Source organism: Urocitellus parryii, chromosome 1 (genome assembly GCF_045843805.1).
Source record: "Urocitellus parryii isolate mUroPar1 chromosome 1, mUroPar1.hap1, whole genome shotgun sequence".
Lineage (NCBI taxonomy): Eukaryota > Metazoa > Chordata > Mammalia > Rodentia > Sciuridae > Urocitellus > Urocitellus parryii.
Genome location: NC_135531.1, coordinates 164,950,897 through 165,022,985, shown reverse-complemented (window position 1 = coordinate 165,022,985; position 72,089 = coordinate 164,950,897). Strand labels below are relative to the sequence as shown.

General features: G+C 42.1%; 1 protein-coding gene and 1 long non-coding RNA gene across 3 annotated transcripts; one reads left to right on the top strand and one right to left on the bottom strand.

The window, feature by feature from the left end:
• Positions 1 to 19,520: 19,520 nt before the first annotated feature.
• On the bottom strand, positions 19,521 to 50,228 carry LOC113177263 (uncharacterized). The gene is made up of 4 exons (XM_077802094.1): positions 50,047 to 50,228; positions 22,806 to 22,932; positions 22,493 to 22,553; positions 19,521 to 21,970 (listed from the first exon to the last, which is right to left on the bottom strand). Exons 1-4 carry the CDS (start codon positions 50,065 to 50,067, stop codon positions 20,059 to 20,061), a joined length of 2,121 nt encoding a protein of 706 aa, XP_077658220.1. The 5' UTR covers positions 50,068 to 50,228; the 3' UTR covers positions 19,521 to 20,058.
• A 172-nt stretch (positions 50,229 to 50,400) lies between these two features.
• On the top strand, positions 50,401 to 59,752 carry LOC144254631 (uncharacterized). 2 transcript variants are annotated; one of them, XR_013343538.1, is made up of 4 exons: positions 50,406 to 50,493; positions 50,659 to 50,797; positions 54,678 to 54,791; positions 59,447 to 59,752. It is a non-coding gene; the product is annotated as an uncharacterized LOC144254631 (long non-coding RNA). The 2 variants fall into 2 exon arrangements; XR_013343537.1 differs by having other exon boundaries at positions 50,401 to 50,797.
• Positions 59,753 to 72,089: the final 12,337 nt, after the last annotated feature.

Here is a 72,089-nt window from a genome sequence, read left to right as displayed (position 1 = left end):
TTGTGATATTTCCTTTTTCATCACGTATGTTAGTAGTTTGAGTTTTTTCTCTCCTTCTCTTCATTAGCAATGGCTAAGGGTCTATAAATTTTATTTATTTTTTCAAAGAACTAACTTTTTGTTCTGTCAATTTTTTCAATTGTTTCTTTTGTTTCAATTTCAATTGATTTTAGCTCTGATTTTAATTATTTCCTGTCTTCTGCTTTTGGTGTAGATTTGTTCTTCTTTTCCCAAGGCTTTGAGATATAATGTTAAGATGTAATTTATTTGTTGACTTTTTCTTCTTTTAAGAAATGAACTACATGTAATGAACTTTTCTCTTAGAACTGCTTTCATATATGTTGTACCTGTGTTTTCATTCACCTCTAAAATTTTTTTATTCTTCTCCTTGATGTCTTCTGCAACTCATTGTTCATTCAGTAGCATATTATTTAGTCTCTAGGTGTTGGTGTAGCCTTTATTTCTTATTTTACCATTGATTTTTAATTTCTTTCCATTATGATCTGATAGAATGCAGGGAAGTATCTCTATTTTTATTAGTTGCTAAGAGTTGCTTTATGGCATATTATATGGTCTGTTTTAGAGAAAGATCCATATGCTGCTGAGAAGAAAGTGAATTCTTTCATTGAAAGATGAAATATTCTATATATGTTAGTTAAGTCTAAGCTATTGATTGTATTATTGAGTTTTATAGTTTCTTTGTTCAGCTTTTGTTTAGAAGAACTATCTAGTGATTAAAGGGGTGTGTTCAAGTCACCCAAAATTATTGTGTTTTAGGAGGCTGGGGTTGTGACTCAGTGTTAGAGCATTTGCCTGGCATGTGTGAGTCCCTGGGTTTAATCCTCAGCACTGCATATATATAAATTAAAAGACATTTTAAAAATTATTGTGTTTTTTTTACTCTTGAACTTGAGAAGAGTTTGTTTGATGAACATATTTGCTCCATTGTTTGGGGCATATATAATTATTAAGTCTTGTTGATGTATGGTTCCCTTGAGCAGTCTATAGTGTCCTTCTTTATCCTTTTTGATTGACTTTAGTTTGAAGTCTATTTGATATGAGGATGGAAACCCCTGCTTGCTTCTGCAGTCCATGTAAGTGGTATGATTTTTCCCAACCCTTCACCTTAAGTCTGCAGATGCCTTTTCCTATGAGATGAGTTTCTTGGAGGCAGCATATTGTTGCGTCTTTTTATTTAATCCAATATGCCAGTCTATGTCTTTTGATTGGTAGTTTAGGCCACTAACATTCAGGGTTATTATTGAGACATGATTTGTATTCCCAGCCTTTTTTGTTTATTTTTGGTATTCAATTTGAATTGATTTCTCCTCTGAATAGATTTTCCTTTAGTGTAATGCCTCCTTCTGTTGATTTTCATCATTGTTTTTCATTTCCTCTTTGTGGAATATTTTGTTGAGGATGTTCTGTAGTGCAGGCTTTCTAGTTGTAAATTCTTTTAACTTTTGTTTATCATGGAAGGTTTTTATTTCATCATCAAATCTAAAGCTTAGTCTTGCTGAATTTAGGATTCTTGGTTGGCACCCATTTTCTTTCAAAACTTGTTATATGTTGTTCCATGATCTCCTGGCTTTGAGGGTCTGGGTTGAAAACTCTGCTGAGGTACGAATGTGATCTGATTCCTCTGTCTTGTGACTTTTAAGAGTTTATCCTTATTCAGTATACTACGCATTTTCATTTTCATGTGTCTTGGTGAGATCTTTGTAATTCTCTACATTTGGTGTCCTGTTAGCCTCTTGTATTTGGTTTTCCAATTCATTTTTCATGCTTGGGAAATTTTCTGTTATTATCTCATTGAAGGGATTGTGCATTCCCTTTTGAAATGCTGTGTCTTCCTCTATCCCAATAACTCTTAGATTTGGTCTTTTAATGCTGTCAAATAATTATTGGATGTTCTGCTTATGGTTTCTGACTATGTTCACTGTGTGATCAACCTTATTTTCCAGATTGTATACTTTTGTCTTCATTATCTGAGGTTCTTTCTTGCAAGTAATCTAGTCTGTTGGTTATATTCTCCATTGAGATTTTAATTCAGTTTATTGTATCCTTCATTTCAAGGATTTTTCACTGTTTTTTTTTTCAAAGTCTGTCTCTTTCTTAAAATAATCTTTTGCTACCTGTATTTGCTCATTAGGTCATTGCTTAATTCACAGATCATTTTCATTATGAAACTTCTGATCTCCTCTGACATTTCATCAACTTCCATGGGTTCTGTTATTATAGTGTCCTGGTTTGTTTGGGGCACTTTCCTCTCGTTTTTTCATGTTGCCTATGTGTCTTCCTTTCTTGTAATATGGATCTGAGATATTACTGTTTTTACCCTATTATATAATGGTAGTATCTATGCAGATTATTGGTGCCTCACCTTGATGTTGGGCTTCCAGAACCTTCCAGTCCCTCAATGTATGCTACTGCCTCTAAGGTTGGTGGCGGCAATAGCAGAGGTAACTTATGATAATACTAGCAGTGCCCCATATGGAAGCAGTGTCTTAACAGAGAAGGAGATGAAATGGTGGGCCTCACACTCTCTTTGGGATGCCTGCTCTGAGATGCAGCTTCTTGAAGGCCCTGTCTGTTGTCAAAAAGGTAGGGAGGCTATGGTGGGGGGAAGGCTATGATACTCTGCAGTATCAAGATGGAAGTGGGTTAGGCTTAGGCTCCCAGGATGGGAGGGGTGAACAAGGACCTACCCTGGACCTGGGTCCCACGCAGGTTGGTGAGGGTGGATCTTTGCTAGGCCTGATCTCCCACAGTAATCTGCTGGTTGGAAGGGATGGTCCTGTGCTGGAGGCTGGGCTCTGGTGGGTGTCTGCAGTGGATGGATAGACCTGGGTGTACTGTGAGCCTGGGTCCCAAGCAGGCTGTATGGGCAGGTCTGGGCTGAGCCTGGCCTCCCATGTTAATCTGCTGGTTGGAAGGGATGGCCCTGAGCCAGAGGCTGGGTTCTGTGCCCTGCTGGTGGAGGGCTGGACCCAGGCCTACTGTGAGCCTGGGTCCTCTGCATGCCTCTACTGAGTTTTCTTTATTCATGTGTTTTCAGGATAGTAGTTTTCATCCTTGGTGTCCCCAGTGGCTAAGATCAGAGTTGTGGACCACCATGCTGGTTCCTCATGTCGTTGGAGGGGTAAGTTTAAAGTGTATAGTATTCTTGGTTGCCAGTTATTTTCTTTCAGTATTATGAATATATCATCACATTCTCTCCTGGCCTGTAAGGTTGCTGCTAAAAAATGTGTTGTGAGTCTAATGGACATTCTATTATATGTCACTTCACATATTTCTCTTGCTCTTTTAGAATTATTCTTCTTGCATTTCTTTCATTTTTCTGTAACACACCATCATGAAGGTCTCTTTTGGTGCTTCCTGTATCAGAACATCCTTATTTCTTTGGAGGTTTGAGAAGTTTTAAACTATTATTTTGTAAGCTGTATTTTCAATGGCTTTCACATTTTCTTCAGGTTCAGGGGTTCTGATAATGTGAACATTCATTCACTTATTAGTATCCATAAGCCTGCTAGGCTTTCATTTAATTATTTCTTTGGTTGGTTGGTTTTTTGTTTTTTGATTTTTTTTAGACTAACTGGGCAAATTCTACAGACTCTCCTGAAGTTCAAAATTTCTTTCTTCTGCTCATCAAATCTGTTATGCAAACTCTCTATTAATTTTTTTTTTTGCAGATGTAGATCCAAGATTTCTGATTGGTTGTTTTTTAATGTGGTGCTGAGGATCAAACCTAAGGCTTCAAGAATGCTAGGCAAAGACTCTATGACTCAATCAAATCCCCAACCCTAGTTTTCTTTTAATTTTTATTCTAGTTGTTGATGGACCTTTATTTTATTCTTTTATTTATGTGCATTGCTGAGAATCTAACCCAGTGCACCACACATACTAGGAAAGTGCTCTTAACACTGAGCCACAACCCCACTCCTGGTTGTGTCTGCTTTATGATTTCTACCTCTTTGGGGAATTTCTTGTTCATAACCAGAATTTCCTTTTCTCATTTCTTATTATCATTCTTCTATGTTGGCTTACATCTTACTGATATTCCTTACCACATTTTAAACTTTTTAAAGGTATTTTACAGCTGTTCCTCAAGTGCAGATATATTCCTGGGGAGTTATTTTCCACATTGATGGTGTCAAGTTTCCATTTATGATTCTTGTGTCCAGACACTGATGTGTGCACATCTACTGTAATTTTAGAGAATATAATTTTCCAATTTTATGGAGTGGACTTTGCAGAAAGGATGCTATGTAGATGGACTATAGGATGTCAGTTGTACAAATGCATTAGATTTGGCTATAGGGAGGTATAAAGAATAGTCTCTGTGATTTTTTTTTTAAATTTATGTCCACACTACATGAGGACCTTGATATCTGACTGCAGTTTGAGAAACTAGGTATCCAACATTTCAGTGAATGTAAGCATGAAAAGTGTGTATCCTCTGGCTCCAGTGCCAATCCCTGATGGAAATGAAGCTTTTGGAGGCAGCTACCACCATCCTGACACCATCCCAAGAAAGGAGCACAAGTGGTACTAGGGCTTTTGGCACAAGCATCTCAGGTCTGAAGTCTGTGGTCTGTATTGATGTGTTTCTGATGATGGTGCAGGTCATGTTTGGAACTTTGACACTGGTATCCATGCTCCTGGAGGTGGGGAGATGTATATGGAGATACCTCCACAGGTCCCATGGGTTTTACACAGGAGGTGCAAAAGACTGTGGTTTGATATTTGCAATCCTGAAGAAGCAGAACAGGGCTGAAAATATCTCTAGATCATGTGAGGCCAACTCTGGTCAGAGCCCATCTTGCAGTGTTGGTAGTTACAATCCTAGGGCTACATGACTGAGTCAAGCTTGAGTGATGTTGAAGCTATTTTCAACAGCAGCTGGAATTCCCAGGGCATTGGCATTTTCCCTAATTTCTACCAGGTGATCAAATGTGGTGCTAGGTAATGATGCTATTGGATTTCTTATTCCAGGAGCTGTGCAAAATGGCTTCCACAGCCTGTTCATTCCCAGTGGGCTGGTGTAAGTAAAGTCCATACTTTGCCTCAGCATCTCAGGCTTGAGGATATGGAGACCTTCCCAGATTCTGCAAGATGATTTCAGGTACTGGTGGGAATCTGGACCACTGGTAGTCATAGTTCTGGAGTGGTGGGACTGTGCTGGACGTTTTCTCATTTCCCAAAGAATAGAAATGAGTGAAGGTGGGCACTATATATATGGTATACCACCATTTGAATATCTGTTTACTGGTTGATGAGCATTTGGGAATTCTTTAATAAAATCACTATGAATATTTAAAAGAATAAAAAAGAAATGAGTGAAGGTGGGACTTTCCAACCCTAGTGGTGTGGCCCAGGTGGTGTTTGGCTAGATCTGGACAGGTGAGCACAGGTGGTGGGCTTGGGCCACTAACTCCTACCTTTCTGGAGCTGTGGGACACAACTGGGGCTTTCTCAGTGCCTGGTGGACAGGAGTTAGTGAAATTGCAAACTGCATTATCCTTGTCTGAAGGTTGCCTTGTGAACTCTGTGCTGTCCAGAGTTCCCTTCCTTCCCTATTAATTTCCTGAGCCTGCCTCAGTCTCTGCTAAAAGCACTTCTTTGGTGTCCTGATGCTTCCCTGTGGCAGCGTAAAGCACAGGGCACAGCCACACAGCCACACAGCTACCTCCTCTAATGATGCCATTATCTTTCCATCGGCTCTGGGAAGGGCTTCCACTCCTCATGCCCATGACCATGGCCTCTTCTTTTCTGTAACAGTAGTTCTAGTCTCAAGTTTAACAAATATTCTCTGAAAATATCTGGAAGATTTCAGGGAAAATAACTTCTATTTTCTGAACACATATACACATCAGTGGACCACATCTAAAAATTAATTTAAACCGTAGTCTTAAAATACATCCTTTATTACCCTCTTTCTTTTCACATGAAGCCTTTTCATGCATTCCAAGGATGGGTGGTTTTGTGATAGGTAATAAAGACTGATGTATAGGGCTGGGGATGTGGCTCAAGCCTAATTCGCTCACCTGGCATGTGGGGGGCGCTGGGTTCGATCCTCAGCACCTCATAAAAATAAAAAATAAAGATGCTGTGAACACCGAAAACTGAAAAATAAATATTTAAAAATTCTCTCTCTTTCTCTTCTCTTTCTCTCTCTCTCTCTCTCTTTAAAAATGTAAAAAATAAAAATAATGACTTAGATACCTGTTTAGATGACTGTATCTTTACATGGACAATTAGCACTTATTTCATATAAGAAAGATACTTTTTTAAACTTTATTTTCATTTCAAGGATACACTATATGCTAACACTTTGTATTATTCTTTCATAAAATTCTATATTCAACTAATCCCGTTTTATAAGGACTTCTGTATCTGTTTTGATCCTTAAAATTAATTTCAAATGGCTGGGCATGGTGGCGCACACCTGTAAACTCAGTGGCTTGGAAGGCAGAGGCAGGAGGATCATAAGTTCAAAGCCAGCCTCAGCAATGATGAAGTGCTAAGCAACTCAGTGACACCCTGTCTCTAATAAAATACAAAATAGGGCCAGGGATCTGGCTCAGTGGTGGAGTGCCCCTGAGTTCAATCCTTGAAACAAAACAAAAAATTAACTTCAAGTGGTCTAGTGCTGACTTTTCCCAATTTTGATTTCAGGTAAAACAATATCCGTGGATGACATTAGCAGCCTACTTTATTGTAATTTTATTTAAATTTTTTTAATCAGCTTCCAAAATATGTGAACTATCTACCATTTCAAATATGGTGATAGAAATAGAGTACCCAACAGTAAGAATGTCCTATCATTATGCTGCATTTCAAAGTCACAATGATTTACCCTGTGTGGTCTGTAAGGGTTCTGACTGTAGAAATGTACAGGACAGCGAGTTTTCTCTGGTTATGGAGAGGGCTGACAGCAAATAGGAGAGCAGCGTCTGAGATTGGGGCCTCTGATGACTTAATGCTCTGACGTGCTCAGTGCCTGGGAAAGTTTCTGTGCAAAGGTGCAGGATATGTAGCTGCTGTGGCAGTGCCCTCCATGAGGAGGCTGTGTGCTAGAGTCTTATCAGCCTCTACGTTGATCTCAGGCACTCAGCTCCTGGGAATAAAGGAACTGGCTTGCTAGACAACCACAATGTTTCACCAAGCTCCACTGCTCCTGAATCTCCAGAAAACAGGAACTTTAAACAAAGGACTTAATCTTGAGAGCTACCCAAAGATCAAGTGACCATGCCAGGAAAATGCAGCATCAGAGCAAATATATTAATTCCAACAATTTTGTTTATTTTTCCCTCTCTTTGCCACATTTAAGGCCTAGAGTTGTGCTCTAATGCTGTGTCCCACAGTAGGTCTGACCCCTCAGGGTGAGATTGGAAGTGAAAACAAGGACATCTACTCTGGTATTGCTTCTGAAGACAAAATCTTTAAGCCCAACCCATTAACTGGCCCCTGACCAGGGGAGGTCTGTGGGGAGGAGCCCTCTCTCATCACACAGCATCTTACCACTTCCCCTGTGCATTTTTTTTCCTTCTCTTCACCTTATCCAAAGACAGGAAGGTTGGCCGTTGGCTCTTGGGAGTGGTCCTCATTCTTCTGTTCCCACATTCTAGTTATTTGTGAAAAAAAGTGAGAAAGGAGAGAACTGGGTTAGCCTGACAACAGCTGAAGAGCCATTTGCATCTGCACAGGGATCAAGACTTTTGTTGAGACAGAGGCACAGGCGGTAGTGGCAGTGGCCGTACAATTCCTGGGTCTTGAGGAGCCAAGCCATTGGGTGCTGGGTTCCTAGATCTGATCACTGCACATGACTCTTTTCCCTTCTCTACCAACAGGGCTTTACGACGTTTTGGATTTCCACTGATGCAAACTTTCAGGTTTCACAAGTACCATCTCTATTAGATCATTGGTAGTGATCACCATGTGTGTGGCTAAGAAGAGTTTAGTAGCCCAGTAACCCACACTGGAAGACACCATCACCTCAGCCTTTGGGAAATGTGACTGATTTCTCTTGTGGGTTAACACTTACTTGCAGTAAGTCATTTTTCAAAGGCCAGCAAACCTTATTCTCACAAGACTTTGGCATGCTGTCAAGCATTATTGCTAAGGAAAGCTCACACACTGGCCAGGGATTTTGCACTGCAGGAATAGATAAGATACTTCTCCCAGGTTCCACGGGGGACTAATGCCTTATGCTTCACCTATCAGCACTTGGACCATCAGGCATCATGAATGTGCCCCTTAACAGAAGGGTGCACACTACTGCTGAAAGGGAATCAGCACCCAAGAGACAAGGCCACCACTGTTACCTGCTCAGTGATAACAATTGCTAGACAACTAGGCAATGTACTTAGTTCACCTCAAGGTGTGTATCTCCTTTCTTTCTTGAATGTCACAAAGAACTATCCCTGGGCCTCTCCCAGGAGTATTTGCTTATTATGTTCACTTGGATATTCCAAGCAATCAGCAATGGTTCCCAGATTAAATGCAGGGTCCACAGAGCTTTAGCCTGTCTCTTGTTAATCAGGACTGAAGCACTGGCTGGGTTGCTGTATTGTTTTCCCACTGTCTTGGTAGAGAAAGGCATACATTGAGAAAAGTCAGTGAGTCACTGCTGTGTAGGGGATGCAGATACTCATGTAAGGGAAGAAATGACAACACCAAATACAAATCAGGAAGTGTGTGCAGACAAAGGCCAACCCCATCAAAAACTGTAGCTTCTGACTCAGATGACTTTCACTATACCATGGAACCAGTCATCAAGAGCAATTAGTAAAAGCTGAGCAGCTGTTTTCATTCATGTTGGCTCCATTCTGTTTATGCTACAAAGGTTTCTAACAGCCTCCCACTCACACCACTAGCTACAAATTAATTAACACCCAGGGTGACTTGGACAAACATGTAACACCCCCATTGGACACATAAGAAAAATGGAAATGTATTACATACACACATAGTTATGCAGAGGATAGCACAGTAAGCCATCCAGGCCCACAGAGGGATTGCACTTGATTTCAGAGAGAACAGTGGACAAGGGGGAAAGAATTTGTAGTATCATCTAAGTAAGATGCCCTTTGGTTCCCACAAAATTATGTGCTTGGTTTGAGACAGGGCTGGTTAGGAGGAAATGGAAACATCTTTTACTATAAATTGATAAGAATTTAATACTATACAATGATGCTGTAAAATACTGTATGCTATATTAATTACATAGTACATAATTATATTATCATACAAACTTGTTATATAGTATACATTATTTACTTATAAAATTGTACTATATCCTACATACAGGTATATATATGTATACATACAGGTATATGTATGCATACATACAGTTTATGTGCTAAATAATGTGTACTACCTATCAGTGTACACTAATCTCTTTGCCTATATGTTGAGAGCCACAGCCGAAGGGGTCCCAGCAAACTTTCAGACTGCCAGCTGATGATTGGCTCACAGCGGCCCCAACAACTTCTAGCTGATTGGCTCCTCTACGGTGATGCTCTTTGGGCTGTTTCCCTGCCCTTTCAAACCACAGAGCTGCTCACTGGGGGACTTTTCTGGCTCCGCCCACGCGACCCAGACAACTGGCCTCAAGAGCAGGAGTGGGGGAGGTTGAGAGGCTTGTGGGAAGCCAGTGGTGGCAGTTGGGCTCTGAGGGTTTTTCCTGAGGAGCTGTTTGTTTGGCCTGTGTAGTTCTAAAAATAAAGTTTCTTTTGACAAGTGGCTCCTGAATTGTACCCAGCCAGACTGCGGCACCTATAGATACAAAAAGTCTCAACAACACAATAGAGAGCAAACTATGCACCAGGCACAGTGGCACGCGCTTGTAATCCCAGCAGCTCAGGAGGCTGAGGCAAGATGATTGAGCCTTCAAAGCCAGCCTTAGCAATGGTGAGGTGCCAAGCAATTCAGTGAGACCCTCTCTGTGAATAAAAAGTACAAAATAGGGCCAGGGATGTGGCTCAGTGGTCAAGTGCCCCTGAGGTCAATACCCAGTACCCTCCCCCCCCCAAAAAAAAAAAAAAACTATGTAAAGACTCCAAACTTGTTTATGTATGAAAGGAAAGGCCTTGTTAAGCCCAGGACTCAGACTTGGCGGATTACCCCTCTGGGACCTGGTGCCACTAATAAAGTGTTGCTTCCAGATTCCAGATCTCAGTGTCCTCCCACTCATTTCCCACTAATGCTCACCACACAGTCTGAAAGCAGGCTGCAGGAGCGACCCAGGGATGACCTAGGAAGGTCGCCAAAAGGGAAGGTACAGGATGACAGAGACCAGACTTGGCCAGCCTACCCTGCAGGCTCAGCAGACAGGGTCCCAGAGTGACCTACCAGAAGATTCTTGGCTCCACACTGTGCAGTTGACCACACGACCCGCCAGCCAGCCCACTGTGAGGGACCCAGGGATTGGCAATGCTCACCCTCACGCCAGGGCCCCAGGGCAGTTGCTGACCAGGTCCCTCAGGTCCTAGCTGCAGACTCACCTGCTGTTCTCCCGAGGTACGTCCCTGGACAGACAGGCTGCAGGAACTCTCCAGGGCTTCAGGGACCTCCAGAGTAGGGAACGACTGACCTGCAGAGTAAGGAGAGGACTGGTGAGGAAAGAAAACCTGGGAGACTGTGGAAACCTTCCCCTCCTTCTGCGCCTGAGCGGACAGTTCCACCCCAGGGCCCCTGACAGGGGACAAGCACCCTTCCTAGCATTGAGTGACAGCCCATGTTGTCCAGTCCCTGGCTGTTGCAGGCCCGAGTGACAGATACTCGGCCCAGCCCTTTTCAGGCAGGACAGCGGAGCCCTATGGGGACCTGACAAGGGCCAGAATGTCTGCATCTGGGTGTAGAAGGCCACAGCTAAATAGGAGCACAAGGGTGGGCGGCAGGCAGAAATCAATGAGCAGTTCATGGCGGGGAGCGTGAGAAATAGGTCGGCGATCCACTTCCAGAATTCAGCGCTTGGTGTCAAGTGTAAGTGGCAGAATGCAGGGCAGGCAGCTGGAGGGGACAGCAGGGTAGGAATCCCAAGCAGGTAAGGAGAGTATGAAGGTCTATCTACAGCCCTTAGAGCCAGCCTGAGCCGCCCACCCAGAAGTCGCCATAACTAAGCTTCTCCTCTTGTCAGATCAGCAGGATGTCTGCAGGTTACTGTGGTTGAGACTTCCTCTGTCTTGTAAATGTCAGGTTTGCACACAAAAGATGTGAGTTAGTGTACAAGCTCCTTGTGCACAAAGAGATTTTCTGTTTCTTGGTTAAAAAAGAAAAAAAAATAGTAAATCTATGTCTGTTCTAGGGGATGGAACAGAAATCACTTGTCATGTGAATCTCCACATACCCCTTCCCCACATTGGATATAAAGTTCAAAGTATTTCCAAAATCTTTATTCAGAAGAATTCTTAGCCAAGAGCCATCTCTGAACCCTGAGGTCAAGAAACCTGCTTCCTGAAAATTCTTCAGGTGTCTATCCTGTCCTACTTCATCATCATGAACAGGAGGGGAGAAGGAAGACCCAAAAACTACAGGAAGATAAACTAGAATATGTAGTAAAGTGACCAGGTGTCCTCATGGGCCAAGGTGCAACATCTGCACTCAAGAGGAAAGATAAATTATGTTCATGTGTTATGCCCTTTTCAATTCTTTATTCACTCAATAGCACTCAATACAGTATCTCCCCCGCCCCCTCTTTCTCGCTATGGATTGAACCCAGTGATAAACCTAGCCTAATTCCATTTTAAGATTGGAAGGCATCCCATCACAAAGTCAAGAAAATTTAATTTCTGTTTTACTATAAATGTGATTTCTAAACTTGTTTGGAATTCCTGCCTTGAACTCACCCATGCCTGGCTTCCCTTAACCAGATAATAACCCTCTCTGAAACCTCAGCAGAGCCTTATAAATTCTTATGTTGGGATCTGAATTTATTCCCTACCTTGAAATATCATACCATGTAGATCACTAACCTGCTATCTGCCTTTGTATTATGCTTATCAAAATCCTGTTAGCTATAAGTTCTCAAGACACCCCCCTTTGCAACTTTTGTGCTATAAAACTATGCTCCTAGAGAGCTGGGGTGTTGTTCTCTATAGAGCCTAGGGTTTTCAGGACAGACAGTTCTGGCCATAATTACAAGTTTGCTTTAATTTGATCTAAAATTGGAGTTGGTCTTTTCTTTGTGTCATGGTTTAACACAAATATATTCTAAGTTAACTCTAAGCACTACAAACACAATCATGACAGACCTATTACAGACATTCCCTCTGCATGCTAAGCTTAAGATTTAAAGTCTTAAGTCTCGGGATTCAAGTCCAGCAGATCCACATTTACTCAGACCACAGTGACCAGGTCAGGAACCGATGGATTCTTCTCGTGGGGTGAAATTGATGGCTGGCTGAGGAGATGGTTGTAAGAAGAAGTTACCTTTCTCACCAGGGTCAAAAGGCTGCTGTAGAGTTGGAAAGCAGTGAGGACGATCCAGAAGATCAGGCAGATGATGAGAAGAGCTGGGTTGTCAGTCCAGGTCCTCATCAGGCTCTCAGGCTTGTGTGCATCAGTGCCCATTGGCTGAATGTCTGTCCTTTTGCTCTATTATTTATATCAATTTTGGGAGCTTCTGCTCTCCCTTTAGGTCCCTATAAGCTGTTACCCAGTTTCTTAGTGACATACTTCATCTTAGGGAGGACATATGTTCTGGTGGTTTCTACCCTGATATTACCCTCCGACTTTTATCAGGGTTAAGGCAAATGGCATGTGACTTCACTCTTTCATCAGGGTTGTGAAAATGACTTGTTTTTATCAGGCTATGCCTGGTGACATACACTTGCCTGGTGAGACTGCAGGCTTATTTTAAATTGGAGTTGCTTAGGTTAAGGCCTAAGGCCATCCCCACACCAGGCAGTGGGGATATTGGGCCCCATTCAGCCACCCTGGCTCCACAGCTCTGTCCCTAATTCCCTCCTCCTCCAGCCATACTCTACTACTTCAGTTACCACTCATAATCCCCATCAGGGGGATAATTCACTGATTGGGTTAACATTCTTACAACCCAATCATTTTCCTCTGAATGTTCTTGCATTGTCTATCCCATCAGCTTTTGGGAAACACCTCACATCCAAACCATAACAACCCCCTCATATGCCTCTAGACTTCCCTAAAGGACAGGATGCCAAGAGCCCATTAAGCTCCAGATGATCATGGACTATGACTCCATGGGGCTGCCTCCCAACTTCTACCAAGGTCCCCTGGGTAGACCCTTTGTAAGGTTTCCCTGACTTTTCTCTCTTCAATCTTTCAGCTATAGTTCCCACCAGAAAGCAAGCAGGAGTGAATCATGGCTGGAGCCAGGTAAATACTCACTAAAGTGCTTGTGGGACTGACTACAGATAACTTGGTTGGTCTGGGTAAAGCTCATCTCTGAGCACCTTAGGCTACCTATGTATCCAAAGACGGCCTTTGCATGCTCATGTGAGCAGGGTAGCCATGGTACCAGGGAATTCTTCCCCCAAAAATTCAGTGGCAGGCGCCTGTGCCCAGCACTGGGGGAAGGGTGGTAGAAACTGCCTGGGTGACCGCCTTCAGTGTAACATTGGTATGAAGCTGGTCTTCTTCCTGGTCTTGGATGGCAGGCTCCCACATCTCCTAAATCTAGAAGTTGGTGCCCCTCCAGTCCCTTCTGTCACAGTATCACCCCCAATGTAGCGGAGCACCGTGTGTATGAGTCAGTCACTTTTTGTGGTGCTGGGGACTGAACCCAGGGCCTTGTGCATGCAAGGCAAGCTCTCTACCAACTCAGCTATATTCCCCAGCCAGAATCAATCACTTACTGAAATGCATTTGGTTCATAAGGTAGCTATCCACAGAGCCAGTGCTTTGGACTGTCTTTATGTCCCCTAAAACAGTCCCAGTTCACATGATAGGTCCCTTCTAAATACCTCCTCCTGGCTAATGCACCTTGAGTGTTCACTGGATAATAATGTGAAATCCTCTTCCAAAGCACAACTATTTATGCAGATTTCTGGTTACTTATCCAGTTAGGTTATCATCCCACAAGGATGCTGAACCTTTCTTATTCTTAAGAATGCCAGTGTCTGCTGATAGTTTGCTGGGACTCTCATATTTACTTCGGCATGTGGGAGATTCCCCCTTCCTTTAAGGAGCTGAGGCAGCAGGTGCTGGATCCAGAGTCTGTGGATTTTCCAAGGTTTTTATTTTTCGCCTATTGAATTCCAGTGCTCTCCCATGATCTCTTACCTCAATATGCAGTGATACACCTGCTGCTTCTATAACTTCTTGTAGAGGGTCACATGAGTGTCAAATGCCTCCATTCAACCATCCTTGAACCTCCAATCAGTATTCATCATTACAAAACGGTATAATGTGTCCTTGAGACCATGCAGATATGAGGTATTAGTTGGGCAAGAAAATGTAAATAATTTTAACTGTTTACTTGACATAGGTCTATTAACACAATTTGCTTGAGGGCTTGGTAATTTTGTATATTAAGAAATGACAATTTGTAATAGCTTGCATTTCTAAATGTCCTTGTGGTTTATTTTCTAAAATAGTATGAAGGAATGAGACTTTGAGACACTGTGGATACTCAATCTCAGTGTTCTCTTTAATAAGGAGGGGAAAATGACTATGATTGCTGTACGTAATAGTCAAGACATATTTTAATGACGCTCATGAGATATCCAAAATTAATTCAGAGATTGTGTGATTTGACTTTAGGTTTTTATCAAGATGGCAAACTGAGCCCACATCTTGGCTAGGTAACATAGAAATGAAACTTTAAAAATGGAAAAGAGCATTTTGAAGTAAAAATATTAACAATGGTTGACATTTTAATGAATCAAGAGTACTACGAACTATACATAGTACATAACATATATTTTCCTAAGCATTTGCACATATAGATTTCATACATAATAGTTTTAAATATGTAACAATGATTCAGTGAAAAGGATAAACTGGTGTACTTACTATTCTATTAGGTGACACTAAAACTGTCATAAAGGGCTGGGGATGTGGCTCAAGGGGTAGCACGCTCGCCTGGCATGTGTGCGGCCCCAGTTCGATCCTCAGCACCACATACAAACAAAGATGTTGTGTCCAGCAAATACTAAAAAATAAATATTAAAACTCTCTCTTTCCCTCTCTCTCACTCTCTTAAAAAAAACTGTCATAAATACTACTTCCCAAACTGATAATATATGAATATTAAATATAATTTTTAGACAAAATTAAGTAGTTAAGCTGTAGTTCTGTGGTAAAACATGCACCAAATGATCACAAGGCCCTAGGTTTCATCCTGAACACCACAAAAGAAAAAAAAAAATGAAGAAAAATTTAGTGGTGGGACCAATAAATGGGTACTTTCCCCTCCCCACTAGAGATTGAACCCAGGGGTGCTAAGTCACTGAGACACATACCTATTTTTTTTTTTTTAAATTAGAGAAAGGGTCTCTGAGTTGTCTAGGGCCTCACTAGGTTGCTGAGACTGGCTTTAAAATTGTGATTCTTCTGCCTTAGTCTCCCAAGCCTGGGATAACAGGCCTGTGCCACTGTGCCCAGCCAAAGAAAGAATTTTGAAATCTGTAAGTAAAAACTGGCATGTCACATTTAACTGTATCCCCATGAAACTAATAGATTTCACAGTATAAATCTATTAGGCCAAGAGAGAATGGAATGTAGTATTCAAAGACTTGGAAGAAAATAACTAGTAATACAGATTACTACACCCAGCAAAAACATAGTTTGTTTCTTTATGAAAAAAAAAAAAAAAGCCAAAGATTTTCATGACCAATATCAATTGAGAAAATTTTGACAACACCAGTCTTATAAAAGACACTTAAGGGAGTCATACCTACAGAAGTACAAGAAAAGTGACTATTATCAAGAAAGCATGCAGACCCACTGGGTGTTGTGGAGCACACCTGTAATCCAGCAGCTTGGGAGGCTGAGGGAGCAGGATTGGGAGTTCAATTTAGTGAGGCAATTTAGTGAGGCACTAAGCAACTCAGTAAGACCCTATCTCTATAAATAAAATAAAAAACAGGGTTGGGGTTGTGGCTCAGTGGTCAAGTACCCTGAATTGAAAGCCCAGTAACAAAATTTAAAAAGCATGGGAAAATATACATCCCACTAGAAAGGGGATTCAGAGAAAAATTTTAAAAAACAATAAAATGAAAGGAAAGACTTCTTAACTGTCAAGAATAATTGTGAAAGTAAAAGGGCTAAATCTGTTAATTAAAAGACAGACTAGTTGAAGGGCTGGGGCTGTGGCTCTGTGGTGGAGTGCTTGCCTAGCATGTGTGAGGCACTGGGTTCAATCCTCAGCACTACATGAAAATGAGTGTAAAATAAAGGGACTGTGTCCATCTACAATTTTAAAAAGATTTAAAAAAAAAAAAAGACTGGTAAAATGGATAAAAACCGCGATACAACATGCTGCCTACAAGAAATTCACTTCAACTGCTACAGAGACAGTGCTAAAGTGGAGAGAGGTACCCATACCACAGAAAACAGAGCAGCAGGAACAGCTTCTCTTCCATCCAATTGGACAGGCTTAGAAACCAGAAGTGTAAAGAGATATGGAAGGTCAGTATGCAGAGGGAGGGAACTCTTCAGCAGAAAGACACTGTGCTCCTGACTTTCTATGTGCACACCATTCTATCAAACAACAACTACCAGAATTACAAGATCCAGTACGGTCCTAGCGGGGAACTTAACAGCCCACTTTTTCATTAATGAACAAATCGATTAGACAAAAAACAGAAACAAAGAAATATAAAAGTATATTACAAACCATCTTTCACAAAAATATTATACCCAACAGCTGTAAAATTCAACTTCTTTTCATCACTGCATGAAACTTTTCTAGAATATGTATTAAGCCATAGACAAGTCTTAACAAACACCTTGAAATCATATTTATATCTTTTCTGGTCACAATCAAATCAAGTTCTTTCCATAGCTGGCTAGCTCCAAGCAAAAAGAGAATGGCAGAAAGACACAGTGAAATACACTGCTGAGCTCCAGTCAGTTGGAAAACAGAGACAGACAGGAAGTGACCTACTCCCTCAACTAGATCCCACTTCCTGTGGCCTGTTCAGCCATCAGGGGATTAAACCACTGATGAAGTTAGAGCCCTCATGACCCAGGCAATTGTGAAAGACCCCCAACCCCAGCCCTGCTGCACTGAGGCCACACATTCATTCCAGATCCAAACCACACACACACACACAAAAAGACACTGAATAAACAGTGGGTCACAGAGGAACTCAGAAATAAAATTTTAAAAATTTATTTAACAATTAGAATGAAAACCACCTCCAGCAATTTCCTCATAAGCACTAACTAGGGTCCCAGATGGAAGGTCTAATCCCTCCAAGGTCTTAAAATAATCAGAAAACTGTATTGAAGGGTACTTGTCAGTCATTTATTTCCATTAATCCAACTGCATATCTTCAGAGAAAAATCAAAATAGTCATTGTTTATTGATAACAGTGACTTAGAAAATAAATGGTTAAAATCATATGAAATTTTACTAATTGAAAAATTCAGTTATTTCAGATAGGAATTTAAGATGACCCAAGTCGTGATCGACGGCATCATATCAGGACAGCTATAAATTCCATTTACTCTCTTAACATAATCACATTGACATTCATACCAATATAACTTTGACAGAATTTAGAATTACTGTGTCATTTGACAATGTTGCCATACATTGCAACTTAGCAAATTAGCCTGAGGAGCTTAATATCTCCTTTTTGTAATATAAACATCTGAAAAGTTCTGGGGTTCTTTGAAATGTCCAAAATTTACCTTCAGTTTGAAGAAATTTAATTTAAAACTTTGATCCTGGGGAAGCCGGCCAAAGATGTTGAAACAGGTTTAAAACATCTGATTAAAACAGAATCAGAAGCCAGGTGTGGTGGCACACACCTGTAATTCCAGCACCTTGGGAGGCTAAGGCCTGAGAATCACAGGTTGAAAGCCAGCCTTAGACACTTAGCAATATGCTAATGCAACTGGGAAACTTAGCCACACCCTATCTCAAAAAACGCAAACACACACCAGAATGGACAGATAACTGTGAAATATTCAATTGAAGACAGTAACAACTGAAAACAAAAACAACAAAAAACCCCTGAGCTTTACTTTTAGAAAATTTCAGTACACAATAAACATTTTAATATACAGAAATTGGAGCATAGAATGAAGGGATAGGATCAAACTGACAGCAAAATCCAGCTGGGCAAACAGGTCCTGTAGCTCCACATCTGGCATTTGAGGCACAAGGCATTGTGATGTTCTCTTCAAAAGCTTGTGTAGCTCTAGCCCTATGGCCTTGGTGAATGCAGCCCAAGTGGACTTTGTGTTGGCTTGTCTCTGCTCAATGCCTGCTGCTTTCCTATGACTATGTCCCATGTTACTGGCATTTTTTAATCTCTGGGTTCTTCACTTCACCTTCAGCTTCCTCCTCACATCTCCACATTTTGAATTCTCAGGGGAGGCCCACAGGGACTCTGACCCTGATGCACTTTGCCTGGCCTACCAGATATTTGAAATCTTCATGAAGCCTCCTTGAATCCCTAACTGAAGCATCCTGCATTCGTGCCAAGAGAGCACTACATGGTTGATGCCAAAGTCTGTTACCATCTTGAGCAGTAGCCAAACCTCCAGAGACCCTGGATGCAGCAGCCTGTGAGTGTCTGGGTGGCTGAGCATGGGGAAGAAACTTCCTATGGTCCTTTGTGCAAGAAGGGTGCCCCACTGGTCTCAAGAGAATTTTCACTATTATTCCCTAGAGCTTCATGAGAAGGGTGTGGTCTTGCCAGCTCCTGAGACGCCCTCAGGCCATCTTTCTTGTTGTCTATGGGCACTCTTTAGCATTTCTTTCGTGGCAGTAATGTCTTTAACAACTGCAACTTTCTTAGTCCCTGTTTTGTTCAAGTCCACATTTTCCAAATCTTTCTGTTCTGCTTTCTGCTCCTTACTACAATAAATTTGGCTAAAAGCTGCCAGCAATATCCATGCCACAACCAGAAAGCTATGCTACATAGAAATTTATTCTGCCAGATTAAGAAGTCCATCACTTTTAAAACGAGCCTCACAGAAAGACTCATGACAAGGGTAAAATGCAGACAACTTCTTAGCCAGAGCATAACAGGAATGACCTCTAGTCCAATCACCAGTAGTGTCATCCTTTTCCTCTAAACACACTTGAGCCCTATCTTCACTGTCCACAGTCTTATTGAGCTCCCACCATTACCGGCCATTAAGCTCCCCTTACAACAACCTATACAATTTCCAGCTTGAAATGCTAAAGATCTCAAAATTCCTCCATCCTATTCCAAAATGCTACAAATGCTTATGAAATATATCATCAGGTTACTAACAACAACGACCTCACTCTTGGTACAAATTTGTTTTAGTCATCTTTTTCACTCTATGATTAAAAGAATCAACCAGTACAATAGTAGGGCAGGAAAAGTTTATTTAAGGGGTCAATTCAGACAGCAGTCTCCATTCCTCAAAGGCTTGAGGTAAGGCAGAAGAACATCATGATGGAAGAGTGTGACAAAGGAAAGCAGCTCACATGATGATCAGGAGGCAGACTGAGAGGTCTTCACTGGCCAGATACAAATATATACTCCAAAGCCTTGCCAATTCCCACCTCCTCCAGCCACTCCCTACCACTCAGTGAATCCCTGTCAGGGGATTAATGGACTGATTGGTTTAAGATTCTCATGAGAAAATCATTTCTCCTCTGAAACTTCTTGCACTGTTTCACATTTAACCTTTTAGTGAAAACCTTAAATCCAAAGCACAACAAAACTTATGTCCATTAAGAGTTCAATCATGTACTTGAAGGCTAGATGAATTAGCAAAGGCTTTCCCACACGACTTACAATCATAGGGCTTGTCTCTACTATAAGTTCATTTATGTTTTTGAAAGTAAGATGAAGTAGTAAAAGGGCTTATTCCCAGTATGAGTTTATTCATATAAGTAAAGGAGACTGGACTAAGTGAAGGTCAACCACATTGCTTATGTTCATTGGGCTTCTCTCTAGCATGAGTTCGTTTATGTGTTTGAAGGGAAGAGGACCTAGCGAAGGCTTTCCCACACTGCTTACATTCATAGGGCTTCTCTCCAGTATGAATTCGTTTATGTCTATTAAGGTAAGAGGAACTACAAAAGGCTTTTCCACATTGTTTACATTTATAAGGCTTCTTTCCAGTATGAGTATGTTCATGTATGTGAAGTTGAATGGACTGAGTGAAGGCTTTGCCACACTGCTTACATTCATAGGGCTTCTCTCCAGTGTGAATTCGATTATGCATTTGAAGGTTAGATGTTGTAGTAAAGGCTTTTCCACATTGTTTACATTCATAAGGCTTCTCTCCAGTATGAGTTCGTTTATGTATTTGAAGGTAAGAGGACCTAGTGAAGGCTTTCCCACATTGTTTACACTCATAGGGTTTTTTTCCTGTATGAGTTCGTTCATGTGAGTGAAGGTCACTGGAGGAAGCAAAGGCTTTTCCACATTGTTCACACTCATAGGGCTTCTCTCCAGTATGAGTTCGTTCATGTACCTGAAGGTAAAGGGAAGCAATGAAGGCTTTTCCACAATGCTTACATTTATAGGGCTTCTCTCCAGTATGAGTTCGTTTATGTATTTGAAGGTAAGAGGAACTAAAAAAGGCTTTTCCACATTGTTTACACTCATAGGGCTTCTTTCCAGTATGAGTATGTTCATGTGAGTGAAGTTGAATGGACTGAGCGAATGCTTTGCCACACTGCTTACATTCATAGGGCTTCTCTCCAGTGTGAATTCGATTATGTATTTGAAGGTTAGACGACGTAGTGAAGGCTTTTCCACATTGTTTACATGCATAGGGCTTCTCTCCAGTATGAATTCGTTCATGTATATGAAGGTAAGAGGACCTAGAGTAGGCATTCCCACATTGTTTACACTCATAGGGCTTCTTTCCTGTATGACTTCGTTCATGTGAGTGAAGGTGACTGGATGAAGCAAAGGCTTTTCCGCATATTTTACATTCATAGGGCCTCTCTCCAGTATGAGTTCGTTTATGTATTTGAAGGTAAGAGGAACAACTGAAGGCTTTTCCACATTGTTTACACTCATAGGGCTTCTTTCCAGTATGGGTTTGTTCATGTGAGTGAAGTTGATTGGACTGAGTGAAGGCTTTGCCACACTGCTTACACTGATAGGGCTTCTCTCCAGTGTGAATTCGATTATGAATTTGAAGGTTAGACGACGTAGTGAAGGCTTTTCCACATTGTTTACATTCATAGGGCTTCTCTCCAGTATGAGTTCGTTCATGTATTTGAAGGTAAGAGGACCAGGGAAAGACTTTCCCACATTGTTTACATTCATAGGACTTCTTTCCAGTATGATTTCGTTCATGCTTATGAAGGTAAGCGGACCTAGTGTAGGGTTTCCCACATTGTTTACATTCATAGGGCTTCTTTCTGGTATGAGTTCCTTCATGTGAGTGAAGGTGATTGGTTGAAGCAAAGGCTTTTCCGCATATTTTACATTCATAGGGCCTCTCTCCAGTATGAGTTCGTTTATGTATTTGAAGGTAAGAGGAACTACAAAAGGCTTTCCCACATTGTTTACATTCATAGGGCTTCTTTCCAGTATGAGTTCGTTCATGTATATGAAAGCAAGAGTAAGTAGTAAACGTTTTTCCACATTGTTTACATTGATAGGGCTTCTTTCCTGTATGAGTTTGTTTGTGTACTTTAAGGTTAATGAAGGTTTTACTACATCGTTTCCATGTATGAGCCATCTCTCCAGTATGTCTTTGAGCTTTTGTGAGAGAAATGAAAGATTTTCTGATCCATTTACGTTCATGCAGCTTCCCTCCATACTCTTCATTCTCATATGGTTTGTTTGCAGAGTGAGATATGATGGGCCTATTAAGAAAAAAAAAATTGATATATGAAGACCTGTCCACATGTACTGCTTTCACATGGACTTTCTACCAGGAATGTCCTTTTAAGATTAGATTTGGAATCTCACTGAAAGTTTTTCCACACTGAAAACCATTTAAATTTTTTCCAGCCTACTACATGACTTCTATTAAAAAATTACAAGCACAATTTATGGTTGGCTGGACTTACACAATTATTAAGATCAGTGAAAATACTGGTTTTCTGGCATGTCTAAACCATATGAAAGTCAATATCATGATTACTTTACAACACTGCTTCTCCATAGTTACTACTTAAACAGTGGTATCATGAATGCAGTTTGTTAGTACTATCAACAAATCCATTATTTTAAAAACAATAAACATGTATCTTACATTACAATTCATATTTGGTGAAAAAAGAATAAACAAAATTCATATCATGTATATTTTCTTGTTTGTAAAATTATAGGACATGCTAGATTTCCCTCAAGGCACTCTGTTTCCTCTTGTGAGTACAAATTACCTTAGATTTATCCCAGGATATGTGTTCTGATCTTCAACATTGTGGTCCTCCCATTTGTCTCCTAAAATGTAGACCCAAAACAATCATTATGAATGACTTTAGAATGAATGGGATTAAAAATTTGGACAATAATGCACTAATAAAAAGAGATGAAAAAAGGGGAAAAAAAGAATTCTGGTATTTAAGCTGCACAGTGAATTGATGTTAGGCCCAATTTATTCTCCAAGTACTCCCTTTCTATATTCCAAATATAGGAGGGCAAAAAACTCCCAGGTGCTTTGTCTTTCAATATGTAATGAAACATCATGCTTACCTATAGAAGCCAGGTTTCTAAGAACTTCCTGCATCACATCTCTGTAGAGATTCTTCTGGGAAGGATCCAGCAAAGCCCACTCCTCCTGGGTGAAGTTCACAGCCACATCCTCAAAGATCACTGAATTCTAGAATATGCCACAAAAATGTAGTGCAGACCAAGAGAGACTGACAACATGAGGGCTGTATTCTCAACATGTAAGAATATGTTTCTGTGGTCTCCAAATATTTATTCCATGATTTGGTCATTAAAACTTGTACTCTCTGCCTTCACTGCTTCAAAAAGAGTCATTCCAAAATAAGACTTGAACTATCCAGAAAATCATCAGCAGAGCAAAACACCCATCTCATTGTAAAGTCCAGGGAGCAAGATATGGCCCTGTGTCACCTCTAATGTCTTTGTAGGGTTCTCATCTAATGTGTAGAAGAGCACTAATATTAGACCTCCTGACCGGACCTATACTTGGAAATCCCTGCTGAAAAAGTTGTACTTTAGCTGGTAGGTGGAGCTAAAGATTTGAGATGATTTCACCAAACTAACCATTTACACTGAGTCATAGTGATTGAGAGTATGTAAACAACATGGTATTTACTAAACATTCATTTTACATTTGAAATCCTGTTATTTTGTCCCACTCTTATGTTAGAGCCTAAAGAATCAAAGTACCCCCACACCTCAAAAAAGAAAAGAAAAAGAACCCTTTAAGAGAAGACTCTAAGAGTAGATATTGCATTGATGTGGTCACAACATGGTAACTATGGATTGAGCTCATCCTTTGTGATTACACTAAGAGAACAAGTTGAATATGTAGGTGCTTCACTCCAAATAAAATTTAACCAAATAATAAACAAAAACAATTAGTAATAAACAACTTGATAATATCTTCCAATTAATATCAAAATACAATGAGATGAATGTCAAATACCTTTTCTGACATTTATCAAACAAAATTCCCATTAATCAACATACTTGTCCAGGTATAATAAGAATTAAGAAATGTGTAACATCTATCAATATGTTCTAGATAGCAGACTGTTGGTTAATATGATACACACTCATGTGCCTCATAACAATGTTTTGGTCAAAGACATTTTTGATTAATTATGGCTTACATATACATGTTTAACTGTAGTAAAATGATTACTAATGTGTTTGTAGTGATAGTGGTACAAACAAATCTAATGCATGCTAAACTTTGGTACCTTGTCAAGTAAATGCTGTGCAGGGTTGTAGCCTAGGGAGCACTGACACCGTAGAGCCATGGTATTTAATAGGTCATTACTTCTAGGACTGTGAATACACTATGGTGTTTGTGCAATGGTGAGCCAGCCTAAAAACACACTTCCAGAATATAAAAGTGACACCTGACTATAAATGAAGAAATTTTAAATTATACTATTGGACTTAGCATAGTATTAGCATGGAGAAGAACAAAGAGACAGACCAAGAGAAGAGAAAATTTTCAGTGGCTTGAAATTCACATGGAAAATTGAATAATGACATAGAAGGTATTATGGAGAAGTGAACACATTCACATGCAATTTAAAAGATAAGTTAAAAATAGGCTGGGAGCTGGGCGCAGTGGTGCACACCTGTAATCCCAGGGGCTTGGGAGGCTGAGGCAGGAGGATTTTGAGTTCAATGCTAGCCTCAACAAAAGTGAGGTGCTAAGCAACTCAGTATCACCCTGTCTAAAATAAAATACAAAATAGGGCTTGGGATGTGGTTCAGTGGTTGAACACCACTGGGTTCAATCCTCAGTTAAAAAAAAAAAATAGGGCTGGGGATGTGGCTCAGTGCTCAAGTGCACCCGAATTCAATCCCCAGTATGGAAAAAAAGGGCGGGAGAATTAAAAGACAAAAATAAGTGGGGGATGTAATGAGATGAATAAATGCATGACCGAAATGAAAAAGAGCCAGGAATAGGAACAGAAGTAGAAAGCTGCATAAACATGTTTTAGAAATTATATGCAATATCTTGCACAATAAAAAGTACAAAATATTTCTGAAAAAAAATGATACAAGTAAAAATATTTGGTGTTTGTGAGCATAAGGAATTGTACATCTATCCAAATATTAACCACAAAGTCAGTTCAATCACTTTCAAATTAGCAACTCACTTTTGGAGACTTTTAGCTTTTAATTTGTTATCCTTCTGCCTCAGCCTCTCAAACCTTTGGGACTGCAGGTATGTGCCACTGTGCTAAGCACCAGTGCAATTTTTATATAAAATAAGAAGTATCATTCTAATGTTCACATGAAATTGCAAGAAACTTAAAAATGGAAGAAGAAAAATAATGTGACAAGCATCACATTTCCTGATTTCAAAACCCACTCAACTATACTATTAAAGGCAGAGACACACAGCAATGGAGGAAATTAAGGGACCCAGGCAGGCCAGTGTTGACACACAGAAGAAAATGATATTCCTCAGGGTCAGGCTAGGGGTCCAGGACCTCTGTATTAACAAACGGGCAGGGAAACTGGATGTTCATGTTAACACCTAAAGTCCGACTCCCCCCTCACAACACATGCATACATGAAATCCACGTGGACCAAAGTCCTGAAGTAAGATGTGAACCTCACACTTCCTATAAGAAAACGTAGAGCACACAATACCGGATATGGGAATGGTATCTGAGATATAATACCATTCATATCAATCATGAGAATAATAGATAAAATTTGATTTCACCAAAAATAGTTTTCAGTCCTGTCATTTAGAGCAATGAGACTGGAACTATGAATACCATACTAAGTGAAATAAGGCAGGCAGAGAGGGACACACTGTATTTTATCACTCACATGGGGAAGTTGCAAGTTGATTTCACAGAAAGTACGAGGGAGTAGTCACCAGAGGCAAAAAAGAGAGGTGAGACAGGACAGGGAGGGACTGGAAAAAGAAGCTGCTGAGTATCAGGTACCAGAATTTACTCCAGAGGGGCCAGCAGTATTGCCCTCCAGAACATAGGTGACCACAGTACACAGCACGTCAATCTGTATTTCATAATACAGCTGAGGGAGCAGTCCAGAGACACAGAAAAATAAAAAATATTAGGAAATGGAAGAGCTAATGCCCTGATCTGTTCATGGCACACTGGAACAGGTGTGCAACTTAAAAGTGAATCAACACTTGAAAGTAAAAATGTTGTCCTTCATTGGACACCATCAGCAGAATGAAATGGCACTCCAAGGAACTGCATCACGCATCTGGAGGTGTTGATACCTGAAAGAATGAAGAAAAAGCAGATGACAAAGCTCAAGCCATCTTCACAACATAAACAAGCACCTGGAAAAGAACTTAACACTCTGAAAAGCCAGGGGGATCTACAAATCCTGAGGCTATGTAAGGATGAAAGGCTGTCTCCATGATAATAAAAACAAGTCAATTATAGACAAGAGCAAGAGGGGTGCTACCAGGGAAACCAGGAAGAAAATCACAGTATTCCAGACCTCAGAGCAAGCTCACATAGCCCCAAACATTGAGGCAAAATCAAGGACTCTACCAAGAAGATACAGGTGGATGCAGGCAACAGAGACTCAGATTTACTCACCTGCAGAGACAGCAACCACAGGCAACAAGATGGGAGAAGACAGTGCAGCCTCTGCAACTGTCACCATAGAATCCACTTGGAGTGAGTATTTGACTTGTATTTCTGGATTCCTGCTCACTAGAGTCTACTGCAAGTGGACAGGGGCATTTGATGGGGCATCTTCGCCGCAACACCTACCAAAAGCCTGCTACATAGGGGGAAATCAATACTTAAGAAGTTGTGAGGCTCTAAGACACACAAATACACATAGGCCTCACACAAACCTCCTCACAGGGCCATGACCACTCAACTTTCAAATGCTGAAGTGACCATCTCCACTTCATATGTCACAGCAGTGGCTCCTGGACCCCAAGCCTTTTCCCAAAGTTGATAAAACCCAAATGAGTCCACAATGAAGGTACACATGAAATCCTGAACTTCAAAGTTTACAGCAGCAGGACAAGTGGTGTTCAAAACCTGGAAGTACCTAATAGGAAAATGTGTGCCCAAGGTCAGCAGTGAAAAAGACAAGACACAAAACTCAATAAAAATCAATTAGTAATAAAAAAATCAACTTCTATATATATGAAAGGAATTACTGAAATGCAATTAAGAGAAAAGTTCATTTACAATGGAACCCCTCCAAAATAGAAAAAATAATATGCAATACAAAACATATATGCATAATATATACATAATACTATATAATACAGCAACCGGAGCACCCAGAGTAGGGCTCAGTTCACTGACTACAGAGGGAACAGGGAAGGACTTATCTGTGAATTACTGCATTTACATCACAGAGGACCTAGTGTGATCTGAAAGTCTGTAACAAGCTTCTCACAGTTTTGCCTCATCAGAAGACAACTGGTGTAGCAAATTAGTGGAAAATGCTTAAACATGTTTTTTTAAAAAAACAAAATCCTACATCTGGTTAGACGTTTAAATGAAAAAATACAATATAAAGTGTGAGAGAAAAAGGTAAAATAAAATATATTCTCAGAAATTGGCATATTAAGGCTGTTATGTTAGCACACAGGTCCAATCCCAGTGACTTGGGAGGCTCATGTGGAGAATCACAAGTTCAAAACAAACCTTAGAACTCAGCAAGTTCCTAAACAATTTAGAGGGAACTTGTCTCCAAAAAATAAAACAGAGCTGGGGATGTGGCTCAGTGGTTCAGCATCACGAGGTTCAATCTGTGGTTGAAAAAAAAAAGAGTATTCAGGTGGGCTCAGTGGTGCATGGCTCAAATCCCAGGGATTTAGGAGGCTGAGGTGGGAGGATCACACTTTGCAGTCTACCCTGGGATACCAGTGAGAACCTGACTCAAAATAAAAAAAATAAAAAGACCTGGGGATGTAGCTCAGTAGTAGAGTATCCCTTGATTCAATCCCTACTACAGAAAAAATTTAATAAGTGAATGTTCACCAGCACCCAGGTATACCAGGGAACTAAGGAAGCCCACCCATGCCAAACAGAAACCTTTCAGAGAAGACCAAGACCTACATGCCCAGCACTGGCTGCCCTCGAGGTTCAGGTCTTCAGAGAACTGAGGCTGAAGTGGTTTTAAACAGAACGACCATGTGTTAAAGCAGCAGCTCCAGCACAAATGTCCACAGAAAAAGGAGATGAGCTCTTGTTATTCTTCTGTTTTCTTTCCAGCTATTTCTTCATGGAACTCCATCAAAACTTAGGCTCAACAAAAGCTAAGAGAGGCCCTCTGAGTACACTGAGCAACTAAACTACTGTCTCCAAAAATACTCTGGAAAGTCACTATACACAATGGCCACAGTCTTCAACAAACAAAAGCAAACTCTGAATAGAGGGAAAAACTGATTTCAGAGGAATACAATATTCAAATACCCACTTTGCAAAAGTAACAAAATAAGGAATACACATAAAGAGCAAAGAACATCTCATCAATGAGGAAAAAAATGCTTGAGTTAATCCACTACTGAGAAAACATAGACACTAGACTCACTAACAAGACTTAAAACCAAAAAAAAAAAAAAAAAAAAAAAAAGACTTAAAACCAACTGCCTGAATGTTTAAGATGCACAACCTACCACAGGTCAAAACACCTGATGAACAACTGAGAGACTCACAAGGACAGGGGAGGGGGGAGCGGGGATGGGGCAGGGGAGGATGGGGGGGATAGGGAGAGACTCACATGGACACGCTGTGAAATCCAGTGACAAGTGGAGTCAGCGGCAATCTTCTGACAGTGAGTGACAGCTGGAGCACACAGAAGAGCTGTGGTGGTGTCTAGTTCAACAGCACACCCACCACAGGTACCTCTAGGGCACTTAGCCAACAGAAGCCCAGCACACATCCTTCTCAACATCACAGGGAAGTCTCCATGACCAGCCACCTTCAGCCACGACAGGTGTTAGTGCAGAAGGCTACCAAATCCCAACATGGCACCAGGAACACTGGAATTACCATGGCATCAGTAACAGAAACACAGCTGGGTGACCTCCAGATATCTGCAGGTCAAATCCCAAAGTTCTAAACAGCACACGGGTCAAGGGTGTCTCAGGATCAGTCTGAATATTTCAAAGGAAAAGAACTGAAACTGCATCTTAGAAAACTTTGTGAAACAGAACACAGGTACGGCTTAGGGGAGATTAAAGGGAGTGAACACTCACATAAAAAATAAGGGCTAGGGATATAGCTCAGTAGGTAGAATGCTTACCTCATGTGTATAAGGCCCTTGGTTCAATTCCCAGCACACACACACACACAAAATCTATATTATAAATAAATAAAAGAAAATAAGAAATAAAACCATTTATGTATTGAAGGGCATCTAGGTTGGTTCCACAGTTTAGCTATTGTGAATTGTGCTGCTATAAACATTGATGTGGCTGTGTTGCTGTAGTATACTGTTTTAAAGTCCTTTGGGTATAGACAGAGGAGAGGTATAGCTGGGTCAAATGGTGGTTCCATTCCCAGATTTCCAAGGAATCTCCATACTGCTTTCCATATTGGCTGTATCAATTTGCAGTGGTATGTGAGTGTACTTTTTTCCCCACATCCTCACCAACACTTATTGTTGCTTATATTCATAACAGGTGCCATTCTGACTGGAGTGAGATGAAATCTTAGTTTTGATTTGCATTTCTCTAATTGCTAGCGATGATGAATATTTTTTCATATTTTGTTGACTGATTGTATATCATCTTCTGTGAAGTGTGTGTTCAGTTCTTTGGCCCATTTATTGACTGGGTTACTTGTGTATTTGGTGCTTAGCTTTTTGAGTTCTTTATATACCCTAGAGATTAGTGCTCTATCTGATGTGTGAGGGGTAAAGATTTGATCCCAAGATGTAAGCTCTCTATTCCCTTCAAATTCTTTCTCTTGCTGAGAAGAAACTTTTTACTTTGAGTCCATCCCATTTATTGATTCTTAATTTTAATTCTAGCACCTAAGGAGTCCTAATTAGGAAGTTGAGGCCTAATCTCACACGATGGAGATCAGGGCACACTTTTTCTTCTATTTCATATAGAGTCTCTGGTTTTATTCCTAAAGTCCTTGATCCATTTTGAGTTGAGTTTTGTGCAGGATGAGAGACAGGGTTTTCCAGTGTTTCCAGCACCATTTGTTGAAGAGGCTATCTTTTTTCCAATGCATGTTTTTGGCAGCTTTGACTAATATAAGAGGATTGTAATTTTGTGGGTTTATCTCTATGTCCTCTATTTTGTACCATTGGTCTACCAGTCTATTTTGGTGCCAAAAGCATGCTGTTTTTGTTACTATTGCTCTATAGTATAGTTTAAGGTCTGGTATAGTAATGCCATCTGCTTCACTCTTACTGCTAAGGATTGCTTTAGCTATTCTGATGAATTTCCAGATGAATTTCATGACTGCTTTTTCTATTTGTATGAGTAATGTCATTGGGATTTTGATCAGAATTGCATTAAATCTGTATAGTGCTTTTGGTAGTACAGTCATTTTGATAATACCCTAGATTCCCTTCAATAGATAAATCAATTAAAAAATGAGGCATATATACAAAATGGAATATTACTCAGCAATAAAAGAGAATAATATCAAAGCATTTGTAGGTAAATGGATGAAGTTAGAGAAGATAATGCTAAGTGAAGTTAGCCAACCCCAAAAAGCCAAATGCCAAATGTTTTCTCTGATGTAAGGAGGATGATTCATAGCGGAATAGGGAGGGAGCATGGGAAGAATAGACAAACTCTATATATAGAGCAGGAGCTGGGAGGGTAAGGGAGGGGGCATGGGGTTAGAAATGATGGTGGAATGTAATGGACATTATTTTCCAAAGTACATGTATGAAGGCACGAATTAGAGTGAAGATATTTTGTATACAACCAGAGATATGAAAAATTGTGCTCTATATGTATAAGAAATGTAATGCATTCTGCTGTCACATATAAATATAAAAGTAAATAAAATGAAATAAATTGTGAAGTTAAAAAAAGAAAAAAATCATGTTTGGCTTATATCCATAAACAAAAATTATTTAATCCTTGACGCAAAAATTCTCAATAAAATTCTGGCGAACCGGATTCAAATACATATCAAAAAAATTATACACCATGATCAAGTAGGATTCATCCATGGGATGCAAGGCTGGTTCAATATACGGAAATCAATAAATGTTATCCACCACATCAATAGACTAAAAAATAAGAACCATATGATAGTCTCGATAGACGCAGAAAAAGCATTCGACAAAGTACAGCATCCCTTTATGTTCAAAACTCTAGAAAAATTAGGGATAACAGGATCATACCTCAACATTGTAAAAGCAATATATGATAAGCCACAGGCCAGCATCATTCTAAATGGAGAAAAATTGAAGGCATTCCCTCTAAGATCTGGTACAAGACAGGGATGCCCTCTCTCACCACTTCTGTTCAACATAGTCCTCGAAACACTGGCAAGAGCAATTAGACAGACGAAAGAAATTAAAGGGATAAAAATTGGAAAAGAAGAACTTAAATTATCACTATTTGCAGATGATATGATTCTATACCTAGCAGACCCAAAAGGGTCTACAGAGAAGCTATTAGAGCTAATAAATGAATTCAGCAAAGTGGCAGGATATAAGATCAACACGCATAAATCAAAGGCATTCCTGTATATCAGCGACAAATCCTCTGAAACGGAAATGAGGACAACTACTCCATTCACAATATCCCCCCAAAAAATAAAATACTTGGGAATCAACCTAACAAAAGAGGTGAAAGATTTATACAATGAAAATTACAAAACCCTAAAGAAAGACATAGAAGAAGACCTTAGAAGATGGAAAAATATACCCTGCTCATGGATAGGCAGATCCAACATCATCAAAATGGCGATATTACCAAAAGTTCTCTATAAGTTCAATGCAATGCCAATCAAAATCCCAGCTGCATTTCTTGTAGAAATAGATAAAAGAATCATGAAATTCATATGGAATAATAAAAGACCCAGAATAGCAAAAACAATACTAAGCAGGAAGTGTGAATCAGGCGGTATAGCGATACCAGACTTCAAACTATACTACAGAGCAATAGTAACGAAAACAGCATGGTACTGGTACCAAAACAGGCGGGTGGACCAATGGTACAGAATAGAGGACACAGTAACCAATCCACAAAACTACAACTATCTTATATTTGATAAAGGGGCTAAAAGCATGCAATGGAGGAAGGATAGCATCTTCAACAAATGGTGCTGGGAAAACTGGAAATCCATTTGCATCAAAATGAATCTGAATCCCTATCTCTCGCCTTGCACAAAAGTTAACTCAAAATGGATCAAGGAGCTTGATATTAAATCAGAGACACGGCATCTGATAGAAGAAAAAGTTGGTTATGATCTACATACTGTGGGAGCAGGCTCCAAATTCCTCAATAGGACACCCATAGCGCAAGAGTTAACAACTAGAATCAACAAATGGGACTTACTCAAACTAAAAAGTTTTTTCTCAGCAAAAGAAACAATAAGAGAGATAAACAGGGAGCCTACATCCTGGGAACAAATCTTTACTCCACACACTTCAGATAGAGCCCTAATAACCAGAATATATAAAGAACTCAAAAAATTAGACAATAAGACAACAAGTAACCCAATCAATAAATGGGCAAAGGACCTGAACAGACACTTCTCAGAAGAGGACATACAATCAATCAATAAGTACATGAAAAAATGCTCACCATCGCTAGCAGTCAGAGAAATGCAAATCAAAACTACCCTAAGATACCATCTCACTCCAGTAAGATTGGCAGCCATTAGGAAGTCAAACAACAATAAGTGCTGGAGAGGATGTGGGGAAAAGGGCACTCTTGTTCATTGCTGGTGGGACTGCAAATTGGTGCAGCCAATTTGGAAAGCAGTATGGAGATTTCTTGGAAAGCTGGGAATGGAACCACCATTTGACCCAGCTATTCCCCTTCTCGGTCTATTCCCTAAAGACCTAATAAGAGCATGCTACAGGGACACCGCTACATCGATGTTCATAGCAGCACAATTCACGATAGCAAGATTGTGGAATCAGCCTAGATGCCCTTCAATAGATGAATGGATTAAAAAAATGTGGCATTTATACACAATGGAGTATTACTCTGCATTTAAAAATGACAAAATCATAGAATTTGGAGGGAAATGGATGGCATTAGAGCAGATTATGCTAAGTGAAGCTAGTCAATCTTTAAAAAACAAATACCAAATGACTCCTCTGATATAAGGGGAGGAAACAAGGACAGGGTAGGGACGAAGAGCTTGAGACAAAGATTTTCATTAACAGGGTTGAGAGGTGGGAGGGAAAGGAAACGAGAAGGGGAATCGCATGGAAATGGAAGGCGATCCTCAGGGTTATACAAAATGACATATAAGAGGAAAGGAGGGGTAAGACAAGATAATTCAAATGGGACAGATTTCCATCGTGCGAAGTTCGGCTCTGAGAGCTCCATTTCCCCGCACGGAGGGTCGCATAGCCTGACAGGCGATCGCCCCGCGGCTGGAGTCTGTGGCGCACGCCGGGGAGCGGCAGGGTGCCGGAGCGGGGAACAGCGATACGGATCCGGGGGGGCTCCCAACTGTGGTACATCGGAGCCCTTAGCGCTGAGTTCCAGCTTTGAAACAGAGGAGAGAAGAGGCCCAGTTTGGCTCCAGACACCGGTCGGACCACAGTGGAGAACAGCAGCCGCCATTTCGGAGAGATGATGTAATCATCCCCGTGTTCTACTGATCTCAGCCCATTCAACTACGAACAGGTGATAACAGGCTGGTATTTGCCTGCTTCTAGCAGACAGATTTTCTGCTCAGGCTCGGGGCGGGGGTTCTTGTGGAGAATACTCCTAGAGGCTCGTGCCTGGCAAGGCGTGCGCCGGGCACTGAGCAGCTGGATTCGGGTTCCCGGGGCTAACCTGCCCCAGGTCTGAGGAAACTGCGGAGACTGCCGGCGGAGGCCAGCTCCAAGTGGAGCATGCGCTGAGCTTGGGGCGACTGGGTTCTGACTCCCGGAACAGTTTTGACCTGGGGCTGGGAAACCCGTGGCGTCGCTCCCTGGAGCCAGCTCCCAGCGGAGAGTGTATCAGATCGGAGAGGCGGGGTTCCGGCTACCTAAGCTGCTTTGGCCCAAGGCTAGGGAACCGGCGGTGACTGCTTCTCAATCAGGGTCCGGCGGGGTGTTGTAGGGACAGAGTGGATCTTCCTCCTGCGCCCAGAGCAGTCCAAGTGACCCGCCGGCGTGGTGCCATGACACCCCAAACGCAGCTGGGGCTGAAGAGAGCAGCCGCCCACGCATAGAATAGGACCAGCGATTCCGATTCCGCGGCGCAGCAGCCAAGTAACCTCATTTGGAGTAGGGGCTGTGCGGAGCTGCCATCCGAGCAAGCAGGGCAGGCAGACCTGCCGCCAACTGGCAAGACAGGCCAGGTAGCTTGCCAGCGGGGTGGACACGTAACACCGAGGCAGTCGCGTCACACTGGTTGGAGTGGGGGTGGAGCAGGGTCGCCGCCCGGGTCCGGAGGGGGCTCAGCGACCCGTTGGAGAGGTAGTTAGGTACCCCCATTGGGAGTGGGGGCTGTGCAGAACTGCGACCCACCGGCCTAGAGGTCTGCCAGCGCGGTAGACTCGTCACACCAATTGGAGCGGGGGGGGCCCAGCTGAGCCGCCACCCACATCCAGATCAGGACCAACGATCCCAGGGCGTGGTAGTTAAGTTACCACAATTGGAGTGGGGGCAGAGCAAAGCCACCACCCGTGCCCGCAGCGGGGGCAGACCTGCGACCGATCAGCAGGGTAGACAGACCACCATAATTAGAGGAGGAACACAGCCAATACCCGCCCTGCAAGGGAGACTTCCCAACTATACAAGAGCAACATAAATAAATAGGGGGTAAATTTCAAAAACACAACAGTGGCACCAAGCAGAAAGAAACGTCAGCAGTATGAAAAGACAAGGAAAGAAAGGACCACAAGCAATGCAGGTCAACTCAACTTTAGAAGAGGTAATAGCTGCAACAGATGGAATGTCAGATAAAGACATCAGGATTTATATCCTTCAGATGATCTGGAGTCTCAAGGAAGACATGAGACAGCAAAATCAGACAATGAAAGATCACATTGACAAACAAATCCAGGAAGTAAAAGATCAATTTCACAGGGAGATAGAGGTAATAAAAAACAAACAAATAGAAATTCTAGAAATGCAGGAAGCTATAAACCAACTTAAAAACTCAATTGAGAATACTACCAGCAGAGTAGATCACTTAGAAGAGAGAACATCAGACAATGAAGACAAAGTATTTCAACTGGAAAAGAACATAGACAGCTCAGCAAGTCTGCTAAGAAACCATGAGCAGAACATCCAAGAATTATGGGATAATATCAAAAGACCAAATTTAAGAGTCATTGGGATACAGGAAGGCATAGAGCTCCAAACCAAAGGAATAAAAAGTCTTTTCAGTGAAATAATACGAGAAAACTTCCCAGACTTGAAGAATGAGACAGAATCCCAAATCCTAGAAGCCTACAGGACGCCGAATGTGCAAAATCTTAAGAGATCCACACCTAGACACATTATAATGAAAATGTCCAACATACAGAATAAGGAGAGAATTTTAAAAGCTGCAAGAGAAAGAAAGCAGATTACATTTAGGGGTAAACCAATCAGGATAACAGCTGATCTCTCAACACAGACTCTGAAAGCTAGAAGATCCTGGAATAACATATTTCAAACACTGAAAGAAAATGGGTTCCAACCAAGAATCGTGTATCCGGCGAAATTAAGCTTCAGATTAGAAGATGAAATTAAAACCTTCCACGATAAACAAAAGTTAAAAGAATTCGCAGCTAGAAAACCATCTCTTCAAAAAATCCTTGGCAAAACATTACAGGAAGAGGAAATGGAAAATAACTTTGAAAACCAACAATGGGAGGTAGGACAGTAAAGGGGGGAAAGTAGTCAAAGAGGATAACAAATCAGGTTTAGTAACATCAATAAACAAATATGGATAGAAGAACAAACCATATCTCAATAATAACCCTAAATGTTAATGGCTTAAACTCACCAATTAAGAGACACAGGCTAGTAGAATGGATCAAAAAACAAGACCCAACAATATGCTGTCTACAGGAGACGCATTTGATAGGAAAAGATATACATAGACTGAAGGTGAAAGGTTGGGAAAAATCATATCACTCATATGGACCGCGGAAACAAGCAGGAGTGTCCATACTCATATCTAATAAAATAGATTTCAAGCCAAAGCTAATCAAAAGGGATATAGAAGGACACTTCATACTGCTCAAGGGAACCATACACCAACAAGACATAACAATCATAAATATATATGCCCCAAATAATGGTGCAGCTGTGTTCATCAAGCAAACTCTTCTCAAGTTCAAGAGTCTAATAGACCAACATACAATAATCATGGGAGACTTCAACACACCTCTCTCACCACTGGACAGATCTTCCAAACAAAAGTTAAATAAGGAAACTATAGAACTCAATAACACAATTAACAACCTAGACTTAATTGACATATATAGACTATACCACCCAACATCAAGTAGCTACACTTTTTTCTCAGCAGCACATGGAACCTTCTCAAAAATAGACCATATACTATGTCACAGGGCAACTCTTAGACAATACAAAGGGGTAGAGATAATACCATGCATCTTATCTGATCATAATGGAATGAAACTGAAAATCAATGATAAAAGAAGAAAGGAAAAATCAAGCATCACCTGGAGAATGAACAATAGGTTGCTGAGTGATCAATGGGTTTTAGAAGACATCAAGGAGGAAATTAAAAAATTCCTAGAGTTAAATGAAAACACAGACACAACATATCGGAATCTATGGGACACATTGAAAGCAGTTCTAAGAGGAAAATTCATTGCTTGGAGTTCATTCCTCAAAAAAAGAAAAAACCAACAAATAAATGATCTCATACTTCATCTCAAAATCCTAGAAAAAGAAGAGCAAAACAACAGCAAAAGAAGTAGAAGGCAAGAAATAATTAAAATCAGAGCTGAAATTAATGAAATTGAAACAAAAGAAACAATTGAAAAAATTGACAAAACTAAAAGCTGGTTCTTTGAAAAAATAAATAAAATTGACAGACCCTTAGCCATGCTAACGAAGAGAAGAAGAGAGAGAACCCAAATTACTAGCACACGGGATGAAAAAGGCAATATCACAACAGACACTTCAGAAATACAGAAGATAATCAGAAATTACTTTGAATCCTTATACTCCAATAAAATAGAAGATACTGAAGGCATAGATAAATTCCTTGAGTCCTATGATCTGCCCAGATTGAGCCAGGAGGATATAGACAACCTAAACAGACCAATAACAATAGAGGAAATAGAAGAAACCATCAAAAGACTACCAACTAAGAAAAGCCCAGGACCGGATGGGTATACAGCAGAGTTTTACAAAACCTTTAAAGAGGAACTAACACCAATACTTTTCAAGCTATTTCAGGAAATAGAAAAAGAGGGAGAACTTCCAAATTCATTCTACGAGGCCAACATCACCCTGATTCCGAAACCAGACAAAGACACGTCAAAGAAGGAAAACTACAGACCAATATCTCTAATGAACCTTGATGCAAAAATCCTCAATAAAATTCTGGCGAATCGGATTCAAATACATATCAAAAAAATTATACATCATGATCAAGTAGGATTCATCCCTGGGATGCAAGGCTGGTTTAATATACGGAAATCAATAAATGTTATTCACCACATCAACAGACTTAAAAATAAGAACCATATGATCATCTCGATAGATGCAGAAAAAGCATTCGACAAAGTACAGCATCCCTTTATGTTCAAAACGCTAGAAAAATTAGGGATAACAGGATCATACCTCAACATTGTAAAAGCAATCTATGATAAGCCACAGGCCAGCATCATTCTGAATGGAGAAAAATTGAAGGCATTCCCTCTAAGATCTGGTACAAGACAGGGATGCCCTCTCTCACCACTTCTGTTCAACATAGTCCTCGAAACACTGGCTAGAGCAATTAGACAGACAAAAGAAATTAAAGGCATAAAAATAGGAAAAGAAGAACTTAAATTATCACTATTTGCAGATGATATGATTCTATACCTAGCAGACCCAAAAGGGTCTACAAAGAAGCTATTAGAGCTAATAAATGAATTCAGCAAAGTGGCAGGATATAAGATCAACACGCATAAATCAAAGGCATTCCTGTATATCAGCGACAAATCCTCTGAAACGGAAATGAGGACAACTACTCCATTCACAATATCCCCCCAAAAAATAAAATACTTGGGAATCAACCTAACAAAAGAGGTGAAAGATTTATACAATGAAAATTACAGAACCCTAAAGAAAGACATAGAAGAAGACCTTAGAAGATGGAAAAACATACCCTGCTCATGGACAGGCAGAACTAACATCATCAAAATGGCGATATTACCAAAAGTTCTCTATAAGTTCAATGCAATGCCAATCAAAATCCCAACAGCATATCTTGTAGAAATCGATAAAAGAATCATGAAATTCATATGGAATAATAAAAGACCCAGAATAGCAAAAACAATACTAAGCAGGAAGTGTGAATCAGGCGGTATAGCGATACCAGACTTCAAACTATACTACAGAGCAATAGTAACAAAAACAGCATGGTACTGGTACCAAAACAGGCGGGTGGACCAATGGTACAGAATAGAGGACACAGTAACCAATCCACAAAACTACAACTATCTTATATTTGATAAAGGGGCTAAAAGCATGCAATGGAGGAAGGATAGCATCTTCAACAAATGGTGCTGGGAAAACGGGAAATCCATTTGCACCAAAATGAATCTGAATCCCTATCTCTCACCGTGCACAAAAGTTAACTCAAAATGGATCAAGGAGCTTGATATTAAATCAGAGACACGGCATCTGATAGAAGAAAAAGTTGGTTATGATCTACACGCTGTGGGATCGGGCTCCAAATTCCTCAATAGGACACCCATAGCGCTAGAGTTAACAAATAGAATCAACAAATGGGACTTACTCAAACTAAAAAGTTTTTTCTCAGCAAAAGAAACAATAAGAGAGATAAACAGGGAGCCTACATCCTGGGAACAAATCTTTACTCCACACACTTCAGATAGAGCCCTAATAACCAGAATATACAAAGAACTCAAAAAATTAGACAATAAGATAACAAATAACCCAATCAATAAATGGGCCAAGGACCTGAACAGACACTTCTCAGAGGAGGACATACAATCAATCAACAAGTACATGAAAAAATGCTCACCATCGCTAGCAGTCAGAGAAATGCAAATCAAAACTACCCTAAGATACCATCTCACTCCAGTAAGTCTGGCAGCCATTAGGAAGTCAAACAACAATAAGTGCTGGAGAGGATGCGGGGAAAAGGGCACTCTTGTTCATTGCTGGTGGGACTGCAAATTGGTGCAGCCAATTTGGAAAGCAGTATGGAGATTTCTCGGAAAGCTGGGAATGGAACCACCATTTGACCCAGCTATTCCCCTTCTCGGTCTATTCCCTAAAGCCCTAACAAGAGCATGCTACAGGGACACTGCTACATCGATGTTCATAGCAGCTCAATTCACGATAGCAAGACTGTGGAACCAGCCTAGATGCCCTTCAATAGATGAATGGATAAAAAAAATGTGGCATTTATATACAATGGAGTATTATTCTGCATTAAAAAATGACAAAATCATAGAATTTGGAGGGAAATGGATGGCATTAGAGCAGATTATGCTAAGTGAAGCTAGTCAATCTTTAAAAAACAAATACCAAATGACTCCTTTGATATAAGGGGAGTTAACAAGGACAGGGTAGGGACGAAGAGCTTGAGAAGAATATTTACATTAAACAGGGATGAGAGGTGGGAGGGAAAGGGAGTGAGAAGGGAAAGTGCATGGAAATGGAAGGCGATCCTCAGGGTTATACAAAATGTCATATAAGAGGAATGGAGGGGTAAGACAAGATAATACAAATGGAAGAAATGATTTACAGTAAAAGGGGTAGAGAGAGAAAAGGGGAGGGGGGGAGGGGAGGGAAGGGGAGGGGAGGGGGGATAGTAGAGAATAGGACAGACAGCAGAATACATCAGACACTAGAAAGGCAATATGTCAATCAATGGAAGGGTAACTGATGTGATACAGCAATTTGTATACGGGGTAAAAGGGGGAGTTCATAATCCACTTGAATCAAACCGTGTAATATGATGTATTAAGAACTATGTAATGTTATGAACGACCAATAAAAAAAAATAAAAATAAAAAAAAAAAAAAAAAAAAAAAGATAATTCAAATGGAAGAAGTGATTTACAGTAGAAGGGGTAGAGAGAGAAAAGGGGAGGGGAGGGGAGGGGAGGGGGGATAGTAGAGAATAATATAGACAGCAGAATACATCAGACACTAGAAAGGCAATATGTCAATCAATGGAAGGGTAACTGATGTGATACAGCAATCTGTATACGGGATAAAATTGGGAGTTCATAACTCATTTGAATCAAACTGTGAAATATGATGTATGAGGAACTATGTAATGTTTTGAACGACCAACAATAAAAAAAAATTATTTAATAAATGTAATTTTGATAAAATTTTAAAAAATCATTCATTTATCCACTTTGGAACTAAAGAATGAAGACCAAGGAGAACCTACATCTGATGCTAGCATATAATTAAAGACATCAATGAAACTGTGATTAGGAAATCAATAGAGATTCAAAATCAAAAGCAGGTTCTTCATGGACATCCTTAAATGGATAAACCATAGCTAAGTTAAGAAAAAGGACAGGGCTGGGGATGTGGCTCAAGTGATAGCACGCTCGCCTGGCATGCGTGCGGCCCGGGTTCGATCCTCAGCACCACATACCAACAAAGATGTTGTGTCCGCCGAAAACTAGAAAATAAATATTAAAAAAATTTTCCCTCTCTCTCTCTCTCTCTCTCTCTCCTCTCTCACTCTTTTAAAAAAAAAGAAAGAAAAAGGACATGATACTTTAGAAGAAATGAGAGACACCATTATTCATCCTAGAAACTTAAAAAAGTTAGGTCACAGAAACTTTCTTCCCATGCTCAGAGGAAGCAGAAAGACAAATATGAATTCTTATTAAATGAAAATATATATATATTATATATATATATATATCTTCAAAAAATATATATATTATATATATATATATCTTCTTTTGAAATCTACTTTTTCCTTTTTCAATATTTTACCTTGCTTAGCTCTGAATAAATACATTTCACATTTGAGGAAAACTGGATATCTAATAAGGGAGCAGGTCATTTCAAAGTCATGAACACAGAAAGAGCTGGAGCTGAGGAAACATAGATGTTAAGCTGAAGGGGCAGGTAAGGTTCCTACAAGCTGGGCATCCTCCTCCCACCTGGTCCTGCTCAATTAAATACTCCACAATCACCGCCCAAGAGACCTAGACCATGACTCCAGCCTGTGAGGCTGGTCAGGGTTGCACACCAGTGCACTGGGTGGATGGTTCTTATGCTCTGGAGTTTTTGCTCCTTCAAAACATGACAGAATGCAAGAGGCAGGAATTACTTCTGACCTGGCCTGTCAGCACCAGCATCCACAGGCTGACTGTCCTCCTGTCTCCAAGAAATGGGAACAGGGCCTGGAAGAGACAGTGTCCCTAGGAGGTAGCTGTCTAGATGAGGCCTATTCCTGGAGATTTCTCAGTCCCAATGCCCCCAGCTGATCTCCTTAAAGGGTGCACCCCACAGCTCAGGATGTCCTCTAGGAGGAGCTGACCCAGGGCCTCAAATCACCTACAACCTGAAGGACAAAGGGTAACCTGTGGGTACCTTGGGGCACCCCCAAAAAAAGGACAGGCCAGTGGCTGAGGACATGGAATCCTGTGAGGTTTTCAAAGGAAACCTCTGCACAAATTATTCCAATAAAGTTTTATGCATGGAGAAAGTAAAGTAACAGAGGCACAAAGTCAATTTAAACAGTGGAGTTCCAGCTGACTGTCCTCTGCTCTCACCACATGGCAAACTCACACACAGAAAACAAATCTCTGAGGCTGTGCCCAGTGAATGCAGTGTGAGGAGCAAAGAGTGGATAATGCAGTGAACTGGGGGGGGGGGGGGGAATCTGGAAATGTGAGCACAGGACAGGAATGGTAAGGGGCTGGTAGGGGAAAGCAAGGTGACTCATGGGGAGAAGGAGGAACAAGGACATTTCAGACCAGCATCTTCCACACAGCAGCCCTAGACCAGAGTCAGGATCCCACTCTGCCTTCACTGCACACAGAGGGCCTAGGGCTGGGGTCCAGCTGGGCAGAGAGGGTTCTGCCAAAATAGGGGTAGACCAGGCAGCACAAGGGGAACCCACCTGCACCAGCCCATATCATGGCCTGAAGGCACCAAGAGGTGAGCAGTAGAAGCATCTGACTCAGGTCTGGGCTGGCTGACTCTAGAGCTGAGAGTGGGTGTTCAGAGTCCAGACACAGCTGGTTCCCACCAGTTCTAGCTAGCCCACCTCCAAGAGCAGTTCCTGGCCCCACACACTCATCATTTCCTGCCTTCTGGGGAGTCCTGACTTCCTTCCTGTGGACCTCATAGCAGCTGCAGGTCACAGGGAGACAGACCTGAGCCAGAGCCACTTGGGCCTCACACAACAGAGAAGACACAGTCCTGGAGATGGATTCTGAGCTGCACAGGGTGAGAGATGGAGGCCTCTGAAACTGTGGAAGGCTCCCCCTCTCACCAGTTGCCTGCTGCTTGCCCAGGGCTCCACAAGACCCCTGCAAAACCCAGACCACATATGCACACCCTGGGGCACTGAGTGACAGGAGACTCCTGGATAAATGAGGCCAGAAGGATAGTGGGAAGCCAGGTAGTAGGCAAAAGCCCTTTTCAGGCAGGGTTTCCTCCCTGCAAGGGGACCAGTCCCACCAGGGGACATTTCCACTTAAGGAGGTCCTGTTGTCTTCCTGCTCTCTGGAGGCCTTTCCTGCATCTTCTGCCTGGGCACAGTTACAAGCAAGGTGAGGAATTACACACTCCTTGTTCCAAGGCAGCTGATCCTGACCTGAGAGGTGGGTACCAGGTCAGGCCAGACTGGAAAGGAGGGAGACAGGCATCCAACACTTGGGAAGAGACCAGTGCTGCAATGCCAAGGCTTCCACTCACTTTACTTCTCAGTCAACCCATTTCCAGCCAATAAAATGAAAAGATTAAAAGGAAATACAATTATTAAGTTCATAAAAAACTAATTATATGACAATAAAAGGAATTAGAGAGAAAGAAAAACAAATACTTGAACCCAGTCAGGTAAGAAGCCTGCTTCACCCATGGTTCAGAATAAAAAAACCATGTGTAAGCTGTGTGTGGGGGTACATGCCTGTAATCCCAGTAGCTAGGGTAGCTGAGACAGGAGGATTTCGAGCTCAAAGACAGTCTCAGCAAAAGGGAGCTACTAAGCAACTCATTGAGACCCTGTCTCTGAATAAAATACAAACTAAGGCTGGGGATGTGGCTCAGTGGTGGAGAGCCCTGAGTTCAATCCCTGATACAAAAAAAAAAAAAAAAAAAAAAAAAACATACCCACTTGGAGAACTGTAAGCAGGGTCCCAAAATGGGAGCCAGACTCTGACTGCTGAAATATGTTCCCAGAAAGGCTCAGTCCCAGGTGGCCAGGAGGGGACACTTAAGGATTTACTTCTGGGAGCCCAACAAACACCTGTCCTATAGATTCTCTTATGTTAAAAAATAAAGTCCAAAGGAAAAAACTCAAGTCTATTAAGAATGAGACAGCTCCATCAAACTATAATAGGGTGGGGCGGTTTGGGCTCAGTGGTACAGCATGGCCTAGCATGAATGAGGCACTGATTTCAATCCTCAGCACCACATAAAATATATTGTGTCTCCCTGAAACTAAAAAATAAATATTATTTTTAAAAAGTTGTGTGCATTGCAGCTAATATAGGAATAAAAAAATTAGGGTACAAAAAGGCTGCTCTACTTCAGGGGAAATGTCTGCACATTTCAGAAACAAATTGAATTAACATGCAGGATATTAAAACAGAAATAACCTCATAAGTGAATTCATCATAAGAAAATGACTGAACATCTTTCCTATGAACATGGGGACACAAAAAAATGCTCATGGTATTTCATAAAAAGCAGTATGTGTAGCCACAGGGAAGTAAACAGAAACAGACAGGTACAAATAAAAAAACTTCAAGAACTCTTTGTTCTTTATATCACACTCTATTCACTTAAGTATTAACCAAAAACATAAAAATTTTATATTCAAGGGCTGGGGTCATGGCTCAGTGGTCAAGTGCTTGCCTAGCATGTGTGAGGTACTGGGTTCGATTCTCAGCACCGCATATAAAGAAATAAAATAAAGGTCCATTGATATTTAAAAAATATTTTTAAAAAATTCATATTCAATCAAGGAATGAAATTCTATGTACTTGGGGGCAAATTGGAATTGTATGGCAGCCAGATGTGACAGAAGATGAAAAACCAGCCTCTACCTCAGAGCAAAGCCTGTCCAAGAAAGGGACATGACCTTTGTCCTTGGATAGACCCACAGAGAACTCCTAGGCACATTCCCTCCCTGCTAAGTTGTTTATCTACAAATAACAGGAGAGATCTGCTGTGCCAGGTGTCCCTGACTCAGTCAGGCTAGGTGGGGACCCATAGCAACCTCCTAGCAGCCACCAATCAGCGTGAGACAGGGAAACACCTGGGATGCCAGATGACCCTCCCAGTAGTTCATGGTGGTTGATAATGTGTTGGGAAACCATGTAGTTTAGCACAGAACACACCTCTTGGCTTAAACCAATCAGTTCAAATGAATCCCCCTCTTGTAGTAACCAATCACCCCTACCCAACTTGTTCCTGCAAGTGAATGTGCTAATCGTGTTTTAGAGTTGTTATTTGATTTTCCCACGGTGTGTGATTTGCTAAGAGATGCTATGATGTATGTGGGGGTCCCTGCCTTCTCCAAAGAATGTATAAAATTGTTGCAAACCCTGGGCTCAGAACCTCTCAGCATCACCAGTTGCTGTGTGCTCGTGGAGGACCAAGCTAGCTCGAAATAAACACCTCTTTGCTGCTTACATCGATCTTGGGTCTCTGGTGGTTTTTTTAGGGATCCCGAATTCGAGCATAACAAAGAAACCATAGGACTGGCTCAGGAAGCAGCCTGTCTCCCACAGTTCACCAGGAATCCCAATTGTTGGCTAAACACATTCCCAAGCTTGGAAACCATTCTCACAGTGGATGCAGCCCAGGTGGCTCCTCCTAGGAATGAGGGAACCTGTGCAGCTAGGACATTTGGTTCTGGAAGGTCACTGTGCTCTCCTCTCCCTAGAGTGGAATGTTCCTTATGTAGGACTTCTAGTTCTCACTTTCACCCAGTACCCACCAGCAGGAACATGAGGGTCCTGGCCACTGAGGCCTTTTCCCTGAAACCCCTTCTGACACCTACAGTGTGAATCTGCTGAACATCAATACTTTCTCTTAAACTACTTGTTCAACAGTTCAATTCTGACATTGAAGCCAGAATTAGGCAGGCAATGTAGATAGGTAAATCAGGTGGGGTCAAGGTATCCAATTTTAAGTTAGTCTGAGCCCTTCCTCCACCCTTATCAAGAACCAGCCCCTGCTCCAACCTGTTGCCTAGGTAACCTGTCCCTGGAATTTCCCCTCCCTACAGGGAGCTATAAAGTTGTTAATGTGTCCTTGTCTACTCCACCCTGCCCTTCCCCTTTAAGCCCACCAGTTTCTCAACTTTTGGCCCTCCCAGGGAGCATTTCCTGGGCCTAGTCAAGTCCTCAGCAAGAAAGATGGGGGGGGGGGGGAGAGGCAGGAAAACAAAGGACCCTCAATACCTCCTCCTCAAGTTCAATGATTTGATTTTAGCAAAGCATGTCACTTATGTTTAGTTTACTATAAAGGATACAATTTAGGATTGGCCAAAATGAAAAAAGATATATAAGAAAAAGAAAGTGCCAAAGGGAATCTGGGAAAGATCTATGAATGAAGAAACCCCCTTTTCTGCTTTCTGCTAGAGCAGTTCCTGCAGAGACCCCCTTCTCATTATCACTTAGAGGTCGCTTTTTTAACCCATGGCAGTCACACCCTGATCCTAAAAATACCTCCCCTCTTTGTTCCCTCCTAAGCAATGAACTGCAGTTTTCTCTTCAGTGATTAGAACAAATCTTAATCAAACTCAAGTTTCCCTCCTTCCTCCAGGACCCTGAACTCTGACCCAAAGGCAGCTGTAAACCCCATACAGCCTCCTTCCTGATCCCTCCTGAGAACAGGCTGACTTCTGGGAAACATTCTCTGTCCTGCCCTGCTCCTTGCTATCCTCCCTACAGCTTCCTAACCCTGTTTGCCCCTCCCTAGGAAAGCAGCCCTTTTCTACAGAAGCTGTGGGTGCTTGCAGAGCTCACCTGTGGTTCTCCCCTCTCCTGCAGTGCTCCTTAAAATAAGTGCTTCTCACCCGAATCTGTTTTTGTTTCATTGCACACTCTGGGAACAGCCTTGGACAATATGCACCCTCAGAAAGGGAATCCCCTTAGCATTCCCATCCCTCCCCACATCTGCCTGAGGACCCCAGGTTTCCAGAGTTCTGTAGCTTCTCAGTCTAAAGGGCTCCTTCCAAGGTTAGTGTGAGCAGCCTAGGCCTCTGCAGGGGAGGCTGCCCAGAGACCTCTGACTGGACCTTCCTTTTGCAGGACCAATTCTGGCCTTGGATTATAGTCACTAGGATCAAGGATCTCTGCTTCTCAGTCATGTTTCCAATCCGAAGAGACTTGGTGTTTAAAGAACTCAGAAAAATCACTCAAACTCAAGTGTTTATGTTTAAGGAGGAAAAATTTTAAGACACACTTCAACAGGAAAGTCAAACTTATTCCCTATCAGCCAATAAACATGTTATTTAATTAGTATTTCCAAGATAACATATTTGGTATTCATTCATCACAGGTGACTACTATTAGGAATTGCCTAGTTTTGGTCAATAGTGTCAGTGTTAAAACATTCACCTGCAGTTCACAGGGTACAGAACAGACCCATCCACTGCCAAACCCCTGCAAACTACAGGAGCTGATGTTTTGGTGAATCTTTCTAATGAAACTGAAGCCAGATTTAAAGATAGGTAGTTAGTGTAGTTAGGTAAATTGGGTCTAACAGGTCTCATATCCAGTAAAATCGAAAGTAAAGGCCATGTTGAGAATGTAGTCCAGGAAAGCAGAGCACCACTTGGGAAATTGAAATGTTAATGTTCCCAAGGACCAGAGTCCAACCCAGGGAAATGTTAATGAAGCAGCTCCTAGCAAACAGGGAGATGCTCATCCAAAAGTCCTTCCTATCCAGATTACACCTTTGGTCCACCTGTCCCCACCCTTTGGGCCTTCCCACCTACATTCCATCACTGAAAGGTAACAGAACAAAGGACAGGAATGAGGGAAAGCTGAAAGAAGACCTCAGCTATAAAAAGGCGAAGACGGGGCTAGGGATGTGGCTCAAGCGGTAGCGGGCTTGCCTGGCATGCGTGCGGCCCCGGTTCGATCCTCATCACCACATACCAACAAAAAGATGTTGTGTCTGCCGAGAACTAAAAAATAAATATTAAAAATTCTCTCTCTCTCTCTCCTCTCTCACTCTCTCTTTAAAAAAAAATAAAAAAATAAAAAAAAATAAAAAGGGGAAGACATTGCCCTTCCACAGATTCCAGTCTTGGGTCCCCTTCTTCTTCCAGGGAGAAGTCTTTTCTGCTGACATTAATAAAGCTTCTACTTTCCACTCTAAAATTGCCTTGGCGTGCTTCTCTGGTGTTATATTTCAGCACTGGGGAAGCAAGGACTGCCTTGCACTCTGCAACCACACTGGAACAAGATTCTATTTCTTTTCCCAGGTGGCATTCCCAAAGCAAAGTCCTGGAATTCTGTTTTAATCCACCCCCCAAGCCCCAAAGAACATATCCGAGAAGCATAGTGAGTACTCTCACCCTGGGGGAGGAAAAGATACATAAGAATTTTTAACTAGCAAGATGTGGTAGTACAGACCTCTAATCCCAGTGACTCCAGAGGATGACACAGGAGAAACACAAGTTCAAATCCAGCCTCAGTGACTGAGCAAGATCCTGAGCAACTAATGAGTAAGGTTGAATCTCTGTAATAATGAAACAAACTTATCCACCAAAATTTCTTCTAGGAATGAGCCACACTGCAATAGATTTCCTGGGGCTGGGATTGTGACTCAATGGTAGAGCACTTGACTAGCATGTGTGAGGCCCTGGGTTTGAGTCTCAGCACCACATATAAATAAAGATCCATTTACAACTAAAATTAAAAAAAGAAAGAAAGAAAGAAATACAGATTTCCACCATTTCTATTCCCAGATAGCATTCCCAGAACAAAGCCCTGGAATTCTATATTAAATTACCACCCCCACCCCCACCAAATTAAATTAAAAAAAAAAAAGAATTATTCCAAGAAACTCAGTAAACTCACTCTGGGGAAGCAAAACAGTACATAAGTATCTTTAAATAATGAAATATAAGACCAAATGTTTCCTTTTTTCTTTAATCTGGTTTCTTACCCTGACTTATAATTCTACCTTGTCCTTTAGTAATATTCTCTAATCTTCCAGCTCTAGCATTAAATTACATTTTACAACTAATGAAAAACTGAAGTTAAATAAGTGAGCAAGTCTTTCCAAGGCAACAAACCCAGGGAGCTGCAGCACCACTGGACACTGACCTGTCAGACCTCAGCTTGGTCAGGCCTCTGTCACCAGGCACATCCTCCCACCCCCTCCTGCTGCTGAAGAGCTTTGTAGGGCTTTGCTCCACCTTGCTGGGGCCAGATTTCCCTGCTCTTAGGGATAACTGTTCTTCTTTCACAGCTCTGAGCACATCTAGAGGGCAGGAACCATGTGTGTCATGTTCCCCCAACACCAGCATCTCACTGCCTGACCCTGGTGTCTCCAGTTGCTCCCCTAGGAGGCTGCTCCCCACACCTCAGGTTGCCCTCTAGGAGGAGCTGACCCAGGGTCTGAAACTGCCTGCACCCTGCAGGGCACAGGGAAGCTGTGGGCACCTAGTTGCAGCCCCACCAAAGGACAGGACAGTGGCTGAGGACACAGGATCCTGTGTAATGGCCAATAACACCTCTGCCCAGAGAGACTGTGTCTGTGCCTAGACATGATGAAGAGAGGCATAAGTACTTTTTAAACTCAAGTTCCAGGTCATTCCTGTCTGCTTTCCAGTCATGGGAAATGTTTGCCCACCTTTCAAAAAAAAAAAATAAAAAATAAAAAATTATTTAAAATTTAAATCATCCATTGTTGTAAAACTTTTGATAATTAAAACACTGTCTATTTGAACGTAGACTGGAACAAATGGTTGGCAAAGTGTGAACTGGAGGGTGCAGTTGGCATCTGGGAATGTGGGAGGGAACTGGAATTTCAGGTGTCTGCTGCCAGCCTTAGGAGGAGCCAGGTTCCAGAATGGAAAATGGATTTGATACTGTTCCCTGCACATTTAGGAGTATGTGTCTGTAGGACTCACAGATTAATCCTGTGGAGAAAAGAGGGACAGACTGGAACCCCTAAAGCCAAATGTCACAGTCAGAACACACCTGGGTCCAGATCCCTCCCTGACCCTTCCCTTCTCACCACACACTCTGGGAGCATCAGGCCACATAAGCTGCACAGATCTGAACCAGGGACGTCGCCAACAGGGAGAAGAAAAAGAGGACAGGGACCTGCTGCCCAGCTCACCCATGGGACAGAGGTCAGGGAGACCGCCCAAGCTGAGACTCGGTCGAACGCTCTGCAGCTGATCTCAGGGACCCACGGCCCATCCGACCCCACAGACCCCTGCGACAGGGGTCAGGGCCCAGGGCCACCCGCCAGCGCGGACAATGCCATCCTCCGCAGCGAACCACCGGGACTCGCTCTCAGTCCGTCCGGAGGGACCAAGGGTCTGGAGTCCAGGGCCAGCCGAGGGGGACTCATTAACACGCTCTGCAGCTGACCGGGAACCCTCCTCCCAGCCTACCCTGCGGGACCAGGGGAGAGGCCCCAGGGCCAGCCGCCGGCCGGGACTCGGTAACACAGTGTGCAGCTGACCAGGGGACCCGCCTCCCAGCCCACCCGGCGGAACCAGGGGACAGGCCCCAGGGCCACCCACCGGCCGGGATTCGGCCCGCTCCGTCGCTCACCCGCACGCCAGGTCCCGCCATTCCTGTGCCCCTGGCGATCCCTGGCCGCACACTCTCCGTTTGGGCTCCGGGGTCACCTGCCGTCCTCACGAAGGAACTTCGGCCACCCGATCTCGTGGGGGTCTCTGGCTGCGACGGGAATCCGTACCCAAGACATGCGACCTGAGGAGGAAGGAGCTGAGCCGTGCGGTCTAGCGAGGAAAGCGCGAGACTGCGGAAGCCCGCCCTTGCCCCGGCTGCGCGCCTGATTGGACAGCGCCGCCCTGAGGGACAGCCTCCAGGCCCCGCCCCCGCCTGAGGGACAGCTAACGTAACCAATCCCTGATGAAATAGGCCCAGCCCTTTTCAGGCAGCACCTCCTCCCGGGCTGGGGCCTGACCCCGCAGGTAACGCCTGTGCGCACCTGGGGCAGCCCACGGCGTCTGAACAAGACCCACGGGGACGGCGGTATGTAGAATTCGGTGCTGTGCACACGGGAGCCACGGAGGAGCGTGTTAAGACCTTAAGTCACATGACCTTCCTGCCCTGGGTTCAGGGTGGGCCTGAGCCCTGGAAAGGAGGCCAGTTCAACTGAAATGAAGTGCTCAGTAAGTACCTTTGACTTTTCTGAAGGCCACGTGAAAATGTTCAAAGGAACAGGTGAAACTACCCGGCACAGCTCAGCCGTACAGTGCTTTTCTGGCAAATCGAAGCCCTGGGTTCCAGCCCAGCAAAAACAAGATGATTCAGAAAACAAGAGAGAAAGTCACAGGTGAGGTTGGTTGTGATGTCTTTAATGCAGTATATGTAAAATGTCATTGATGAACTATGCAAACAGTACAATGAGGTATTGCTACTAATAACATGTCTTTATGGTGCTACTCGTTAGGACAGTGCTCAAAGAAATCTCTGGAGACAGAATCTCACGCTCAAAATGCAAAGTTTATTGACAAGAAGAACTTGCCCGTCCAGTAGAGTGGCACAACATAACACATTTATTTGAATAGGGTTTTTGTAACTTTTTAACAAGGAGCAAGAGCAAGCTAGAAATAACTTTGGGTGCGGGTGGCTGGGTAATAACAGATTTTTGTATTTAGGGACCTTTGGGTAGGGGGCGTTATGGGAACAGGGCATTTTAAGTTTCTTTTTCTTGGCATCTTATGTTATAGGAACAGGGAATCTTAAGTTTTTTCTTGGTAGTTCTGAGGCTCAGAACCAAAATGAGTTACTACTGTCCAGGGGTCTAACACTTCAGCCTTTTATTTTATAATGATAAAGGGTATCATTCCTCCTGGCTTGTTTGAGCTCAATAGGGGCAAAGAATGGTTTAGGACAGATCTTCAGGGGAGGGGCTATATTGGCTCATAAGGAGCTAGTTTATAGTCTGATTAGTGAGTGCCTTTACTGGATCTTGTAGAAATTTCTTTAGGCACCTATTTAGATAAGATCCTGCGCTGAGAGCTCCATGATTATGTAAGGAGGAGGTCCTTCAACGGGAGTAGCCAGGGAAGAGATTCCAGGGTCAAGGCTGCTGCTGCTTCTGCTGAAACATCTGGATGCTCTCCTGGAGCTCTAACAGCATTCCTCTCCTAAAAAAGACACAAGTGCCTCCCTTCTTTGCCAATATTAGACCAATGGCTCTCCTATGTCTGATGTGTGGTATTATTGGAATGGGTAGACTTTCTGGGTTTAAGTGTCAGTTTAAGAAGTAAGGAAAATTAAGGTATGCAAGCCAGTTTATGAGTCTCGCAAAGGATGAAAACCTCAGAAGTTAGGGGATTCAGGGCTGTGGGACAAACGTAAATATGCATTCTAAGTTTTTTTTTCTCTTTTAAATTTTATTTATTTATTTATTTTAGTTGTTGATGGACCTTTATTTTTTATTTATATGCAGTGCTGAGAATTGAAAACCGAGTGTCTCATATATTTGAGGCAAATACTCTACCACTGAGCCACAGCCCCAGCCCCATTCTAAGTTTTATTTAAAATAATTATTGTTTTTCCTCTAAAATGTCCATATGTGGCTGTGTTTGAGTCTGAGACAGGAGAATCGTGAGTTCTAAGCCAGCCTGAGTAACTTAGCAAGGCACTAAGCAACTCTGCGAGATCCTGTCTGTAAAATACAAAATAGGCCTGGGGATGTGGTTCAGTGCCCCTGAGTTCAATCACTGGTGTCCCCCTCCAAAAAACAAAAACAACAGTTTCTCTAAGTAACAAATACAGGAAAATTATTTTGCTAGGTAAGAATGAATCAATGTTTTAGACTTAATTTCCTGTCAGTACATCAAAGTTTAAATAACTGACTGTGCTAACAAAAGACCCAGACAAATGCAAACCTCAAAATCAGCTCAGGTTTTTTTGTTTGTTTATTTTTTCCTTCCTGATTTGTGAAGTTTGCTGAGTGTGTAAGGGAAGGGAAAATTGGGGAAGAGAAACAGTAGTCTCTTTTCAAGCCAACGTAACCCTTGGTATAGATGCTTTTTACTGTCCACGTGGTATAAAACCATAAGAATTTAGCATATAGTTGATATGAGGTCCTTCAGAGGGCTGTTGGAGTCAGGTCTTGGGCTCAAAGCATTTGTGCAACACTAAGGAGTCGCCCCAGCCAGATGCTCTCAGTCACTTGGAGCCGCCTGGCTGCCACCCGCAGCAAACCTTTCCCACCCAGCGGTGGATATTTGTCCCCTAAGGCTGCTGGAGGTAGCTTCAGGCCCAAGACCTTCACACTGCACCAGAGTGACCACCTCCTGCGGAATTCAGTTGTCTTGGGCTTGTGGCCTCTCCCTTGTACCCAATCTCTCCCACATCAAGGGGACAGCAGAGGACACGGGCAACCTACGATGACAGGGTGGAGAAATGCAGGGTAAGATTCAGTCGGATCCTGATGCCCCAGCTCTCGCTGGCTCTTCCTTCCGCTTCCACAGCACAGCTTCTGTGCGGTTGCCTCCGGAGGAAGTGAAGAAGCTTGAATCAGGACGAGAAGAGCATTGTGGGAAGCCATTCTCGCATGTGATTGGGCACCTCCGTGATTGGGTGTGAGGCGTTCTGGCTAAACTGTGTTGGAACTAATCCCCACCCTTTCCAGATGGGAGAGCCTGTGGGGGTGTGACTGACCATTGACCCTGAGTCCAATCACTGATCCTGACCTTGGAATGCTGTCCCCCTCGACCTTCATTGGATGGAATTTTCCCCTGAATTTCTTGTTCCCCAATAAAAGGCCACTCCCTGGCATGCTCTCTATCTCTCTCTCTCCTGTTAGTCCTGAGTAAGCCTCGCTGCCCCACTGGGTGGTTTGAGGCAGGAGCCAGACCAGCCTTCGTCTCAGACCTGGTCAAAGAAAAAGGTAAATTGAGTTTGTGTGTTTATTTTGATCTCACTAGTTAACTTCTATGCTTCGAACCTCTTGTATGAAGCCAGCGTGCTGGTTGCACGGTGGAGAGCATCATCCTGGAGGAAGGCAAGGAGGTCCTGCTAGGTGAGGTGGCCAGACTGGACATTCCTACACCGCCTTTGTCAAGGTGCTCCAGACAAGGACGGCTGCTATGCCCTCTATGACGTGAGCCAGGAGACCCAGGAGAGCAAGAAGGAGGACCTGGTATTTATCTTCTGGGGCTCTGAATCTGCACCCCTTAAGAGCAAAATGATCTATGCCAGATCCAAGGACGCCATCAAGAAGAAGCTGACAGGGATCAAGTACAAATTACATGCAAACTGCTATGAGGAGGTCAAGAACCGCTGCACCCTGGCTGAAAAACTGGGGGGCGATGCCATCATCTCTAGAGGGCAAGCCTTTGTGAGCCCCCTCCAGCCCCCTGCCTAGAGCATCTGGCAGATCCCAGCAGAGGGAGGGCATTCCCTTTACCCCAGTTGCCAAACAGCCCCTACCCCCCACCCCCTGAACCTTCCTCCTCCCTCCATCCCTGACTGTTCTGGCCTTCCCAAACTGCTTTTGATCTTCTATTCCTCTTGGGTTGAAACAGACCAAGTCTTCCCCCAGGCACCCAGTTTGGGAGAAGCTGTATTTTTTTTAAGGATACCCCTATTTCCCACCTGTTTCTCTCCCATCCCATGCTGCCAACTTCTAAAGGCAGTAGTGACTCTGTGCTTGTCTGTTTAGTTCTGTGTATAAATGGAATATTGTGGAGATGATCCCTCCCTGTGCCAGGTGGTTCCCCTCCCTTTTCTCTTGGTCTTGACCATTCATGGAAGCAGGACCAGTAAGGGACCTTCAATTAAAAAATTTAAAAAAAAAATTATAAAAAAAAGAGAAAAATGCAGAGTTAGAGATTCAGCCAAAGCCATGTGAGCAGTGGCTGGAGGGGCTCCCATCCTTCAGAGGACCTTAGCGGTGCTAGATGATCACAGTCACTTTCTAGGCCTCATCAGCTGTTTAACTGACCACGGAGAAACGAGCTGTGTTGCAGGAAGTAATAAATATTGCCTTTCTCTCAACTCTGGTTGGGGAACCAATCCCATCAGAAACACAAACTTTTGAGATTCTCCTTTTGCAATTTACTAAAACATTCATAATTTGTCTGCATTCTTAGTTTTATCCTCTATTTTGGACTTTAACACAAGAATATTACTTTATTTTCTGATTTTCCATACTAAAGTATATTTTCATACCTATAACTTTCTTTTATCTTTTTTAGTTTCAGATCTTTCTTCTGGTGTCCTGCTGTTCTTGCACACCAGAGGCCGTGCCTTTTGGCACCTTCAACTTATTGCCTGACTGTTCAGACTCCTTACCATGTAACTAAATAAATGTGAGTACAGAATCTCTTTCATTCATTTTAACTCTGACAGACCAACTTCAATTGTAAGATTGTATGATTATCCAGAAAACCATTTAAAGGCCAGATAGTGACAGTGAAACAAGCCCACACCTATAGTGGCCCATTCAGCCAGTTTTAAGGGGCTATTAATAAGATCCATGTAATATGGCATACATCCTAAAGGGCTAGTAAAAGATATGAAAAGCAGATAAGCAAAACAGAAACCAAAACCAAAGCTGACAGGTTTAAAAAAAAAAATCTACATACAAATTTCTTCCTTAGCTTGGATAGTGAAGGGACACAGGGCAGGTGGAGGAGTGAGAGCCTTGCAGCTGTCTTAGATGCCTCTTTCCACTCATTGTTGACATGATTTCCAGAGTCAAAAGTCCAAGAGTATTGACCTTGAGAGACCTAAATTCTAGTTAGAATATTGGAGGACTCTGGAGTTTAAATAAAATAATAGTATTTTATAATTCTGTATTTTTTTAGAACATGCATGAATGTAAAATTTTAACCCTTAATCATCTTGCCCTTAATGAAGACCAGAATAATAAATAAATAAAGCAATCCTATACTTTCCATTGAACAACAATTTATAAAAATCACATTTATAATGTTTATCCCGTCTATGTTAAATGTGATTTATCTATTTTAACTTAGGTTACTCATGAAAATTAAATTTAGTTAACATTTTAAGTCATCTTTTTTGTTGATGAAAATTCTAGAAGAAGCAATGGACATTATACTTAAAACATTTAATAGAAAGTGATGTTTTTCATTGTCTGATCATTTGGGAAAAGAGTGTGGATTAGTGATTTTAATGACATCATTACCTTTATTTTTTTATCCAATTGAAATTGAACTTTTGAATCACATGAATCAAAGGTATTTGATCCATTTTTGAATTCTAGTTTATGAGCACTCAATATGTTGGTTTTGATACATATATACATTAGACAAGCCAGTACACAGAACAAAAAAGCAAAGGCCTTATAGTTTTTGTTTTTAATATTTGTTAAATTGTCAATGGACCTTTATTTATAAACTTATTTATATGTGGTGCTTAGAATTGAACCCAGTGCCTCACACTTGCTAGACAAGTGCTCCACCACTGAGCCACAATCCCAGCCCAAGGCCTTATAGTTTTTAAAAATTTATTAGATTAAGAGTCAACTCTTGTAAATTGGCCTCTGAATAAAGCAGAGTGTTAAAAAAAATATTTTTGATGGATAAAATTGGTCTGATCATAAATTTTAACTTAGGCACATAGAATCAAAATAATAATAAGTTCAAGGGGCTGGGGTTATAGCTCAGTGGTAGAACTCTTGCCTAGAATATATGAGGCCCTGGGTTCAGTCCTCACTCAGCACCACATAAAGATAAATAAATAAAATAAAGGTATTGTATCCATCTATAACTACAAAAATATGTATATTAAAAAATAATGAGCTAAAAAGAATTTAAAAAACAAGTTTCCTAGAAAAAATGATATGGCCATGAATTATTTCAATAAAGCAACAGGAGAGAAGGAGGAGAAAAAGAGGGAGAAAGAGAAAGGAGAGAGAGGGAGGGTGGAAATTTGAAGTTAAAGAGACATTCTTTTTTCCTTAGTCTTAGGCTCCCCTATTGAGCCTGCCATTTGCATTCCTGTGCTGGCTTCAGAGGGGTCTTGGCCAGGGAAATTGCTGCCTAGGGCTTTTAAACCTTATTTTTTTCCGGTTGGTAATTAGGCCAGGTTTGGATACAGAAAATTATAAAACATTATTTCCCATTACCTTTGAGGAATGAGGTTGTTACGTCACGCTATATTTGGTGATTGAGTGAAGGAAAAAAAGTTTGGCAGTAGGAACCTCACACAACCTTGTCATTTTGCAATAAGTAAATTCTTTTTTAAACTTTGGAGAATTTTTGATCAAAGGTTTCTTACTTGAGCCATTGGTGCAAGTTATCTGGTTTATTTTGTGGCCAAATTTGAGAACTGAGCCTATTGGCATATTTAATTTGAGATCAGTATGGTAATAGAGTGTTTTAAAATTGGCAGAGAGAAAACCTAAGGGCTTGTTTGGGAGAATTGACTGAGTAGTCCCATCTTTGGAGAGGCTTGGGGAGGAGAGTAGAGGAGAGGATTAGATAAATATCATGTCAGGTGAGATCATAGGACTATGTCAGATATTGGATTTTTGGTGAAAGAATCAGGATATGTGGTATAGGATCTGAGGTGTTTTGGGTCCGGGAGAGGTCAGAGAGGGAGAAAGGGATATGGACTCTGATAATCCCCCCATCCAGCAATTTTCCTAAGGGAGAAAACAGGAATGGGCTGGGAAGATTGGGAGGGAAGCTGTCCATGACATCAGGTATGTGGAGGGCTAGGAAAATCCATATTGGGTGGGTGCTGGGGTGCAGAGTGCTAAGGATAGATATGGGCATTAGGTGGGGGTGACAGATAAGGAGGAGACTCCTTTTCTGGATCAAAAGCTGGGAAAGCCTTAGTATCATGGGGTTGAGAATGGTCCTTAGAGGGCTTAGTGACCAGGAAAAGTTGAACAGGTGAACAGGAAGAGCACAGAGGGTTTAAACAAAGGAAAGAAAAGGCCAGAGCATGGATAAGTTTGAAGTTATCTAAGTCCCTAAGAATGTCAGGGTTGAAAGTGCCATTATGTAGCCTTTAGAACCATTGTCTAAATCATAATGAGGCCATGCTTGGTTGCAGTAAAAAAAAAAAAAAAAAAAAGAGTTTGGTGCCTTTAGGTCTGGAGCCAAACGGAGAGGCTTACAGTGAGTTACAGATACCCTAAAAGGGAGGAAGGGATGGGGGATTTTGATGGACTTTTAGGTGAGCCTAAAAACTAGGAAGAGGAGAGCTAAGTAAGCATCCTTGCATCTCTGAGTGCTAGTAGAATTAATGGAAGCAGCCCAGGGAGGTTCATCACTCATTTCTGAGAATCCCAGACTGGGCACCAGTGGAACCCTGTTCCAGAGCGATGTCCATGTGAAGGTCTAGATGCAGCGCTGGAGTTCCCACCATAAGAGAGAAAAAGTAGACTCCACACCCAAGAGAAGAGGAGACTCACCAGGGGATAATCCATCTGGGGATTAACCACCCAGTGTTGGATGAGTAGCTAGAGTGCTCTGAGGAGAGAGGAGATTCCCTGAGAGATTTGAGCACTCTGAAGTAGCAAGAGCAAGCTAGAAAGGACCATGGGTGCAGCAAGCTAGAATTGACCTTGAGTTCAGGTGGCCAAGCAATAACAGATTTGTATTTAGAGACCTTGTGGGAGAGGTTATGGGAATAGGGTTGTTAAGTTTCCTTTTCTTGGTAGTTTTGGTTCTGGGTGAAGATAGAGTCCCAGAACAAAAATGGAGTTACTAATGTTTAGGGACCTAACACTACTGTTGCAGGGGACAAACCAGGCAAGACAGCAAATAGGTATAGGAAGCAGATTTTTATTTAGCTATAGCCAGATTCATAGGGCAGCTTTCACTGTAATCAATCAATCCCCCTGAACCCCAAGTTCAGGTAGTTTCAGAACTTTATACCCAGCATGTAAGGGGAAGAGCTCAGAAGTTCCCGGTCTGCATAAGTTGACATAAAAGCAGCTGTTTCTTTCACTGTTCTGGGCAAGTTAACCCTTCAAAAATAACACCTGAGAACAGGAGAGCTTCTTCTCCCCTTTCTTTCCTCTGCCTGCCAGCTGTTACCATGAAACCCAATTGGTAACTTTTCTTATCTTAGAAATGTAGTCATCTCTGTGAAGCTCAGCTCAAGGCCAGAGGCCTTGTTAAAGGATTTTTTTTTTTTTTAATCATACTTTGTATTTGCAAACACACTTTTACAAACTACTATACTGGATGTTTGTAAAAACTAGTAAGGGGGTATTCAGTACCTGATCTCTTCCAGGCCAGTGGCCAAATAAAATAGAGCAATAGAAGTATAGGAAGTTTAACTATGTTGGAACCTTTTATCTCCTTTGGGACCGCAGCCATTATTGGGTGTTGACTGAGGTGGCCTCATGGATTCTTCCAGAGCATTTCCGTATACATGACCTGGCTAGATTGGCTGGATTGGCTTTTGACCTTAGCCCCACCTAATGATTTAACCTGAAATCTGCCTAGGCCCTTAGTATTAGTGATGTAACTGCTCCTTATTGGTTCTCGCTACTGTCTCTTCTTACTCCCTCTTTCTATCACTATATAACCTTATCCCTAACACAATAAAGTTGAGATTGCTGCACCTTCACAGTTGGCTCAACTCCTGGCTCAATGTGGTTTGTTCCCAATCTTGGGTGGGGACTGGGCCGCAACACTTACCCTCTTGCTCAGCCCCTCGGAGACAGCAGGCTGATCCCGCCTGTCTCCCACGTACCTTTGTTGCAAGGAGCAACATAACTACATTGAACTTTTTGTAGAGACTCTTTTGCTGATAGTCCTGAAATCAATTATGGTGAAGATTTCTGGAGAAGCTTAGTTATGACCTTCTCTAGAGAAGGGGGTGCCAATACACTACTTCTTCAAATTTTTTCCTAATCTCTCAGTAGCTCAGTGCAGACCAGCCACAGTCCATGTGCTCAGGAGCCCAACTTACTCTTTGTGGCTGCCACATCACAGGTGCATTTCTGAGGTTTGTGACCCCCTGATATCTGTTGCAGAAAAGGACCTGCAACACGCACCCACTTTTGTGCTACAATGAGGGAACATCCCTTTCCTGCCAGTAGCTCTCCTGCTCTCCAAGGAACACAGAAGCACAGCCCCCAGAAGAGAACTGGAGCTGCAGGCAAAAAAATCTCCACTGGTTGACCACAGCTTCCCACCTGCTGGTTAATGATGGCCCAGCCCCTCCCAGAGATCACAGAGCAAAAAAGGAAAGGGGGAACCCTAAGTCTTCAGCTGTGTCTTCAGTTGACCTCCACTGGTTAAATGTGCAGGGAGGAGATTAAAGGAACACTTACTTTCTATTTTGATCTTGGCTCTAATCTTCAGGCTGTGGTTGTGTGTTTCCTGCTTGCATGTGTGGAGTGCTCTGTGACTATCAATCGCATGTATAGATGTAATAAGAAATACACCATCTAATAAGAAATACAACCTTAAACAAGGGGAAGATAAAATCAGTGCCTTTGGGCTTCCTCTTGGCCAAGTATCTCGTAGTCAACAAGTTGTTGAATCCTGGCCTTGCATCTGCACTGGGTCTATGTGTCAGGTACCCCTGAATGCAGAACAAACCACTCCAGAACTTACCAGCTCATGACTGGGCTGGTCAGCAATCTGGGCAGAGTGGGGCCCACTCAGGCCTGTGTTGACCAGGCAGCTCTGCTTCTGGGGAGAACTGGCTGTTGGCTGGGGCACCTTGGTTCTCTTCCCCATGGTATCTCCTCCTCCATAAGCAACACAGTCTTTGTGTTCATGGAGACAGAGGGATCTGGTAAGAAGACCAAAAGCACCCAAGACTTTTGATCTAAGTTGCAGAATGATACACTGTCATATTCATTGTATTCTATTGGATGTAATAAATAAACTGTGACCATAACAGTATTGGTTTTTGTTGTGCTTTAATATTAGCTACCTTTCCATTTATTTAGATCTTCTTTGATTACTTTCTACTTTCTGTCTTCACTTTCTGGTGGACAGGTCTTAACCTTCTGTTGTAAAATGCCGCAGTCTGGCTGGGCACAAAATCACAAGCCACTCACAGCCTTGTAGATTCAAACAGCAATTCTTTATTCTCAACTCACACCGGCACTCTACACTTTCTGGGGAAATTCACGTTCTCTGCAAAATCCACTTCTGAATCCCAAATACTCTGGGAGCGGGCATGCCTGAGGCAGCAGGATATGCCCTATTCCCAGCAGGGTACACCTTAAACCTGGAACTGCCTTAAACCCAAGGAGCGGGATACTCCCTATTCCCAGCAGGATACAACCTAAACTTGGATCCGCCCTAATCCAGTAGGATCCTCCTTAAATCCGGATCCACCCTGGTCCTTGAGCAGGGTCACCTTTCTCAAACATACATGCATTGTCACTGCAAATGTCCAAGGCAAGTCCATTTCCACGAGTCCTTTCTCTAAGCAACATGGGGTACACTGGCAAGGAAATTTCGATGCGTCATTCCTACTTGGCAATGGCTCTCAGCAGTAAAATTCATTTCTAAGTATATTTTTATACAATTTATACTATTATATTACAATATAATAGAAGTACTTCTTGTTTTCATTTTCCAGTGTAAAAATCTTCTATTTTTGTGTTTATTTGTCTTGTCATCCGCAGCTTTGATGAGCTAATTGAGTCTTGTATTGTGTGTTCATTTGTCTGTGAATTCCTTAGAAATTATTACATATGTTTTCAATATAATTTCTCTTTGTTGTTAAATATCCAAACCTCCAGTTAAATAATGAATATAAATAGCAAACTCAGATACTCTTTTTTTGTCTTATCATTCCCTGAGATATAAAACACTCAGATTTTACCTTTAATCTGTAAATTTTCTCTAGATGCTTTTTACCATGTTTAAGAAGCTCTCCTGTGTTTCTGGAGTGCTAAAGATTTTATCCTGGAGGAACATTAGATTTGTCTAAAGTTAGTCACTGTCAAGTTATATACTTTATGCCATTATGATAATGTATTATATTACTTTTGTTCTCTAAATCACATTCATTTTCATGAGATAATCTGGCTTGGTTTTTAGTAAATGACTGGGTTAATTGAAAAGATTCTCCTTAAGGTCAGAAGTTCTTTCTTCTACTCATTAAATCTATTGTTCAAATTCTCTGCTTTTTTCATTGTAGTTGTAGATCCATGATTTCTGATTGAGCCATGTATGGTGGCACATGTCTGTAATCCCAGCGGCTAGGGAGGCTGAGGCATGAGAATCGCAAATTCAAAGCCAGCCTCGGCAAGTTATTGAGGCGCTAAGCCTCTAAGTGAGACCCTATCTCTAAATAAAATACAAAATTGGGCTACGGATGTGGCTCAGTGGTCGAGTGCCCCTAAGTTCCATACCCAGTACCCCCTGTCCAAAAGAATAAACCTAACAGAGGCAAGATTTCTGATTGATTCTTTTTCATTATTATTTTTACATATTGATAGACTTTTATTTTATTCATTTACTTATATGCTTTCTATGTGGTGCTAAGAATCAAATCCAGTGCCTCACACATGCAAAGTAATTCCTCTAACAACTGCAACCCCGGCCCCTGATTGGTTCTATTTTATGATTTCTACCTCTTTGAGGAATTTCTCAATCATAGCTAGAAATTTTTTTCTGTATTCCTTCTTATCATTCATCTATGTTTGCTGACATCTTACTGATGTTCCTTACCACCATTTTAAATTTTTAGATACTTCATAGCTGTCACTCAATGAAGATATATTCCTGGGGAATTATTTTTCACATTGAAGGTGACATGTTTCCATCCTTGATTCTTGTGTCTGGATTTGATGTCTGCACCTCTGGTGTGATTTTGTGGAGCTGATTTTGTAGAAAGGATTTTTTAGATAGATGGACTGTAGGATGTTAGTTGTACAGGTGTTTAGATTTGGATATAGGGAGGTAAAGAAAACAGTCTCCATGATTTCATTTTTTATTTATGTAAACCTTGTATGAGTGCTTCAATGTTCTGACTACAGAACCTGAAGGTAGTTACCTGCTGAGGGCCATTACCAAGTAGGTATGACGCATCGTAATCCTTGCCAGTGTACCCCATGTTAAATGGACTTGCCTTGGAAATTTGCTGCGACCTTGCTTGTGTGTTTGAGAAAGGTGACCCTGCTCAATCACCAGGGTGGATCCAGGATTAGGGTGTATTCCTGCAGGAAGGATCTCCGTCCTTGGGTTTAGGGCGTGACAATAGGAGTTTTAGGGAAGTTGAGGTTGAAGATTATTGCTGCTGGGATTAGGGTGTTCCTGCTGCTTGTTCCCGTTGAGTTCTCGTGAGATTAAAATGGGATTTAAAAAAAGCCTTGTGGAGTAGGATTTGGGATCGGACATATTGGAATTGCCCCTGAACGTGTGTGGAGGCTGGTGTGAGATCGGGAATAAAGAATTGCTGTTTGAACCTACAAAGCTGTGTGGTGGCTCGTGATTCTGTGCCAAGCCGAGACATTGGCACTTGGCATTCGGCAGTTACCCAACATTTCAGTGAATGTAAGCATGCCAATCCCTGATAACACTGAAGTTTTTTGTGACAGCTGCCACCATCTTGACAACATCTGAAGATAAGAGCATAAGTGGTACTAGAGCTTTTGGCACCAGCATCTCAGTTCTGAAATCTGTGTGCTGTGGAGAACGTTGCTGGGCTTCTGATGATTGTGCAGATATTGTTTGGAACTTTGACACTGGTATTCATGCTCCTGGAGGTGGTGAAATGTGTATGGGAGTTCCTTCCTAATCCCATGGATATCATACAGGTAGCAAAGAGGACTGTGGTTTTAATATTTGCAGCCCTGAACATGCAGAACAGGGCTCAAAATGTCTCTAGATCATGTGAGGCCAACTCTGGTCAGAGCCCATCTTGTAGTGTTGGTAGTTACAATCCTAGGGCTACATGACTGAGTCAAGCTTGAGTGATGTCAAGGCTCTTTTCAACAACAGCTGCAGTCCCAAGGGCATTGCCTGGGAAGATCTTCCGTAGTTTCTACCAGATGATCAAATGTGGTGCTGGGTATTGATGCTATTGGATTTCTTATTCCAAGAGCTGTGCAAAATGGCTTCCACAGCCTGTTCAGTCCCAGTGGGCTGGTGTAAGTGAAGTCCATACTTTGCCTCAACACCACAGGCTTGAGGTTATGGAGACCTTCCCAGATTCTGCAAGATGATTTCAGGTACTGGTGGGAATCTGGACCATTGGAAGTCATAGTACTGGAGTGGTGGGACTTTGCCAGGTGTTTTCTCATCTTCCAAGAAATAGAAATGAGTGAAGATGGGATTTTCCGACCCTAGTGGTGTGGTCCAGGGGGTGTTTGGCTAGATCTGGACAGGTGAGCACAGGTGGTGGGCTTGGGCCACTAACTCTTACATTTCTGGAGCTGTAGGACACAACTGGGGCTTTCTCAGTGCCTGGTGGACAGGAGTTAGTGAAATTGCAAACTGCATTATCCTTGTCTGAAGGTTGCCTTGTGAGCTCTGCTGTCCAGAGCTCCCTTCCTTCCCTATTAATTTCCTGAGCCTGCCTCAGTCTCTGCTAAAAGCACTTCTTTGGTGTCCTGATGCTTCCCTGTGGCAGCGTGAAGCACAGGGCACAGTCACACAGCCATCTCGGCTACCTCCTCTAATGATGCCATTATCTTTCCATCAGCTCTGGGAAGGGCTTCCACTCCTCATGCCCATGACTGTGGCCTCTTCTTCTCTGTAACAGTAGTTCTAGTCTCAAGTTTAACAAATATTCTCTGAAAGTATCTGGAAGATTTCAGGGAAAGTAACTTCTATTTTCTGAACACATATACACATCAGTGGACCACATCTATAAATTAATTTATACCATAGACTTGAAATGCATCCTTTATTACCCTCTTTCTTTTCACATGAAGCCTTTTCATGCATTCTAAGGATGGGTGCATTTGTGAAAGGTAATAAAGACTGATGTATAGATACCTGTTTAGATGACTGTATTTTTACATGGACAATTAGCAAGCACTTCTTTCACATAAGATAGATATATAGATACTTTTTTGAACTTTATTTTCATTTCAGGGATACACTATATGTGAACACTTTGTATTATTCTTTCATAAACTTCTAGATTCAACTAATCCTGTTTTATAAGGATGTTTGTATCTATTTTGATTCTTAAAAGTAACTTCAAGTGCTCTAGTGCTGACATTGCCCAATTTTGATTTTTATCCTTGGATAACATTAGCAGTTTTCTTTATTTTAATTTATTTTATTTTTTGCAGCTTCCAAAATCTGGTAATTGTCTACCATTTCAAATATGTGATAGAAATAGAGTACCCAACAATAAGAATGTCCTATTATTATACTGCATTTCAAAGTCACAGTAATTTACTATGTGTGAACACATGTGATTAATGCAAAGTAGGTTTTGTTTATTTTAACTTGGTTTTAATTTTGGAGTTGCCTTAATTTTTTTTTTTTTTTTGGGGGGGTGATGATTACTGAGGAACTGAAACAACATTTGTCTTTTGCTTGATCATGAGATGGGCAGGACCTCCCCAGATGTCAGTCAGGGCCTTGCAGGTGCTAGAAAAGGTGTTTTTAAAAAGGGAATATTTCACCTTGTTCAGCTATAAAATAAATACATTCCATATCTAAGAAAAACCTGGGCCTCAATAAGCAGGCAATCTGCTGACAGCAGACATCATGAAGCTAGACTCAACTGACTGAAACCTGACCCCTTGCTTCATTTGAATGTCTTTTCTCCAGTAAAAGGGTTTAGCATGTGCTCTCTCTCTCTTTCCTTGGACCCCTAATGGCAGAGGAGTCTTCACAGGACCCAAAGAAAAAGGTATTTCTCTGTCTCTGTTTATTTTGTGCAATTCAGTTCACCTGGAGTGACCCTGAGTGTGTAGTGGAGAGATGCAACAGAATGAAATTGCATAAATTATGCTATGTGCATGCATGGAATATACAATAGTGGATTCCATGATTATGTGTATCTATAAAGCATTTATTTTAATTTTTTAAAGTATAAATAAATAAAAGGAAGCCTAGTAAAGGAAACAAAACAGAGAAAGAATAGGAGAAAGGAGAGTTGGTGGGGACTGAAGTGGAGACAATTACATCCTGTGGTTGCATGTTATGTTAAAAATAAACCCTCATATTAGCCAGGCACGGTGGTGCACTCCTTTAATTGTACCAACATGGGAGACTGAGGCAGGAGAATGCCAGTTTGAGAAAAGCCTCAGTAATATAGCAAGTTTCTAAACAACTTAGAAAATAAATATTTAAAAAATAAAAGGTGCAGGGCTAGGGTTGTGGCCCAGTGTTAAAGTACTAGCACCTGCAAGGCTCTGGGTTCAATCCTCACCACCACATAAAAGTAAATAAATAAACAAATAAAATAAAGGTATTGTGTCCTACTACAAATAAAAAAAGAAATAAAAATTAAATTTAAAATTAAAAGGGCTGTGCATGTGGCTCAGTGGTAAAGTGCTCTGAGTTCAATCCCTGATAGCAAACAGATATATAATTAAAACAAACTCTAATATTATCTATAACTATAATGTACTAATAAAGACAGAAAGAAAATAAAAAACATAAAGCAAAAAAAACAAAAGCAGTACAATTTGAGAAAATATAAGCTTAAGCAATACTCTGGTTTTGCTATTCAACAGCACAAAAGAAATGAAAAAGACAACATAGCCTATTTTTTTTTTTAAAGAGAGAGAGAGAGAGAGAGAATTTTTTTTTAATATTTATTTTTTAGTTCTCGGTGGACACAACATCTTTGTTGGTATGTGGTGCTGAGGATCGAACCCGGGCCGCATGCATGCCAGGCAAGCGCGCTACCGCTTGAGCCACATCCCCAGCCCCACAATATAGCTTATTAATAGCATTTTTCCCCTTAGATTTCCTAAAATTCTAAAATATGTCCAATGATAAAATCATAAAATAGAAAAGGAATATTTCACCTTATTCAGCTATAAATAAATACACTCCATAGCTAAGAAAAACCTGAGCCTCAATGTAGTAAGCAGAGCATTTCAAAGTGATGAACACAGCAAGAGCTTGTGTTGAGGGAGCATAGATGTGTCAGGCTCAAGGGGCAGGGAAGGTCCTCCCACCTGGTCCTGCTCACTGAAACACTCCATGATCACCCTCCCAGGAGACCTGGACCATGACTCCAGTCTACGAGGCTTTCAGGTTTGCACAGCACTGCACTGGGGTGGGTGGTCCTATGCTCTGGGAGAGTTTTCCTCCTTCACAACTGTGATAGAATGCAAGGGCAGGAATCACTGCTGACTTGACCCCTCAGCACCAGCATCCACAGGCTCACTGTCCACCTGTCTTCAAGAATAGAAACAGGGCTTGGGGAGATGATATCCATAGAAGGTAGCTGTCCAGATGAGGCATGTTCCAGAAGATTCCTCAGCCCCTTCTGATGCTCTCCTGAGAGGCTGCACCCCACACCTCAGGCTGCCCTCTAGGAAGAGCTGACCCAGGGCCTCAAATTCTCTGCCCCCTACAGGACTTAGGTCACTGTTGCACCAGGGCATCCCCAGGAAAGGATAGAACAGTGGCTGAGAACACAGAACCTTGTGAAGAGTCTAGAGGAAACTGCTACCCAAAGACAATAAGGCATCTATGCCTGGGAAAGGCAAGGAAAGATGGACCCAAAGGGTTTTAACAGTGGAGTTCCAGTGATGTTCTCTACTTTCCCCTCTTGGCAAATGTTCACAAACAGAAACAAATCTTTAAAAAAGTATCATCCATTACCCAGCGAAAAAATGATAATTTATTACTGTGCCCACTATAATGTAATGAGGAAAACAAAGAGCTGATAATGCTGAAAACTAGAGGGGGTATCTGGAAATGTGGGAGAGAGGTACAAGTGTGTTTGTTTGTTTTTTAAATACCTTTACACAGTACCTTTAATATTTTTTATGTGGTGCTGAGGATTGAACCCAGTGCCTCATGCATGCTAGGCGGGCGCTCTACCACTGGGCCACATTCCTAGCCCCAACAATAGGTACAAATTTAGTAGTTTACTGCCACCCATAGGACGGGACAGGCTGGGGAAAGGAAACTGAATTTGAGACCATGTCTTGTGGAAGAGAGGGTGGGATATGTTAGTGACTCCTGGGAAAAAAAGAAGGACATGGACCCCTTGACCAATAATCTTCCACACAGGAGCCCACACCTGAGGCAGGTGTGAGGCCCTCTGCCTTCACTGCACACTGAGGGCCTAGGGCTGGGGTCCAGCTACGCAGAGAGGCTTCTGCCAAAGTGGCTGCAGACTAGGCAGTGCACTGGAAACGCATCTGCACCAGCCCATACCATGGCTAAGGTCTGGGTTGGCCGACTCTGGAACTGACAGTGGGAGGCCAGAGTCCAGCCACAGATGGTTCCCACCAGTTCTAATGGGCCCACCTCCCTGAGCAGTCCTGGCCCCACACACTCACCATTCCTGCCTTCTGGGGAGTCCTGATGTCCTTCCTGTGGACCTCATAGCAGCTGCAGGTCACAGGGAGACAGACCTGAGCCAGAGCCACTTGGGCCTCACACAGCAGAGAAGACACAGACCTGGAGATGGATTCTGAGCTGTACAAGGTGAGAGATGACGGCTTCTGTCTGGAAGTCCACCCCTTCCCAGCCTGCTGACTGCCCAGGGTACCACAAGGCCCCTCTCTCACCCCAGCCCAAGTAGGCACACCCTGGGACTCTGAGTGACAGGAGATGTATCAGACTCCTGGATAAGTTAGGCCAGAAGGACATAGTTTTGGCCAGTCATTTTCAGGCAGGGTTTCCTTCTTGCAAGGGGACCAGTCCCACCAGGGGCACATTTCTATTTAGGCAGTTAAGCCCTTCCCAAGGAGGTCCTGTTGTCTTCCTGCTCTCAGGAGGCCCTTCCTGCATCTTCTGCATGATCACAGAGTCATAGGTGTGGTAAGGAGTTCCATGATCAGTGTCCAAGGCAGCCAACCCTGAGCTCAGAGAAGGTGGGTGCCAGGTCAGGACAGACTGGAAAGTGGGGAGACTGGCATTCATCACTTGCAAAGAGGCCCGAGCTGCATGGCCAAGGCCTCTTCTCTCTCTAACTCTCAGTCAACTAATTTTCAGCCAAGAAAATAAAAAGACAATGAGGAAATACAATTATTAAGTGCATGAAAAACTAATTATGTGACAATAAATTGATTTAAAAAGAAAGAAAAGTAAAGACTTGAACCAGCTCGGGTAAGGTGCCTGCTTCACCCACGTTCACAATGAAAACCCACCTGCAGAAGGGTGAACACATTCCCAAGTTGGGCACCAGAATCTGACTACTGAAATGTGACCCCAGGAGGGCTCAGTCCCCAGTGGCCAGTAGGGAATAGCTAAGGATTTACCTCTGGGAGCCCAATGTGACCTCTTTCCTAATGGTTTCCCTATTTTAGAAAATAAAACACAGGGCTGGGGTTGTGGCTCAGGGGTAAAACGTGTGTCTAGAATGTGTGAGGCACTGAGTTTGATTCTCAGCACCACATATAAATAAATTAATAATAGTCCATCAATAACTAATATACACATTATATATATATTTTTAAAATATATATAATATATATATTTTTTATTTTTCAGTTTTCAGTGGAAACAACATCTTTATTTTATTTTTATGTGGTGCTGAGGATCGAACCCAGCGCCCTGCACATGCCAGGAGAGTGCATTACTGCTTGAGCCACATCCCCAGCCCCTAATATATATATTTTTTAAAAAAATAATAAAGGACAAAGGAGGAGACTGGGAAATTTGACTCTATTAAAATGAAGAACACTACCTCTAACTAGAATACAGTGAAAATATGGCTGAAGTACCGAGGAAAATATCTGTGGTCTTTACAAATGAAAATGAATTCATGTGCAAAAGACACTTCAAAAAAATAAAGAGCAAAAATGGAATGAATTAAACATGAGAAAATGGAAGCTACCTCACAGAACACAAAACTGCATCTGATCAACTCTCAATGCAAACAGTAATCAGTAAAAAGCAATACGTAATTACACAGAAAAAAATAGGAAAGCTGTGAGGAAAAATCCGTGTATAAAGTCAGAATTCACCGCACAGAGTTCAGGCATTTATTTCAATTCATCCATAATCTACAACCAGACAATGATTTCCCTACATGCACAAAATTCATAGCGCATTAACAATCATGGTCAAAACAAGAATGAAACTATCGATGGCATCAGAAGATAAATATGGAAGATCTCAAGTCTCATAAGCAGGAGAATGGTTGAGTGAACTTGGTGAGCCACAGCTTCAGATAGCAGGAGTTGAGCAAGAAACACAGAAAAAGAATTCACGCACAAAGCACTTTACTGCATGAGTCACATGTCAATAGAAACATCAATTTTCTGAGAACTCTACAAACAAACCCAACACAAGTTCTGCTTTATTACAGGCAGATAAGTTATAAAGATGAATACTAATACTGACCTCTTCCAGTGCAAAGGGTAGCTGAGCTAAGGGAGACAAGCAGAACTGTCTTGGGTATGAGAGTAATTATTCTCTATGTGGATGGAGAGTCCAGGTCCTTGGCATTTAGACTGTACTTCTCACTCCTCTCACCATTAGTTCTAATGTTTTCTTTCTTTTTATTGTGAGCTGAGGATGGAATCTACATCCTCACCTATGGCAGGCAACTGACCTGCCACTGAACTACCTCCCCAGCCCTGAGATTCCTGTTAATGAAACTTAGCACTAAAAATATGCATATTTCAAAAATATTCTCTACTTCTTCATAATACATAACTTGATCCATTCAGATTTTCAACCAAGAAAAATAAAAATCTTACACTCCAATCAAGGAACAAAATTCTAGCATATTTGGGGACAAACAATGGAATTGTATGGCAGCAAGATATAATACAGGAAATAACAAGAACCAGTTCAGGGAAGCTGCCTGTCTCCCACAGTTCACCAGGAGCCCCACTCGGTGGCTAAACACATTTCCAAGCTTGGGGACGACTCTCACAGTGGATGCAGTCCAGCTCCTCCTAGGGAATGAGGAAAACATGAGCATCTGGGACATTTGGTTCTGGAAGGTCACTGTGCTCTCCTTTCCCCAGAGTGAAATGTTCCCTCTGCACAAAATCAGTTCTCACTGTCACCCAAGCACCCACCAGCAGGCACATGAGGGTCCTGGCCTGTGAGGCCTCTTCCCTGAAATCCTTTCTGACACCTAAAGTATGAGGCTGCTGAACATCAATCCATTCTCCAAACGCACTGGTCATTCAATTCTGACACCACCAGTCAGCACAAACCCTAGTTCAGGGTCAGCTCCACAACACTGCCCCAGTGTAGATGCCAGCTGCAGGGCAGGAGGGCCAGCCACACTGCTGAGAGCCAAGAACTACAAACTGGGACTCCCATCACCCCCTCCTCAACTTAAATGATTTGATTTTAGCAAAGCACATCACTTAGGTTCAATTTACTATAAAGGACACAACTTAGGATTAGTAAAATGAAAAGATATGTAAGAAAAAGAAAGCACCAAAGACACTCCTGTGAAAGATCTATGTATGAAGAACCCCCCTTTTCTTCATTCTGCTAGAGCAGTTCTTGCAGAGACCCCCTTCCCATTATGACTCAGAGGACACTTTCTTTTTAACCCTGATCCTGAAAAACACCTCCCCTATTTTTCCCCCATGAGCACACATGAGTTGAGCACATTTCTCTTCAGTGATCAGAACAAATACTTGTTAATCAAACTTGACTCAAATTTCCCTCCTTCCTCCAGGACCCTGAACTCTGACCCACTGGCAGCAAGAAACAACATACAGCCTCCTTCCTAACCCCTCCTGAGAACAGGCTGACTTCTGGGGAAACACTCACTGACCTGGGATCTGACCTGCCCCCCTCCTCGCAGCCTTCCCCTCCAGCTTCTTCCTAACCTGTTTGCCCCTCCCTAGGAAAGCAGCCCTTTTCTGCAGGAGCTGTGGGTGCTTGCAGAGCTCACCATGGTTCTCGCCCCTCCTGCAGTGCTCCTTTAGCATAAAGTTGCTTCTCACCTGAATCTGTTTCATTGCACACTCTGGGAACAACCCTGGGCAATATCAACTGCATCCTCAGAAATGGCTTCTCCTTAGCCTTCCTATCTGGTGATGATCACATCTGCCTGAGGACCCCAGGTTTCCAGAGCTCTGTAGCTTCTCAGTCTAAAGGACTCCTTCCAGAGTTGGTGTGAGCAGCCTGGGCCTCTGCAGGGGAGGCTGCACAGAAAGCTCTCACTGGACCTTCAGTGACCTCCTCTTGCAGGACCAATTCTGGTCTTGGTTTACAGTTACTAGGATCAAGGATCTCTTTCCTCAAATTGTCAATCAAAAGAGACACAGTGTTATCAGGGGGGAAATCACTCAAATTCAGTGTTTATGTTTATAGGAGGAATTGCATAACTCTGGTCAACAGAATCAGTGTTAAACATTCACCTGCAGTTCACAAGGTACAGAACAGACCATCCACTGCCAAACCCCTGCAAGTACAGGAGCTGATGTTTTGGTGAATCTTTGTAATGAACCAATTCATCCACCCACAATGTATTGGGGAAATGTACTAATTTTCTGCAAACACATTGGAACAAGATCGTCTCTTACATGAATAACTATCCCAAACTTTTCAGAAGCACTTTATGTAGAGAGAAGAGAA

Excerpts from the sequence above, each read along its gene's own strand:
- LOC113177263 (XM_077802094.1), bottom strand. The coding sequence starts at position 50,067 with ATGGCGGGACCTGGCGTGCGG. Across the intron at positions 22,554-22,805 it reads TAGAAACCTGGCTTCTATAG|GAGACAAATGGGAGGACCAC; the intron begins GTAAGCATGATG and ends TCTACATTTTAG. Across the intron at positions 21,971-22,492 it reads TATCCTGGGATAAATCTAAG|GCCCATCATATCTCACTCTG; the intron begins GTAATTTGTACT and ends TTTTCTTAATAG.